Source organism: Python bivittatus, unplaced genomic scaffold, assembly GCF_059951505.1.
Source record: "Python bivittatus isolate LINGU-HERP-01145 unplaced genomic scaffold, Pbiv_v1 ctg000980_np1212, whole genome shotgun sequence".
In the NCBI taxonomy this organism is placed as follows: Eukaryota; Metazoa; Chordata; class Lepidosauria; order Squamata; family Pythonidae; genus Python; species Python bivittatus.
This window is the reverse complement of record NW_028277125.1, coordinates 50,191,544-50,263,434: the sequence shown is the minus strand read 5'-3', so window position 1 is coordinate 50,263,434 and position 71,891 is coordinate 50,191,544. Positions and strand designations below refer to the sequence as shown.

Below are 71,891 nucleotides of genomic sequence, written 5' to 3'. Positions count from 1 at the left end.
TTTGAGATAGATGATTAAAATGTGTAGTATATCTTTAGACTGAATGGAAGGAATAAAATGAAAAGGAAATTCTCTGTAGTTGATTTTTTAAAAGAGTTATACCGTATATCCGAAATCAAGGATGCACTACATTTTGCTGTCTTAACATTCCTGTTTTGTGCCATTCTGCAATTGAATTGTATTAAAAAAAGATTTTGCCTACTTCCTACACTAGGGTTTGGGCGAAGATAGGGATAATTGACTATGCACACACACACAAAAGGGCCTGCACTTAAAAGACTTGCAAAATGTGGTTGCTGAACCTCTGTGAAAGCGGCCAGGGGGTGGTTTGAGACCTGGGATCAAATAGTAGGATGCAGCAAAAGTTCTCACCAATGGAGAAATGAGTCAGCCTCAAGATCTGCAGAGTGTCAATGTTACTAATGGAAAATTACCTGTAGTGTAATTCTACACTGCACCACTAGGAATCAATTGGCTCAGCTACTGAATGCAGACCATGAAGTGGGACTGAACAGTGTACAGGTGATTTTGGAGAGGTGCAAAGAACAAGTGTAGTGATGTCCTTGGAATTACCTAATTACCTGAAATCAGGTGATTCTAAATGTGAGAGATTGTGAGGAGGCTGAGAAAGAAATGAAAGAGAGCAGACATAAACTATCTAAAGATAGCAGGTGAGTCAGCTGCTCATCTCATGATCAGCAACTAAGCCCAGGTGAAAAGAAACCTGGGAAGAAGTACTTCAGATCATTTAAAGAGATTCTATATTAATTACCTCACAATAAATGAGGATAGGAAATTCTTACAACTTCCAAGATTCTGAATTTACTTTTGAATAGCATTAAAGATATCTGACTGAGTAGATATCTTTACTTAAGACTGTGTAGTGCCTTTACTTAAATTGTAAAATAAAAGGATGCTTATTGAGCAAATAATGTTGGCTTTTCCTTTGTCAATAGCACTGCCAAATTTGGAACCTGGCCCCATTGGTGCAGTATGGTCCCTGAGTCAAAGGCCAATATGGTAGTTGACCATACCAAGATGGCACATCCATGAATGCCAAGCAATGTTATGAGCAGAAAAAAAGCTTCATTTCTGTAATATGCTCAGGGAGTTTTTGTTGTTGAAATTGTTTCAGAACAGGAATAGGGGAAGGTACGGACGCTGGAAATATGTGAGACCTGATGATAGATGCTGGATCTGTGTGGTGCTGAAGGCAGATAACTGTAATGTAATTATTGAAATCTGCCCTTGAGCACTATTAGGTTAGATTAAGCATCACATCACTAGGAAAGCTAGTCTCTGCACTTGGAAGATCTGCATTCAAGTGTAATGAACAACTGGGACAAGAAGCAATGTGAAACACATTTTTTTTTCCCTGTGGCCACCATAGCTTTCGGTTTCTATGCTGAAATTATTACTAATATCATTGGTTGCAAGTCTTAAGATCTCTCATTTTTCAGGCATAAAATACTGTTTTAGAAAAGTCCCTAACAATGAAGATTCTCAGGATGTTAAATTCTCTAGCTGCTGCCAAATAACATACAGATATATAAAATAAACTTACAGCCTTGCTGCAGGATAAATCCTGTTAGTCATTTCCCTCCCTAGAACACTTCCAAAAATATTTGAGAACTTTTTTCCCCATCTGTATTGATTTTGGAGGGTGGTGTTTGGAAGTGAGCTGCAATAGCATGAGAGATGGGATTAGAACATACTTTTTTAAAGGGGTCACAAAGGTGTGACATTTAAGAGTACTGATAAGGAGTTGTTTATTTCCTGATATGGGTAGGATAACAAAGGGGTAACATCCTCTGCAATGCAGGACATTATTATCTTCTGATATCACATCCTGCTTTTTAGGGGGAAAAAAACAACCCAAATGGGATAGGAAAAGTACAATTTCATTTCCCCAGCTTCAACTGCTACATGCACATGTGTGTACATGTGAACATACAACACAAACATGCAATCATTTAAAAATGAACCTGCAGATATAGCCCAGATCAAGAGGCTCTAATAGTATATTTGTACCCTAAATAATGAAATGTGACTGATGAATTAATTATTTAATATTTTATATTAGTTGCAGGATCTTTTAGGCTTATCATGGCTTCTAAAAGCCCAGAATTTAGCATCAAATAGTTTACTGTCAAATCTATCAAATAGTTGAGTTTACTGGAAATCTCATTCCATTCCCAGGCATTTAAATTATTCTCCATGCATTATTCAAATATTGCACAGAGTAGACTGCTAGGAGGAACATTAATCACAGCAAGTTCTCATTTAAATCCATGCTAATCATTCATGTTAACTTCGCTCATTCTAAATTACATTAGAATGAATATAGCAAATATTTGTGAATCTTTTGCCTGCAATAAGTTTATTAACGTAGTTAAAATGGATAATCATCCTGCTTATTTTCAAACTCCAATTTCTACCAACTAATATTTCATTTCCATGTGGACTAGTGGAAGCATAACAACTGAGAGATCAGTGATAAGAGTCTTTCATCAATGGACTTTGAAGAAGCAGGATAGAAAGAGTATTAACAATGTTGAACTCTGATGTTGGAGAAAACTCCTGAGGCAACTGAAGCACAAATGTCCATGTTTAAATGATCATACATGAGACATTATGTGAAGACCCAGCTCTTTGGAGAAGTCTATAATGCTGAGAAAGGTAGAAGAAAAGAGAAGAAGGGAATGACCAGCAGCTAGACAGATGGACTCAATTACAGAAGTGGTGGGGTGCCCCATTGGAAGATCTGAAAGACCAGGTTGGGAACAGATCATCTTAGAGAAAAATCTATGTGGTCACCGAGAGCTGACACCAACTTAATCTATCAAGCCAATAGGCAAGGACAGGGAAACATGCTTTGAATTGTTCACAGAAATCTGTATTACCACTTTTGTAGAATGATTTCTACCATTAAATAAAATGAGGTATTCTATCTCACAAGGCAAAAATCAAGGTACTTCAAAAGACAGCAAGTTGTCACAGCTTTTCTGCTACAGTATATATACAGTGCATTCGGAAAGTATTCAGACCCCCTTCACTTTTTTCAATTTTGTTATGTTGTAGCCTGATACTACAATCGCTCAAATTCATTTTTTTTCTCATTAATCTACACTCAGTATCCCATAATGACAAAGTGAAAACAGAATTCTAGAAATGTCTGTAAATTTATTAAAAAGAAAAAACTGAAATATCACATGTACTTAAGTATTCAGACCCTTTACTCAGTACTTTGCTGAAGCACCTTTGGCAGCAATTACAGCCTCGAGTCTTTTTCGGTATGACGCGACAAGCTTTGCACACCTGGATTGGGGGAGTTTCTGCCATTCTTCTTTGAAAATCCTCTCAAGCTCAATCAGGTTGGATGGGGACCGTCGGTGGACAGCCATTTTCAGGTGTCTCCAGAGATGTTCAATAGGGTTCAAGTCAGGGCTCTGGCTGGACCACTCTAGGACATTCACAGAGTTGTCCCTAAGCCATTCCTATGTTGTCCTTAAGCTATTCCTATGTTCCTTGGCTGTGTGCTTAGGACTGTTGTCATGTTGGAAGGTGAACCTTTGGCCCAGTATGAGGTCCTGAGTTCTGTGGAACAGGTTTTCATTGAGGATATCTCTGTACTTTGCTCCATTCAGCTTTCCCTCAACCCTGACCAGTCTCCCAGTCCCTGCTGCTGAAAATTACCCCCACAGCATGATGTTGCCACCACCAGGCTTCACTGTTGGGATGGTATTGGGCAGGTGATGAGCGGTGCCTGGTTTCCTCCAGACATAACGTTTAGAATTGAGGCCAAACAGTTCAATCTTAGTTTCATCAGACCAGAGAATCTTGTTCCTCGCAGTCTGAGAATCATTCAGGTGCTTTTTTGCAAACTCCAAGCGGGCTTTCATGTGTTTTGCACTGAGGAGAGGCTTCCGTCTAGCCATTCTGCCATAAAGCCCAGATTGGTGGAGGGCAGCAGTGATGGTTGTTGTTCTGGAACTTTGTCCCATCTCCACACAGAACCTCTGGAGCTCAGTCAGAGTGACCATCAGGTTCTTGGTCACCTCTCTTACTGAGGCTTTTCTCTCCGAATTGCTCAGTTTGGCCGGGCAACCAGCTCTTGGAAGAGTCCTGGTTGTGCCAGACTTCTTCCATTTGAGAATTATAGAGGGCACTGTGCTCTTGGGAACCTTCAGTGCAGCAGAAATTTTTTTGTAGCCTTACCCAGATCTGTGCCTTGCAATAATCCTGTCTCTGAGCTCTGCAGGCAGTTCCTTTGACCTCATGGCTTTTGCTCTGATACAGTATGCATTGTCAGCTGTGAGGCCTTCTATAGAGAGATGTGTGCCTTTCCAAATAATGTCCAATCAATTTAATTTGATTATTGGTGGACTCCAATCAAGGTGTAGAAACAGCTCAGCAATGATCAAGAGAAATGGGAGGCACCTGAGCTGAATTTCAAGTGTTGTTGCAAAGGGTCTGAATACTTACATCAATGTGATATTTCAGTTTTTTCTTTTTAATAAATTTACAGACATTTCTAAAATTCTGTTTTTACTTTGTCATTATGGGGCATTGAGTGTAAATTAATGAGAAAAAAAATGAATTTGAATGATTGTAGTATCAGGCTGCAACATAACAAAATTGAAAAAAGTGAAGAGGGGCTGAATACTTTCCGAATGCACTGTATATATAGATATAGATATAGATATATTTTGCCAACATGAGGGAAATCATTTGAAAGCATGTTTTTTTGGGGGGGCACGCTAAAAGGTTTGGGGCTACTTCTTTGTAATAAATATGAAATAAGGCTGTTGGACAGCTATCCCATTAGAAAGTCAAGTTTTGGCTTGGCCATTGTAATTGATTTAGATGAATAAGATCAGATTTCAGGATCTGCTGAACTTAATGTTCTTCAGCTTTTCTGAAAAGTGAGCAGCAAAGGTAGATATTATTGTATTATTAAGCCTAAAATCTGTGACCCCTCCAAAATTCCCCTTCAAAAAATAGGAAGAAACCCACTGTAGTCACAAGCTTGTTAAATGAAAATGTCACTAAATAATTAAAGCTTGTAACCACTTCTAATACCACTAAGGGGCCATTTATGAAATCTATTTGTTCAATTATTTTTGTTTTACAGTATCATAATCTTCAGCTGATTATTTGCCAGTAACAAAATGCTAACCAATTTGTACATGAGAATTTATAATACTGTAGCATTGTCCATATGTAAAAAGGAATGTATTGGCTGTTTCAATATTTATTGGAAAGAAATAGTTTCCTTTTAAAAAGCTACCACACTACTCAGATATTGAGAGGCCAAGATACATCCTTTATGGTATCATTTTATGGTCAGGAGTTTAGGTAACTAACTGCTATCAGTCTTACCCAAACTGGTATAAAGCACTTCAGAGATTATATCACTATCCAAAGATTGTTGCCTAAGCCAAAATGCGCTACTGATTGTGTGGTACTGAATTAAAAGTTGCTGTTAAGATTAAGAGCTCTTAAATACTAAAATTGGATAGATGGTTCATTTAAATATTTCTTGATAACATTATTCAAAATGCAGCAAGGAGCTAAGACATAATCATTAGCGTGCTTTGGGACTAAAAAGTTATAAAGGTCAATTAATTGCTTTCATTTGTCAATTGACAATTAATTTAGAAACTGTAGCCAAAGATTTTTAAGCCTATAGTTGTCTGGATCTGCCTTGGGACCTTTTTTAAAACTACATTTGGCTTACCAGTGTGTGAAAAAGTATTGCCAAGACTGAGTCCATAAAGGAAGCAAAAAGCTAAATTGGGCTATAAGGTTTGGTGGTGTGGGTTGTTTTTCAGGACCATTGGTGATTTGCTTTAACTATCTTTTAAAATGACATGTCAACTATTCATTATTATATAGGTTTTCAAAAGAAGGGAAGACAAACCCTACATTTATAGCATGTGTGTGTTAGCTGGGTCACTAAAAAGAAAGAGAGTCAGAGCCAGGTCATCACTCTTCTTTGAATATTGTTGTTGTTTTTTCCTTATGGAATATCAGTTACATATTTTTCAAAGTAAATTAAATAAAGGCAAATGTCACTGGTACTATATATATATAGTACCTATATAATCTGATCAGTCTCTCTTTGGTACTCTTTAGTTGTTGATATTGTATCAAAGCAGCTAAAGCCCAATTGAAAATAAGTTTCTTGGAATGGAAAACCATGTTACAAAATAACAAATGGGACTTGCTTGTCATGAGCTTAGCAAACTAGAAACCACAAGCAAATACTTGATTAGAACCAATACAATGCCACTTTCTTGAATGGTTACAATAATTTAACTCAACTAATCCAATCTGAAAATTAAATTTGCTTAAAACAAGTTTTACTTAATTGTGTTAGGATATTTTGGAATGCTTTGTGTTATACAACTTTAATCTGCAAATTAATTATCTCATTCTCAAGATGCTTATTTTTATACAGCACTCCAATCTAATATACTTCATGCAAAGTCCTGGTTGCCAACCACAGAAATGGTGTTTGTAATTAAAGAGTTTTATAACACAATTCTAAAACATAAAAAATCAGCCTTGAAGATTAGGAATTATGATTTAGCCAGGGATAAATATTAGTTATTTCTGGTTGGTATTCAGAGGTTTGAAACAGATATTTCCTACTGATTTCTCCCAAGAACACGGAGCCTATTTTTACTGTTTCATTTTGTTCTGACTTTGGAAAGCAATGAAGGTTTTAACAAGACTTTCTTCTGTAATGTCGGCCCATTTGATCAGCTCGCTGTGACCTGCCCTTTCTACTTTTTTTTTTTTTTTTACTGCTCCACAAAGTTAAATCTGGCTTTTCCTATTCTGTAAAACACTGGCTAGCTTGTTGAATTGGTGCTCTCATCCATAAAAGATTAAAACTGTTAACAATCCAAAAAATTGTGGGTATAATCCCCAAGCTGTGTAAAATATTTTTAATTACTTGGAAGATATTTTTCCATGTCTGAAGATTGGAAATTATGTTTCATTGTAAGAATACGAGGCCAACATTTTACTGAACGCAGGTCAGTTTCTCAGTGTGATGATTTTAAGTGCTTAGGTATTTAAATGCATTTTGAAGGCATGAGGAAAACTCCAAGTGCTGTTCTTTGAATATATACATCACTTGTTTCAGCTGTGAAACATTCATTTCTCTTTTTTGCATTTGAACATTCTTGACTTACTAAGGGATCAAAGCCAACTAAATCATTGTTACTTAATCCTGCTATACAGACTTTCCTTTAATTTCCTTCCTTTTGTTCCTTTTAGTTTCAAGGGCAAAAAACTGTCTTTTTCTGCTACATACTCATTTTGTAAGATGATCTGCATATTAATAATAGCTAGGCTTCTGTATACCATTTGAACAGTTAAAGAACATAAATCTGCCACCTTTTTGCCTTTGCTGTGTGCTGTCTATTTTTCTTGATATTAAATGTGCTGTAGTGGAGGATGCTACCCCAAATTTTTTAAAAAATATTTCTTTGCCACTCACTGACAGAAAATATTTCATGGTTTCTTGCTGAGGTAGTATTAGATATTTTTTCACCTTTTACTGGTCAGGTGCTTATTAATTTGGTTTTGCAACTTATTTATTCCATCCATGTATGAAGTCCTAGTCAAAGGCGCATGGTGTACAGCTCTCTGGATGTTGCTGAGTTAAAACTCTGTATCCTGGCCAGAAAGGCCAATAGAGAAGGATAAATATTACTCAGCAGTCTTTGGTGAGCATCTATATACCTGGATTAATTGAACACAATAACATAACATGAAAAGATAGCTCAGATTTATAGGCTTTGGGTTATAGGGCAAAACCTTTTTCCCAGTGTAGAGCTTTTAATTCAGAGGTATTCAGTACAGCATCTGGGGTCATCACCAGGATCCCTGATTTATCTTTTTTTACACATTTGAAACAGTTTTAAATTTAAAACTGGGAAACTGCCTTGCTACAAAACAAAATGTAAATCTCCATTATCATCTTTATTTCCAGTTACACCTTTGGAATCCAAAGAGGTTCCATTAAGTTACATAGCAAATAAAAATGATTTGCAGTTGCAGCCCTATGCTTAGGAATTATACTCATCTGCTAAGAAATAAAGGCATAGGAATCCTGCAGGGTGGAAGGAACCATTCTGTAAATTGGTCTTTGTAGTTGATTATAACTCTGTATGTACCATTTCCTGATTGGGAAAGTCTGCCCTCAGCAGTCATTTTCCAAGAATGCCAACATCATGTAGGTAACACTCTAAATGCTCATAGTCATCAAAAAAGTTGTGGGACCCGTGTTTCAGTTCCTGAAGCAGAAGAAAAAAGCAACTTCTTTATTAAATTCAGTTTCCACTATCTAAAATGAAATATAGTAACATTTTTTGCCTCATATAATGTGATACCAAAATAATTAATGTTTAAACCAATTTCAGATTATGTGCAATATGAAATTCCATTAAATGCTTTATTACAGGAATTATTTAAGGTTTATTAAAATATGCCTTTTATTTCACTGAAAGGTTATTCAGTGAAAGAACAATTGATAGCTCTGCTAGAGGAAGAACGATATATAATGCCCACAAACTGCACCACAGGAACCATGTTACTGTATATCAATATATAATTTTAAACTTCTTTGGACAAAAGGAGACAAATAGCTTTCTTTCAAAACCCTTGCTGTATTAGAAGCATTCCAATGAACAATGCAGATGCACGGAGGAAACAGTATAACTTTAAGATGTACACAGAGCTATCTGTTAAATATATTGGCTTGTTACAATCCTTTCATAAGTTAGAAGCTCTGATATAATCAAATGCCTGATTCACTCAGCCGCCCTCCACATTTTCCTGGAACGTGGAGATCCTGTATTTCTTCAGGGAATGAAGTCATAAGCAAAATGTCTGAAGGGTGGGAATAATGAGGAGTTACCAAGTGAAACACTGTGGGAGGAGGAGAAGGTTAGGCTAAATTTATTTCAAGTGACAATCTTAATGCAATGTTGATATACAAGGCGGAACTGCACATCATTCACATATGCATGTGACAAAAACCAGATGGTTGCTCTTCCCGGAGAAAAAAACAGCTTTGGAAGGGGATTTAAAGAAGAGAGGAGATGGCAAGAGGAGAAGCTTTTCCTTTTCTCTGACTCATCTCATAAGATTTCTACCACCACCCATTGTTTTTCTCTAGAAAAAGAGTTTTGGTCGGTTTGCTGGCAGAGATTATGAGTTCAGTGTTTGCTTTTTAGAACTTCTGCACAGTCGTTTTTATGATTTAGAGCTAACCCTTTTAAACATATTCTGATACGTTTTCTTTTCATAGTTGGTTGCCTTGAACAATATGCCATTGACTAAGGGTGAATATTTACAGACTTTGGGTTTCAGTGAGATTTACTCCCTAGTTAATGTCTACAGGATTGCAACCCTTTGCTTATTTTCAGAGAAAAACAATCTGCATCACTTTGATTGGGAAATAACCTTTTTCCAGTTCTTATGTTTTGCTCAGAGTAAGCCATAATATTATCCAAGGCACACAGAGCACGTCCCTCATTCACAGTTGCTCATGATTAAGTATTATTTCCTTGTTCTTGCTTAAGAGCTGTATTATTCTATTTTTATCTTGCCTGGATCCTCACTGTGGTCCTGTAAGCCCATGCCACACCTGTAAGCCTTTAAGCTTCTCAGCAAACAATGAAAGTCTCTCTGAAACCACCTTTAAATATTTGTGGGGAAAGAATACTATCTTCCAAACCAATATGCAACTCCTGGCATGAACACACATTTACTCCTTTTTGGAAATTATTGTAAATGCTGCAGTACATTCATTGCCACTAATGCTATTGTAATAATTTACAAATGGACATGTTCTGTTACATCCAGTAAGAAATACTATAGGTGAAACTCAACTTGCTTCTGTTTATAAGAGGTCTAGGAAATTTATTTTATCCTAAGGACTGAATTATTTCCACAACCCCGTTTTTCCTCTGAGTAGGGGAAGTGGCATGGGGAAGAAAGGTCTGGAAATAATACCAATAATAATACCAATTCATTAAATGCATATTCTGCCTGAGTCCTAGTGACTCTGAGCCAAAATTGGCCATTAATTTATTTAGATTAATTTAAATTAGTGTTTTTCAAACTCAGCAACTTTAAGATGTGTGGATTTCAACTCCCAAAATTCCCCAGCCAGCATTCTGATTTAAATGGTGATTTAAAATATGGCATGCAAAGGAAGGCCAGCTTCAAGCATCACCTTTATTTCCCAGAATTCTCCTCTGCTCTGCATATATTCTGGATGAATCCTTTGAAAATAAAAATAAGAGGCAGCACAGTAATGTTTTAATTAGTAGGACTGTGCATATTTCCCAGATGATTCTGAAAATGTGTTTTGGGCCTCATAAAAGCACGGTGCCTCTCTTCTAGTCATTAAAGCAGACTTTTTAAAATGCTTTTGAGTGAGCCTGAAATCAGTGCAATTGCTTAAAGGAGTCCACTCAGTAAAGGTGACCAGGCTGGCATGGAGATCTGAAAAAGAGAGGCTGCTTTAAGGAATAACAGAGAGGTGCTGTGCTCATGAGAGGTACAAAGCATTTCTTCTGAATTTTTTTAGAAATGTGCATCACTCTATTGTTTAGTAATGTGCTACCTGCCCAGAAAAAAAGATGAAGTGAATGGAGGTGATACAGAGCACCTTGGGAGGCTAGAAGGGGGAACACAATGTCACAAGTTTGCTCACTGGTAAATGGGACATTTTGTGACTGGCTACATTCCCTGTGGTGGCCATCTTAGAAGAATGCCCACCAATCCTCACAGAGGATGGACCACTGATTCAGGTGATCAGAATGCACAGTCACCTGGTCCTATTGCTTCAAGAGGTATGAACTTTGGTTATTCACCCTTAGTTTCTTGGGTCTAATTTAGCTACATAATGCCTGACTTTTTTCCCTCTAGATTAGTTATGAAGTCCTGTATTGTTCTGTTGCAATAATATGGGAAAGTACAATTGACAACCCTTATATAATTTTCTAATAATACTCAGTTACAAATTTCTGGGTAATTTTTTTTTAAAAAGGAAAAAAATCCTCTAGGCATCAATTGATCAAACTTCACAATCATAGAGCTATAAAATTCCCTTACATTTGCTGCTTAGTTGATGGATGAAAGGAAATTTCTCCCAGATTTATCCAGTTAACAATAAAGTCAAATAGATGATCTGCTCTGCTTCCCCTTATAGTTATAAATTGGGGGCTGCTGCAAGTCACATTATTGTATTCCTCTGTAACCCACACTGCAAGTCCTGGGGGAAGTTGTAACTCCAGACTATAGCAAAGTTGCTGTAACCTGCAAGCAATTAGCAAAAAGAGTCCCACACTGCAAGTCCTTTTGCCTTCAGTCACAGCAGTTCCATCTGCAATTTTATGCTAGTGGTCATCTGTAACAAACTATTCTTATTAAAGGAGCTAAGTGAAAAACCACCTGTAATTTTTTTTTTCTAGGCTAAATAAACTGGCAGGCTGCTACCTGTGAGAGAAAAATGGGGATAGGAAATCTATACAGTCATTCTGAAGCTAGGTGACGTACAGAGGGAGGAGGAAAGTGAAAGATAAGCATACATCCCTTTATTTGGAAAGCTTGTTATCACATTCTTGAAATACCAAGAAAAACAGAATTAAATTATGCCTTAAAAAACCCAAAAATGAAATTAGGCAACATTGTGAATCCTTATGTGAGAATAATCAGCAGGCACAGGATATGAAGAATTTTCTAATATAGCCTACAGAAAATGGACTAATTTATGATTGATACTGAACTAGCAGTAAAGATGGATTCATTCTCTACAAATCTGTGTTTGATGTAGTAACTGGATGAGGAGATGGGTCCCAAATACTCTGGGCAGCAGATTTGATAGATTTGCATCTCTTAATAGACCACAGTTGTCTGGACTGTTGCATCAAGCCATAAAACATGGTTTACAAACCGTATTGGTTAATGCATGCATCTGAATAATCCCGAGCCAAACTACAGTATAGCAGAGTGGGATGTGTGTAAACTCAACTACTGAGGAGCTGAGATTAGATTTGTCTTCCTATTATGTACCCAGTGTGTATATTTGGAGCCATGCATCTCTCCTTTGCAAGAAGACCAGACTGCCAAACCCTATTTCAGAAATGCTTAACAATTGGTCATTTCCAATGGTATTTTTAATCGATGACCAGCAGGCTTTACATACCTCATTAGAGGCTTCTGTTTCATACATAGTTTGTATAGTTGCGGAGCAGGTTGCTGTTTGAGAGATACAAAACAGGTTTGGCTGTGTAGTTGTGCTCTTTGGATCCAGATTTATATCTGTTTTGTAAGCTGAGAACCAGAGCAAACTGAAGGGGAGTTTGAAAGTAATGCTAAGATTTGCTATGTTTGCTGCCATAGGCATCTGTTGCTAATCATGATGATGTCAGAATAATGAAATGAGTTGTGTGACATCACAATGAAAGCTCTACTGTTTCACACTTGTCATTTGAGTCACAAACAAGTACATGTGGTGGAGTTTCCACCTCTTTGCTATGACCCCAAATGCCTATGTTTAGAATTAATATTTTATGTACATCCTAGTTCACATGGTTGACTACCTAGCCTCTGGAATCAGCCAAAGTTGGCTAGGTGCTGCCAACACTCAATTTTCTTTCTTTCTTTCTTTTTTTTAAATAGGTACATGACAGTCCAACTGTTGGAACAGCCATGTAAAAGATGCAAGAAGGTTATCACTTCTCTGGTCTCTCTTTCAACAAAGAATATGCTCAGGGGGATGCGGATAAAGAAAAGATTCCTTTCCTGTTGTTCTGCTTTGTAGGTGTTCTGCCTTCTGGCATTAGTAGTGTTCATATAAGACACTTAACCACAAACTAGTTTAAAATATTGTACAACAACGTTGTTTAAATGTGCACCATATCTCAAAATGTGGTCAAGTGGTACACATAAAATTCACTGCATACTAAGATTAGTTGTAAAACAGCATACTTTAATCCAGTTTCCTGTTTTGTCTGAAGTCTCATCATCTGTATGCTGAGAGAGTGACTCTGAAGTTTACATTTTCTTTTGCCCTCTATACAAAGACATGGTGAGTAGTTCAGCCGCTCTTACATCTTCTCCTTCTTTTATATCCCCCACAGGTATGTGGGGAGATGAAAAGAGGAGAGAAAGAGGAGGCTGAATCTTCCTGCAGCTTGTTCATGGTGGCTTTGACCCTGAGACTACCACAGCTTTTTAAAAATGATTTTAAAAACTGTAAAAGCAATGACAATAAAGCAAAAAATTGAAATGGCAGCCACATACTGTATGCAGCTTGAGTATCAGCCACAGTAGCTGTTCCCGATCTGAGGACATTTCTAGGCCACCAGCTTTTCCAGTTTCCAAGCCTTCCCAATGCAGCTTGAACTGAAGTTGGTTCTTTTCCAACTTTTTAAAGATTTATATCAATTTGGAAATATAATTAACTCAGGCAAGTCTGTAGTTTTGCAGGCTTAGAGTTTGCCGCATAAAACTCAGTCCATTACTGCTCTCACTTTGCCTCCAAACTGACAAAAAGCTGAGAGTCTCACATCCTGAGCCTCTACCAACAATGAGTTTACAGAAAGCCCATCATCCCTGAACCACAAAAATTAAATGTTGACCCTCCACATGCCAAAACACAAACCTGTTTTAAAATTACATTTGTCTATGATCTGCCAAAGAATTCATTCCAAATGAAGAGTCGCTGTTCGGAAAGATTGATAAAGAAGGGACTAGAAAATCTCAGGCTTTGTTACATTCTGAATTCTGCTGAGGCATGGCACCTATGTAATGGTGGCATGCTAGCATTCTTCCATTCAGGTGCCTTTCCTAATATGACCATCACAATATGTAATTATGCTGGGTAGATGTGAGGGGAAGATACAGAAAGATCAGTTTTAAATCATTCATATATGCATATATTTGCAGCTTCTACAATTCAGTTGGGCAGGAGGAGATAAAACAGCTGTGGTAATGTTGACTGAGTCCCATAGCAGAAAGGTGTGGCGAGGCAAGAATCTTCTCCAGTGGGAAAATACATCGCCCCCATGGGCTTCTGAACTAAGCAGGAGTTTCTAACAAAGCTGGAAGCATTCCAGCACAAAGAAAAAGGAAGTTTTTTTTTTCCATGTACGAGAACAGTAGAAAGATAGGACTATGCTTGGCTAGGCATGCCTTGCAATCTTGCCAATTATAATGAAGGTATAAGCCAGGTTTGGGTTGTTATCTGGGTCACAGAAATCCAAGTAACCACTAAATGACAACAAAGAGAGAACAATCCATTCTTTGCTGGCATCTAGCAGTTGCCAAGGTCTTTGCAATTCACATTCCACAACTGTACACTACTCTAGCCACAAAATGGTTCAGTGTGTTAGCAAAACAGGCAGAAAGCCTTCAAGACGTTATCCAGGACATTTACTCACTGAGCTTCCATGGCATTGTAAGAAAAATAAAGTAATCCAAAAACCATAGGTTTAGGTAAATGCCAATGGCTGAGAGTAATTTGAAAAAAATCAAAAGAAGAGAGAAACGGTTTTTAGACCAGCCTAATAAGACGTAAACACACTCAGTGAGGTGGCTATTGAGTGGCTGACTATCAAATGTAAAGGAATAGTTGACTTTTCCCTTCCCCTTCTTTGGTGAGGTTCATTTTCTTCCCTATGTGCTGCTATGAACTGCTCTGCTCTGACTGCTGTACATCTTAGGCTACATGTTGGCAGGTGAGTGAAAAGAAGGGATGGAAATCAACTGATCAACTGCCAGGCAAGCAGAAGATGTTAGCTAAGAGATAAAAGTAAATGCTAAAATGAAAGTAAGTGGTTGTATCAATGGTGTGATTTGCACGACATTATCTAAGGTAAAAAGCTTGCTTAATAGGGCTACAAATAACTGTCATGTGGTCATCCTCTTCCTCTTGTATCCTGGAAATTGTGCCACAGGAATCCATAATATTGTTGGCAGGAACTGGAATTTGACACCAATGACCAATGTTGGGAGATTGTATAAAGAAAGGATTTGTCAGTAAGGGAAAAGGAAATGTCCCAGAAAGTACCTCAGCAAAGTTTGGTGGGTTGCAATCAGAAGCAGTACTTTTTCAACTGTGGTGTCTTATCTCTAGAGAGTCTGCACCTAAATCTTTTGCCATCTATGTTTAATAAATGAAAAAAATGTGCTTATATATATTCTATCTTATTTAAATGGTATTTGAATGCCATTCCCAAATTGTTTTATCTGTTCAGATTTGTTATGATTGTGGATGTGATTTTATTATTGTTCAGGTAGAGTTGAATTAGCCATAATTGGAATGACTGACTGAGAGGCAAAGCATATATATTTAAATATATACATGTATCCACTTTCTTAATAGATATAAATTTAACTTACTGAAACAATGAATACCACATGTAAGGCAAAGCTTCAGAAATATTAGCGCAATCTGGTGTTCCCCAGATTTCTTAAGACTATGGAAGAAATCATGTGCTACTTGGGGATAACATGTTGGGAAAACAAGCTTATGTGAATTATGGGAGTTCTGATCCAATATATCTGGAAGACACTATATTGGAATGTCCTCCAGAGAACTCTACCTTGCCAATTTAGTGCAACAGATAGAAGTTCAGAAGGGACAGCATGGGAGATAGCAAGAAGAAATGCATCTCCATTTAAATCTCTGCCCGCAGAACGCATTAGGAGGAGACGTGGGCAGGTTCATACAATCTGCCAAATCATGGTTTAGTCATGCTTTGTTGATCAAGCCATAGTGGCTAGTAATACACAAAGCTATAAGCTCTGATTTTAAAAACTACCAAGGCTACGTTCGCACAACGCGCACGGCTGAAATGTAGCATTTGATTTGCGTCCTCCGAATCAAAATGTAGCTTTTGATCTGCGTCCTCCGAATTCCAGCTGCTAATCCGGGACTCGCTCGCTTTGCTTTCAATTTGAATACCTCACTCCGCAGCTTTCTTAAAGGAAAGGGCAAAGAACGGGCTCAGCTCTGCAGGAGATGCGAACGACGCGGACTGGCACCTGCGGACCCGCTCGTTCTGCCGGAGGAGGCAGCCCGCTCGGGGAGAGCATGAATGGGAGCAATGATGACGTCCCTCGCCGAGCAAGCGAAGTCGGTGCGCTGGGCTCATCGCTCCGCCCTCCCCTGTTCACGAGGTCCGAGACGTCAGTTGTGCATGGCAGTTTCCGGAACCGCTGACATGAGAGCCCCCTTCCTGCAAAGTATCAGGTGAGAAATTCAGAGGCTGAGGTGTGAGCGATGCTGTTTTCACAAACGGGATGGGATGCGTACGTGAGGCTGGCGAAGAAGGGGATCCTCGGGTTCCCGGGAGCGCGGGGATGCGGCTCGAGCAATGATAAATCAGATGGAGTGCAGGGACTCTATAAACGAAGCTTATTTGGTGCGACTGGAATGGAATATCTCAGATTTCAGGAATTCACAGAAAATCGAAAGTGTTTTAATCGTTTGAGGCTTCAGATAAATGGTGGTGTTTAAATTTCTTCCACGACATCCAGGAACACATATGCATGAATAGCCTTCTCTAATTCTATGTATATTCATTCAGAAGTAAATCTCGGAAACTTCAAAGGGGCCTTTGCCTGCTGAAATAACACTTTTGATTGAATGTGGAAAATTGAATTTCCCAAGTACTCCCAACTTTGCTGGGCAGCTTCAGTTATTAGAAAAAGCTTCCTTTGAATGCAGCAATTCAAAGATGTGTTGCAGGAGAGAACAATGGGTTTGTTTGTTTTTTTAAATGCTGGTTCCATATTTTGCATTGAAACATAAATGGTTTTGGCTTAGTTGAAAGCATGAACCTAGCCATTGTTATTTGCACAACTTGGGTTGTGGTAGGGGCCCACAGTACTTTCTAGGCAGAAGGCAACACTTGGATTTCAAGTTGTGTTCCAGGAGGCTCATCCCATAACCATCTGCAGGTGATAGTTTGTCAGAATGATAACACATGCCCAGTGACGTCATGGTCCAAATCTGCCATTTTGTCCTTGCATCTTGACATCTGATGCAACTAGGTAAATTGTATTTTTTGCATCATTGGAACACATGTTTTATTACTCTCCCCCACTTTTTTTTTGTTCATGCAAAAAGGTGAAGCCAAGATAAGTGGGTAGAAGAAACATACTTATGACTTAATTCAAATTTAATTTGAATCAGACCAGTTAGATGTGATAAATATAATTATTCATATATCTAATCAGTTTCCCTTTCAGTCACATTGGTTTGCAGGTTGGGATCATATATGAATCAATGTATCCTACAAGTTTGATAAACCATAACCTAACACAATGAGTGAACCCAGTACAGTGGTACCTTGGTTCACAAACGCTTCTGTTCATGAACAATTCAGTTCAAGAATAACTCCGGTTGCAAAATTTTGCCTCCATTCGCGAACTCCGCATCGGGTGAGGAACAGGATCCGCGGCCATTTTCCCTCCCGTGACACGTGGTCGCGGCTTCCTGTAGGGAGGGGGACTCTCCCTCCAAGCAATAAACGCCTCCCCACCTGCCTTCCTGTCCTCCACGCCAGAAGTCGCGTCGAGTAAGGTTAGCTTTCTCTCTCTTCGTACTGTACTTTGTGTCATATTTTTGCGGTTTAAAAAAAAAACAAACCATATGGTTCAGAACGGATTAACCGTAATTACATTGAACCTTATGGGGAAATTTGATTCGGGACGCGATCAAAAATTGGGTCACGACCAAATTCGGAGGGGTCAGAACAGATTAACTGTATTTACATTGAACCTTATGGGAAAATTTGATTCGGTTCACGACCAATTTGGTTCGCGACCAGAGTCGCGGAACGAATTAAGTTCGTGAACCGAGGTACCACTGTATATGGGAAAATACAGAGGGAGTACAAATCAAAGACAATATCTTGATTCTCCATAGCTTTGAGGCAGGGTGATTGTACAATAAAAGTGTTCTCTGAAGCAGCCTTAGAAGTTTGTGGTAGAATCAGAGTTAAATATGAGATGTTCTTGAACCGCTACTGATTTCTTAGGAAAGTGAACTCACTATTAAACACGATTAACAGATAAAAGTACCAAATATCTTGGTACCAATACTACCAAGACTATTTTGGAAAAAAACTAAAAAGTTTAGTTTTTAGTAAAAGATTTCATGCATGTATTAATAATATTAATAATAAGAATAATAATAGTCACACAGTCAGCGAGATGTTTAGACTGGTTTTGGCATTTTTATCCACCTATCGAGTCCTTCCCAAGGGCCTGGGATAGGCAGACATTGTTGTTTGATGATGCTAAAGGTATCATCGCAGGATATAAGCTGTTCCAAGTAAACCTGCTTTTTGCAATTGATTGATGGTGATTTTGTCAATGCTGATGGTATTCAAGTGGTGCTTCAGAAGTTTTGGGATTGCACCTAAGATGATGATGATGACTTTTATCCCACCTTTTTTATGTAGATATAAGTCAAGGTGGAAAACATACCTATTATTATTATGATTATTATGATTATGATTATTTAAATTTATTGGCTGCCCAACTCTAGTGGGCTCTGGGCGGCATACCAAACTAGAAAAAACATTAAAAAAAAAAAGCTAAAAACTCTAAATCAGACAGATAGCCCAGACTAAAATAATATAATAAACAACAAAATCAGCAAATGCTGATGGTATTCAAGTGGTGCTTCAGACGTTTTGGGAACTTCTGAACAACAATTCAGGAGCCTTAAATACTAAACATCACACCACAACCCTGTGAGGTGGGTTGGGCTGAAAAGAGTGACTAGCCTAAAGTCACCCATGCAGCTTTTAAGCCTAAGGGAGGCCTAGAACTCACCGCCGCCTCCTTCCTAGGCCACCACCTGAAACTAAACAACTAAAAAACAATCTGTTTTAGCATTAATTAAAATTTCTTTTCCTCCACCCCAAACCCAAAACAAGTAAATAAACATGACCCCTCATGTGATTTACTTTAAATCCATACTTTTAAATTTCAACTCTCAACATACTTTTCATAGCAGAGAAATCAGAAACTTGTACAATTTTAATGACTAGTTATCTAATGTAAACCCTTAACTCTCCAGTGTTAAATTTAAATGATGAGCACCCTAAGAATAAGCTATTTGAAACACAGAGGACGGGGCTGTTCGTTGGTTTTAATTGTGCTACAGAAAAGACTTAATGGCAGATCCTGCTAAAGTACAGTCTTTGTTTCTCTCATTTCATTATTCATTTTCATTAGGAAAATTTGAAGACAAAACAATCCAAGATTCAATGACATTAGTTTCTAAAGTAAAGCCTTAAAATAGTTCTCTTGTTTTGTCTCTTTTACCTTTCAAGTGTTAGTTTTTAGAAATTAATTTGCAAATCAAAGAGAACAGGTGCTGGAAAACTAGTAATATTGTCATTACTTATGATTTAATTGAACGTATGATCCTGTTGTCTTGGTCTAATTATATTTTATATACTGCTTTGATTAGTTTTAATAGAAAAGCAGTGTGGAAATTATATTCAATTAAGTAAAACTGACGTGGCATGGTAGTTGAGATGCTAGATTACGACACCTTCCATGCAAAAAGGTGCAGTTATCTGGATTTGGTGTTGCTGTCTTCTGTCCCCATGACACTGCCTATCTTGGGGAAATCTTCAGCTGCCAAGCTGCTTATCTTCTGCTCGGGTGCTGCCTCAATATCCATTATTGCAGCATTTCCTCTGAAGTTGCAGGGCCACTGGTTTCCATTGGTGGGAACTCCTCTTCTAGCTCCTGAGATTTGCCTCTTCCCTCCTTCCTCCTCAAAACAAGGTGCCATTGCACTTCACCACTATAACTTTTTCCTTCAGGAGCAGTTGGAGTGGTTTGCTTTTGCTTCACTGTGAAAACACTTTCCTTCACTGCAAAAACTAGCACAGCAAGGAAAAGATGAAAACAGGGATGACATGAGGTAGTGGCTGAAATTACAAGTTTCCTCTCCTCCCTTTGGCCTACTGAGTGGCCTTTCTATCTTCTTCTTCCTCATTTTTCCTATTCCAAGGAGCAGCAGTGAGGACACTCACAAAGAAGTATGAAATTACTGTGTAGGAAGTGCTCAAATTAAGGCAACTTCCTGGAGAGTACAAGTATTGAGTGGTAAGTTATGCCAAGTTCTTTGAGGGGGTGATGGAGTAAATAAAGCAAGGAATGTATTATAGGGGGGAAAAGGAATCAGTTCCTTGCTCATGTAGTTGCAGTAGTCTATGGGAGGCATGGGTTTGAATGGAACCCTGAAAAAAATATTCCTTTTTTGGAATTCTTCCTCCTGGTAGCATTTCAAGGGATCAATGACTTTTACTTGTTCCTGGAACAAAAGTTAATGAATAAGTAATTTTTGTTATCTTTTTTTCTTCCGAATAGCTCACAATATCTTCCTATAAAATACACATTGTTCTCCTTGCACATTTGTTTTCTTTTTTCCTATATGAGTTTTAAGCTATAGGAATGCTACCCTTCTGATTTGTTGGTTGGGAATTGTGGCACTTGGTCCAAGTTGGAGAAGGCTGGTCTATATGCCTATAGCCTCATTCTGTTTTTTTCAGGAAACTGAGTGTAACACATGTGATTGTTATGTTCTGAACAATCCAGTCCTGTGAAATATGTTAAGAGTTTGACACGGACTTGGGCTTTCTGGCTGAATAATCTAGATTGCAATCCAGCCTACCCCCCCCTGCAATGTCACACTGCCTTCTCTTCTGCTATTGTGAACTAGTACAGTCTATTTTTGCAACAGTCATTATCTGCAATTATCCATTATGAGAAGAAAGAGGTTATTGTGGCCAAAGTCTCCTTACCTTTGAAATTTTGCCCTTTGCTTTGTCAGGCATTGCTGAGTTAATGAAGAGCAAGAACAGAACGGAGGAGTGATTTCACTATCCAAGGCTGGGAAATTTGGGCTTCGGAGGGATAACCACCTGGAACAGGTAAAATGTGGGCAATATAGGGAAGATGATGTTGAATAATGCTTGAGAAAGTTTATTTTATAGTGATACAAATACTTAATTTCGGTTTTGTTTGGCTTTAGAATACCCCTTGTGCTATTGCTTGTTACTTTAATATCAAACTTACTGCCTGATTGTAATCAGTATGGTATGAAATGAGGGAAGTGAGCTGTATGCTTCAGAACACAGAAATTTGGTCTAATGACCCACCAAAAAGAAGTGGAAAAGAGGAAAAAGGACAGCCCTTTTGCTAGGAGTTGAATAGTGTTATAGCAGAGGCCTTGGAGATACATAATTTGAAGTTAATGTGTTCCTCTCAAGATGCGGAATGGGTAGTAGGCACATGATATAAAAGAAAGGAGACCAATGGGTCAGTCAGTCAGTCAGTCAGTCCGTCTGTCCTTCCTTCCTTCCTAAAATGGTATCTAACCATCTGTGAGAAAAGTTTGCTTGTTTCATTTGGCAGAAAAATGGGAGAATGTCTTATAAGCCCTAAAGAACATGGAACAGAGATAGAAGTCCAAAGGTATAATTTTTAAACAAGTAAAATAAAATGATATCTTTGTAGCCATTATTTAGTCTTTATGTAAATAGGTATTTGAATGTGGAGTGTTGACTTAGTCATAAAGTATGGTTCTAAAACAGACTAATGTGAGATAAAAGAATATATAATTAGTGGTTCATCTGGTTAGAATATAGTAGGTACTTGAATGATACTGAAATATCACTCTTACACCCAGCTTATTTGCTGTCATGTATTTCACAATTCTCCTAAATTAAAATAATTGTTCTGGAGAATGGGAGCACCCTTAGATTCTTCATCTCAGCAGAAGACTAGTACCTCAATTTTGAAACTGTATTTCAGTCATCTTTATTGTCAGTGAGCTATGCTGTTGTCAAAGCTTGGTTAGTAGATGCCATGTTTCAGATTGATTTTTGCCTGCTAGAGGCAGTTTCTGCTTCATTAGTGGATCAATGGCCATGGTACATATTAGAGCGGGGACTTGCAGGCAAATTAATCAGCAGTGGAATTTCTGTCAAACAGCAGTGCTTCAGTTGATCTAATGCTTGTTGAGGCACCATGACTTGTGTAGGGATAATAAATAAGAATCCTGTAAGGAAATGCAGGAAAAAAAGTTTTAATAGTTCTGCCAGGGAGGTTAGAAAACTGACCAATGCTAAGTCAGCTTTTTCTACCTTGTTTCATCAGATCTGTTGAGATGATATTCCCATGTGGCTGGAGATTCTGGGAGTTGAAGTTCCAATACATTTGGGGAACACCAGCTAATGGAAGATGTTGTTAGATGATAATTTTCTTCTAAATGGTCTGAAGAAGAATGGTTGCTGTGGCACAGTTTCTTCTTTTGCAATATTAGAGTAACACCCTGCCACCCTCTCCAAACCCATTTTAGCACAGCATAATTTTCCAAGGGACAGAAATGTCCCCTTAGAAATATAATTATCTTGATTAGGTAGAAAATTCTTGAATTAGGAAAAAAAATGCTTTCTAGTTACTGTATCATGGTAAATGAAACACAATGACTTTTCAGAAGTTTATTCAGGGACAATTTGTGTGTGAGTAGTTTGTTGTACATGTTAGATTTCCCTTTCTTCTGCTTTCTGAAGGAATATCTACCATCTGCCAAATTAATCATGCAGGTACAACCCTGGCTAATCTGAAAATATGTCAGTAGTACTTTTTATAGCAAACATTCCATCTGATGGTCCAGTGAGATCTATATTATTTAGGCAATGGAGTCATTTGAGAATGCACAGCTTATGTTAGAGCCTCCAGATTTATAATTATGAGCTAGAATTGTGTGAGGACGAACCAGAACATTAACCAAGCTAGTCTTATAAGGAGCAATTTTTGAGCATTGATCTTCAGTTGATGGCTGAGAATACATTGCACCTTGCTCCTGTATGCCACACAGCTATATGGTGAAAAAAATGATGGTCACAAAAGGCTTGTTTGAACAAAAAGTGTACCTGATCCCTGAAAAGTCTGGGGGGGGGGGACTTTAAAAGAGCTAGATCTTAACTCTGTTTTGTCTGTGAGAAAATGAAGGGGGCAAAGAATAATAATGCTTCATTGTTTTTCTGTTTTGTGTTCTTTGTCTGTGGTTAGGCCTTAAATTTTTAGATGGGGTTGTTGAAAATAGTTTATTACAGGACTTTGTAACATAAAGTGTGAAGTAGAATTATCAGGTAGGATGTTAGGTGCATATAACATAGAACGTATCATTTCAGTGCTGCACATGAATGGCATACTGCTGTGTGGAGCTCTGTTCCAGAATAATGGACATAGGATAGATATATAAAGAAAATGTTCATGTTCCAGATTTGAGCTGCTGAACAACTCCAGAAGTAGTGTATGCCATTAGAGCCAATAACCTTTTGAGGTAGATCAGTATAAGAAATCAGACTAAGAAACTACCCTAAGGTTACATGCTAAATTTTGTGCCTGAATGAAATTTAAACTTGAGTCTCCTCAGTCCTAGTTCAACACATTAACTACTGATCTATGCTTTCTTCAATTTGGAAGGGATTGTGGAATATAATATGGCTAATGTTGCTAGATTCGAACTTTCAGAACAAACAAGTATTTATCCCCACCTTGGAAAACAATCCTTGAGCAATCCTGGCTTGTACAGCCTCCTGTTTATTCCTGGCAAGGAAATGTAATAACGTAGAAGAGGTGATGGCTCCCAGAACATTCTCTATGACTGAGAACAGCAGCAGCTTGTGAATTATTTCCTTCCTGTTCTGTGTCCTTGCCCTTCTCTCATGTCTCAAAGCATCTGTTGCTTTTTAATTCCAAATGTTTCCTTTACATACAGCTTATTCCAGTCTACCCTCTATCAGCTACCCACTGCCAAATAATTCAAAATTATTAACGTAAGATCTGTGAGAGCTTATCAAGGAAGTAATTGTGCAACCAGCCTAAAGCACTTAGGCCCATGATGAACTACACCAGCCTTTCTGTGACTGGGCACTCTGCGAAAGATGTGCTAAATCTAAAATTCAAAGAATTGTACTGATTGGAGAAGGCTGATCTTCAGTGAATCAAGATTATGGCCTTTTCTATTGTGCCCTAAAAATATAGAATGTGTTTCCAAGAGTTCTCTTTCTCTCTTTCTTGTCTGCTAGTCTTTTCCTAGAGAGCCAGTTGGGTGTAGTGGTTGAGGCATCAGTCTAGAAACCAGAAGACTGTGAGTTCTAGTCCCACCTTAGGCACGAAGCCAGATGAGTGACTTTGAGCCAGTCACACTCTCTCAGCCCTAGGAAGAAGGCAATGACAAATCACGTCTGAAACCTTGCCAAGAAAACTGCAGGGACTTGTCCAGTCACCAGGAGTCAAGACTGACTCAAAGGCACGCATATACATAAAGACTTTTCAAAGGCAAGTCAATACCACAACGAGTGGTAATTCCATAGGCTGCCATTCCAGTATATCTGCACTGTGCAAGGTTGGGAAAGGCTATAAAAGATAAACAATTTCACTTGAAAAATTCTACTTGAGAATTCTGGAAGTATTTTCTAGAATTTTGATTTTTCAGTACAAAAGCAACAAGGCTTTTAACTTGTTTTTCTGGTAGGACCATGCTTCCGAAAATAACTACAGAACTGCTTAAGCAGCTTCGGCAGGTGATGAAAAATTCCAGATACGTTCATGAACCCATCCAAGCCTACATTGTGCCCTCGGGAGATGCTCATCAGGTATTGAATTGTCTTCTGCTTGGGAAATGCCATTCAGAAAAAAACACTAAAGCTCAATTCAGACAATACAAAAAAGTGTAACTTTCACCAAACAGACTGCAGTGAACAGCCATTCCCAATTGTAATTTGTGCTGTGGTTTCAGTGAAATGATCAGTGATCATTAACAAGGTACAATTGCAGTGAGGTAGCCTTTTTATATAGGACTGTACATTTGAAGCTTCCATGCAATCCCAAATGTAACATGATTGGTGTTCAAGCTCACAAAGGCTTCCTCATTGCAGACAATTACACCGTACTTGTAGATAAACAATTCTTCCTTGTAAAGCACAGCACAATAAGCTGGATCAGGGCCATGGTTACCATGGTAGCCATGAACTCTGAGGCCACTCCAGACCCCTTGTCAAGGGAAGGCAAGTTAAGGTCCCCCAGCACCACCAGCCTAGGGAACTCCACATCTTAATTATTGTTAGTAGAAATAACTTTCCCTAAATGGTATGAAATATGTTTCAAATAATCATAGTTAGGATTAATCACCATATAGGGATCAGCTGTAATACTAAATGGTTAACTGACACTGGAAGAGAAAGGGAAGGTTGGAGACAGATCTAAGATAATCCAGTGGAAGAATTGTATTTGTTGTTATTGAACTATATTCTTAATGATACAAAGACATCTGATGAGGAATATGCCAAGATCTTTGCCTGTGTGTTTGTTTCAAGACTGAAAGAATAATAGTAGGAAAGCAAAGTTAATCTATGTGTATTTTGTATTACATTTGGTCTCTGATCATCCTTAGCTTCGCTTTTTATTTTTACCTTCCTCAGAGTGAATACATTGCACCTTGTGACTGCCGAAGGGAGTTCATTTGTGGGTTTAATGGCTCAGCAGGTAAATTTCTAGAATTGTGTTCAGTCTATTAAAGTTGGCAGTTCTTAAGCTTTCAATGCCAAATCTCTCTTCATATGAATGGGGCCCAAAATGGGAACCTCTGTGTCTCTCACTAAGTTATAGAGACAAGCTAAACTGTTGTATATTTCTTTTCTTTTGAACATCCTTTCCTTTTTGTCTGTTTTTAAATGTAGATGAACTTTGTTCAGATAGACACCTGTAAAATATGGTCCCCAAGATATCACTTAGCATTAAAAAAATCCCAGATGTTTTGTATTTCTTTTTGGGTTAGTTTCAATTTTGACTAAAGCTGGGAAATGAAAAGTTTGCATACTCTCTGCATAAGCTGTTCTATACATAAAATGTTATTTATGCTGCCACTGGTATTCATTGAGCCATTGTCATATATGTATGTGTGGAGTGATATAGATACATCAGATGCATTAAGTGAGCATTCTAGTCATCTGTTTTTAACATTTGGCAATCCCATGTGAACACTGGGAAAAAATGTTAAGTTGCATATCAAAAGTGATAGTTTCTTTTTGTTATTTTTCTTTTATTTTTTTCATCCAAATAACACCAATGAAAGACATGTAGGGAACAGTATGAAATATCAGTATGGATGGTCATAGAGAGCTACCCATAAAGCTTGACTATTTAAACTACTTTCAGAGACTTTGATGTTCTATTAATCCCATATTCAGTGATTAAAGTAAATAGAGAACTTTCTTGGGTACCACATGTCAGCTTCCTCCTTGAAGGATATGACAATATCTTAAAGCTTTTCAACATTTTTTCTTTTATGGACTACAGATAATGGGTAATCTGTTGAGGCCACATGCCAATGGTGGACAAGGACAAGGTGAAAGATGGGGAGTTGTTCATTCACTTCTGACTCTTCATAATGTACATAATTTCAGTAGGATGGTCTGTAGGACCACCCATTTTCTTTATTTCTGCCCACCCACCTCCATTTCTTTTCTTTTTTTTTCCTGTTCCTGACACTAAACAGATTGTCAGAGAAGGGACAGATCACACTTTCTAAAGGTTTGAATTGCTTGCTTTCAGGGTGTTGGATCCAAGTAGGCCAGATGACATAAGGGGACTGACTATCATTTTTAGGCCTGCAAATTGTGCACCCATTGCATATCTAGATATATTACACTCAAATCTTCTTAGCAACATTCATATGCGTTCCCAACAATTCTGTTTTCTTTTTTCTTATGTTCAAGTAAAACCCTATGGGATTACTTCTAAATAAGTGTGAATGAGATTGTAGCCTTATACATTAATGCAATTTTGTCCATGTCTATCCAGAAAGGGGTTGCATTCAGGTAAGTACACATCAGACTGCAGCCGTAAACATAGTTGGAGACACCCCCTTCCCTTCCCTTCCCTTCCCTTCCCTTCCCTTCCCTTCCCTTCCCTTCCCTTCCCTTCCCTTCCCTTCCCTTCCCTTCCCTTCCCTTCCCTTCCCTTCCCTTCCCTTCCCTTCCCTCCCCTCCCCTCCCCTCCCCTCCCCTCCCCCCGCTTCTCTCTTGTGTATATTGGGGAGGAGAAATTATAACAGTGTTGATAAACATTTGTATGTATGTATACAAGAGAGAGAAACAGTGATTAACTCATTTCTGAAGAACTGTTTGGTCTTGCAGTTTACATGCTGGGCGGAAAAAGTTTTGAAAGGTTTGAATTGTTGCTTCCCCTTTCAGCATGCACACCAGCTGGACTGGTGATGTAATACCAGGGCAGTAATGAGCTTTTTCTGACCCTTAGATGACCCTCCAATAAAACAAAAATCCTGTTAGCTATTTCATAGAGCAATTGCAGCTTTCCTTTCTCTGTCCAAGGCCAATGAAAATAGGATGCTTGTACTCAGGGATTTGCAGTAAACAATATCAGTTAGCCAAGGCTGGTCTCCCTAAAGAACATTTTTTGCATCTGAAATTACTGGGCACTGAACATTAATGGTGTGTGTGCGTGTGTGTGTGTGTGTGAGAGAGAGAGAGAGAGACTCTTGCATAAGAACAGCATGTTCCGTTTAGCAACATTTCCTGTGGCTTCAAGCATTGCACTGTAGTCTTAAGATCTAGGTTTAGTTTCAAGCTGAGCCACTGATTAACATGCAGTGCTAACATTGTCAAGTCACCTTTTGTATGGCTTCCTGTTTGCCTGCTAAGCAAAATAAGGTTAGCCAATTAACAAGTCAGATATATATAGCTCTGGTGGCCCTCTAATTAGAAGGAATCAAATCATCCAGTGAATTCCCATCCTTTAATCATAGATCACAGTGCCTATCATAATGCCCTGACTGGCATTTTCCCTTACTTTGCTGAAGTGCCTTTTTTAATGGTTTGATCTTCAGCGACCATTCAGATACTTTTAATCATCTTTTGTTTCCAGTCTTTTCTGCTGCCTTGGCACAAAGAACTTTGTCTTACAGGATCAGCATTTTTTTTTCATATATTCAATATTACATTGATTTAGAGGGAAATGATTTCAATTATTTCCATTTTAATACTGCAAGACACATTCATGGTAGGAGTTTCAAACTTTGAAGTCATCAGTGGCTTGGCCTAGTAGGCAAGAAGTAGCTTCCTTCTTTTTAGTTTTTTTTTCAGCAAGAACTCCAGAACTCTGTGCTTGAGATGTTTTAGAACAAACTGTTTTCCATCTGATTATATTTTATTTTCTGGAATTTATTAAGAGAGAACAATGACTGTTGATGTGTCTGTAGTTCTAATTCAGCTATCTTCTCTGCTTTCTGACAGGAACTGCCATTATAACAGAGCAAGATGCAGCCATGTGGACAGATGGACGCTACTTCCTTCAGGCAACCCAACAAATGGATTCCAATTGGACACTTATGAAGATGGGTGTGTGCAAACCCAAACCAGGGTTTATTTCACGTTACCCAGAAAATTATTTTAGTGTCCAACCTGAAGCTTCAATGTAGTATGAGAAAAAGGGGAAATTATTAAACATAAGAACAAATTCTGTTTAATTCATATACTTTATATAAGTGAAATTACACAACATTCAGCTTTTAACCTGGTTCTACCTACTGTTTGGAAAGTTATCTCCTGGCATGCTACAAGACCAGTGGAGGCACTCAGTCTGATAAATGTCATACATACCTGCTTTATTTGAACCAGTACTTTACATTATATAAACTAAATTCTTCAGTTAAAGAGTTATATCTGTTATTAGTTGACGCATTCTAACTCTTGGTTTTGCCATGCTAAGTGGCCTGCAGGCAGAAATCAGAATATAAATAAAATTAATATTCATCATAACAATATTTTAAAGAGGATGTTGACACTGCTGCTTCATGTGGATGTTACAGAAATAGGGCTTGCTGTTTTACTTTCCCAGGATGCTTCTGTCTATCCAAGAGAATGCAGTGATTTCCGTGTGGGAAGCAAGGCTATTATCCTATCCAGTTCATCTTGCTTTCAAGGTCTCTGTGCTAGCCTTGCTTTGAAGTTTGCAATCTTGTCTTTTGTGGTTTTCTCCTTTCAGGGCTGAAAGACACTCCTGCTCAGGAGGACTGGCTTGTGAGTGTACTTCCCCAAGGTTCCAGAGTTGGTGTGGATCCTTCTATTATTCCTGCTGGTGAGTTTGTCCCAATGCTTTCATCCTAGTGTAAAGGGTTAAATTTTTCCATCTTGCCCGAATCCACTGTTCACCTTCAGGGGGACCCCAATCAACTTTGTTCTGTGTGCAATCAGTGGGGTATAAAGCATGGCTAACTTTTCCCATTGCTTTTGATTGACCCATAGCTGAGCACATTTATCTGGCAGGAAATCCCACTGAATTGACTGGAACTTATTTCTGAGTAGGTCTGTATCTGGACTATCCTTCTTGAAGTATCCAGAAACCTTAATTAAAACCGTCAAATTCCTTAGCTTTAAAATATAATTATGCAATAGAAATTACTATGAATATTTAGCTGAATTTGCTTATGTTTTTTTTTTAATTTATTCATAGGCTTGCAATATTTTAAAATATTGGGATTCTCCCCATGTAATTTGTTGTTTAAGGGTATAAGGAGATTGACAGAAACAAATAAAACAAGATATTTGGGTGCATATAACCTGCTGTTAGTTAGGATGCAGCAGGTTTGGAACACTGTTAATGAGTGGGGAATTTTTAGCTACCTATCTTGCATTTTGTACACTAGAGAGAAGTGTTATTTAATATGTTCATTATTGCATACATCAGTAATTGCAGTGGAATGAAAAAGATGCTAGAAATCATGGCCCACAGAAATGAACATTTTTTTCAGAAGGCAATAAAATAACCTGGTATAACAGAAGAGTGGGTTTTCAGCTGCCAACAAATCTTACAGATATGTTGGACTTGTTTGTAGTAATCAGTTCTCTCCAAAAACATTGTTTTTACTATTTGTTTCCTTCTAGAATCACACCATGGTTTGTGAATCTTTTACAAAAATTGTCTATTCATCTCCATTTTTTTCCACATGAGATAACAACTATTATTCTTTTAAAACAGGAAGCTAGGAAGTATAATACATCTCTATTCTACTTTCAGCTGTGGAGTCCTTGGTGCTCTCTGAGCTTGGTTGCTTGCTTGCAGATGCTTAATTACCCAACTATGTAACGTCATCAGTGCTACTGAGTGTGGGGTTTTCTCCCTGTTTATATGCAGTAGCTTGCCCTCCCAGTGTTGGTGGGGGTGTGGTTTCAACTTTCAACTATGGGGAATACTGCCTGTCTGTTTTGGGGGGAAGAAGGGGGTTGGGACAATATTTAATTTAAACCATCTTTCTTAACCTAGGTCCTTCCAGATGTTGTAGACTACAAATCCCATCATCATTGAACATGAAGCTGGAACTGATGGGAGTAGAATTTACAACAGCTGGAAGGATGCAGATTGTGGTGAAGGATGAATTTACCTAGCTTTACCTAACTCTAGAACTCAGGAATATATCAGATTGGTTCTCTCTGCATCTTTCAGACCAGTGGAAGAGGATGTCCAAAGTTCTGAAATGTGCTGGGCATGTTCTTGTGCCAATCAAAGATAATTTGATTGATGCCATATGGGCAGATCGGCCACCACGACCTTGCAAGCCTCTGATGACACTAGATCTCAGTTTCACAGGTAAGAAGAACCCAGTTATGTTTGCTGATATAGCATTGAACATGGTTTCCTAATATGATACCCTCCAAATTTTCTGAATTTCTAGCCCACACCTGGCAGGCATCAGGTCAGCGATATTGCTGTGGATGATGAGATGTCAAGCTCTGCAGGCTTCCTGCTTAGTTCTATCTTGCCCAGAGGCACAGGAAATGGGATGAGGCCGCATGAGACTTTGAAGCCATTTTTGTCACTTTAATATTTGCTAATTCATATAAAAATAGTTCAGGCATTGGTCATGAAGTATAGGTAAATGCTCTCCATTTGCAGCAAGAAGTGCTTTGTTGTACATTTGTCCGAATTCCAGTTTGGCTGAGCTCTAATTTCAGTTGTCTGTTGCAGGGATCAGTTGGAAAGAAAAGATTACAGCTCTGCGGGGCAAAATGTCTGAGAGGAAAGCTCTCTGGTTTGTTGTGACAGCTTTGGATGATGTGGCTTGTGAGTACCACTATGGGCCATTCAGCATTATTTTATTGCTATATTGAGTGATTTCTGTGCATCAGTAGTGAAAAGTCCAGTAGTATGTCCAGACAATTACTCCATTGTTTCTTAGACCATGGTTTGCCTACTCACAGCTTGCTGAAAAAAACATAATAGGCTGGACTCATAAAATACAGTGAGCTGTAAAACCAAGATTTATTAATCACATAGCTGACTTCCCATAACATCCTAAGCCCAGATCAGATGAACCACCCTGTGACTTAGTGCAATATGAAAATCCAGTCAGTCAGTAGCAACCCTTTTGAACCAGAGATCAGAGGAATTGGCTGATCAATGGCAATCAACAGTGAAGAGAAGGAGGCTGGTGGTCTCCAGTATTGCCAAGCAGTCAGCTTTAGATGGGTGAAAAAGCCCCAGGTCTTGAAGGTCATGGTTGCTTTCTTGACGCTGCCACTCCTAGGTTTCCAAGAGTCCACTGCATAGAGTTAACCGGATTAGCGGTATGCCTGTCTAAAGTAAGGCCGAGCGAGTTTTCTTGGGCTACGTCTGTGCTCAGGGTTTGGGTGGCCTGCTATGAATTAGGCTCCAGAAAGAAGGCCAGGACAAAACTAAGTATGATGTAATTTGATTCTCATTTTAATTAAATATTATTAGTACGATTACTCCCCAGTTGTGTAGTTAATCATTTCCTGCTTTATCTGCAATTTGGTGACAACTTTTGGAGGCCTCCAGGCCCCACAAGCAAGGGTTAGGGGAGTGCCTGCAGTCTCAGGTATGCCTAATGTGGCCCAATAAAAAGTATGTGGGATTTGAACTGGAGTCTTCCTGTAGAGTGGTAGAGACAATTAATGGCCTTCAGCAAACCCCCCTCATTCAGCTTTGGTCTATGACTTCTTCTTGTCTGAAAGAGGGTGAGCTGGATTTTGACTCCTGGCATATTTTCAGTGAAGGGACAACCTGATTCATGCTTGGTTCTTTGGGCTGCCTCTTCCTACAGGGAAATTAATTCCTGTACAGATAAAGCAATTATTCTATTTATTGCCTGCTCCTATATTGGGAAAAATGCCCTCCGTTATTTAATGGGTTAGTATAAGGGAGAACATTTCAAATTTTTGGTTTGGTTTACATCTGGGAAGTATTAACTCTGCAGGTGGAAATCTTTAATACACCAGGATATACACACACTACTTTTTATCTCTCCATTCAGTCATTACTAACTCTCTCTGGTATCATGGTTATATAGAGAAAGGAAATATGTGAATTGGCATATAAGTGCCACAAATGTACTTTTGAAAAATATTTTAGATATTTTAGCAATTTTTTAAACTTTCTGAACTGTGTAAGTCAAAATGTGTGCCTTCACATAACACTTCCATGCAACATGTTGATTCATTACTTCATAATTTATTATTATGCGCGTAAGCATATTTTTGTAATGCAAATGTAGAGAAACAAAGTTGAGAAAATGTACTTCAGCCAAGTTGGTTTTCTGTGTTAACCACCACAACCTGAAGCACTTTGTAGTCTGGTCTTACAGTGCCATCCTGTGGCAAAAGCTCTGAAAGGGTACAGCTTTGCCCATTTTCCTTTTGTCTGGATCAGGATGTGGTTGGTTGAAAGGTTGGCTGAATGTTATTCGAGGCTATAACACTGGTTTGATTCTCTGTGCCCTTACCATGGCTAGAAGACTGATACTTCAGCATTGGAAAGATAAACGTATGGCCCCATTTATTCAATGGATTGAAGACCTGATTGCACTTGCTACTTACAGGATTGCCTGTAGACGCAGACTTTGTATGGACAAGTATAATGAAATATGGGACTCATTTTTACAAAATACATTAGGTTTAAAAAAAAAATGATAGTCATATAAATGTTTTAGAAATATATAGGTACTTGAATAATATTTGCATTAGATAAGTATATATAGAATTGTAATTGTTTCTGGTATGTCATATTAACAATTTTTTCTTTGTTGTATTTCTTTCACTTTTTTGTTAAAGCACTTTATATGTGGTTTTTTTCTTCTTCTCAATAAAATTTTTAAAAAAGGCTGTAACACTACTTTTTTATTGTGTTATAGGGCTCTTTAATCTTAGAGGATCTGACGTGGAATATAATCCAGTGTTTTTTGCTTATGCTATCATAGGGATAGATACCATCAGGTAAGAAGAACTATAACTTTCTCACTAATTTCACTAACATTTGGCAGTATTTTATTTTATTTACTTTATTTTTTGAAATATACATACAATCTTTCAAAACAAAGTAGTGTTGGTATTGACAAGTATATGTATTTCCAAAATCAGTATTAATGGATGTAACATATGAGGACTTTAAAGCCCGTTAAGCAGTTTTCTTTTATTTTTGAAGCTCTGTGATTATCCTGGGATAATTTATGCTTCATGTTTATATTAGGTGTCATTAATAGTAACAATATCCAGGTCTGCTAGACTTCATCATTCTTTACTCAAACATTGTTTATGTAGAAACGTTGCATTAAAATTAGCACACAACATTATATTGATACTTGCTTTTTAAAAAGCACTTTAGGAAGAGTTGTACAGAATTTTATGTATCAAACTTAGATCTGAATAACAGTTAAACTGTACCCTGGGGTGACTCTAATTTGGATATGCATCCATATTTAATATCTCTTAAAGTTATTTTTGTGAGAGCTCTTGTCCTCAAAGGTAACGTAGTAATTTGTCAATAAATGAATGTATCCAACTATACTGTATTATTAATTCTCTTGAAATGGATTTAGCTTGCATTCTTTGGACCATGATGTAGTTGTCTTAAAGCTGTGGTTGCAGATGACCATGTTGCAGGGTTCCCAAAGCCCCTTGGTTGAATGTTGAATGTCAGAGGAATGAAGGCAGCTCTTTAAGAGAGATCCCTGGGCCTTCCCAAGGACCTTCCATAAATGTAAAGACACAGTTGGGTCATTGTCTCCCCTTTATTAAAGAGGCAGGTTATCCCAGAAATGTCATCTTTGCTTCTTTTCTCACTCCTCTCTTTTAGGTTGTTTATTGATGGCAATCGCTTAGTAGATCCAAGTGTGAGAGAGCATCTGTTTCTGGATTCTGCTCAGGACCCCGAATTGCACGTACAAGTGCTGCCATATGATTCCATCCTAACCGTTCTGAAATCAGTCTGTGAAACTCTGTCTCCGCACGAAAAAGTTTGGCTCAGTGATAAAGCCAGCTATGCCCTGACTCAGGCCATTCCCAAGGTGTGTATGTGCTGTGGAGTCCTTGGGGTTTTCTGAGCATGGTTGTTTTCTTGCAAACGTTTTGTTACCCAGCTAGGTAACGTCTTCAGTGCTAGAATGGAATCGGGTTTGCTGAGCAAACCCCATTCCATTCTAGCACTGAAGACATTATCTAGCTGGGTAACGAAACATTTGCAAGAAAACAGTCAAGCTCAGAGAACCCCAAGGACTCCACAGTTCAGTCCTGAGCTACAGATATTCTCTTCTGTTGGTGTGTACATACTAACAGGCGGTTTCTCCAGATACTTTCTTTTCTGTGTGTCTGCACAAGCCTTCTCTTTAGCTGTTAACTCTGAACCCAAGCTCTCGGAAGCTGCTGTGCTTTCTGGCAGGAGGAAATAGCTAGCTCGCTAAAAGAATTTATTGAAAAAAATGTTGAATTAGAAAAAGACAGGCAGTTGAGATAATCAGCATCTAAATCAGAGAATGAGAGAGAGAGAGAGGTTTTGCTGTGAATAAGGCTGGAGAAATAAACTATTTATTTATTTTACAGTTCTGATATGAAAGCAGCTCAGCAGCCTAAAATTGCATTTGTCTGTTTTTGTGGTCATATCCTACCACTAACTCATGTTCAGTTTGCAATCAGCCTTCCAAAACCCTTTTTACAAGTACTCTTTATCAAGTTCGGTATTCTCTGTGCACTTGATTTCCTAAGTGAATAATTTTGCATTTGTCTCTCTTAAATGTCATTTTCTTATCATCAGCTCATTTCTCTAATCTATGAAGATCATTTGGATTCCCCCCCCCCCATATTAGCTATTTTACCCAACTTCTATCATTTGCAGATAGAATAAGCATCTCCTCCACCTCTTGATCTAAGTCATTAATACAAAAAATGATAATTATGTGACCAAGGCCTGAACCTGTTTTTCCTTAATTCTTATGCTTACAATTAATTAATTAATTTAATTAATGTTCACATTTAACTAGCTTGCTAATCAGAATGTCATGGAGTATTGTGTCAAATGCCTTGCTGAAATTAAAATGCATTATATTTATAGAATTTCCTCAAAAGTTGCCTGATTTAAAAAAAAGAAAAGAAACAAGATAAGATTGATTTGGTAGTTGTTCTTGATAAATCCATGCTAACATCTGGCAAATTACCACATAGTTTTCAAGATGCTTACAAATTAATTTATTTGTGGTATGTTCTAGATTCATAATTCCTTGAATCTTCCTTTCTCCCCTTTTTGAAGATAGGGACATTTGCTCTCCTCTAGTTGTCTGCCAGTTCTCCAGGATTTCTTGCATAAAAATTTGGCCAGAACACCAGCAAGTTCCTTCAGTAGCCTATTATGCAGTTCTTCTGACACTGAAAATTTGAATTATTTTTGAATAAAGAGTTATTCCCTGATCATGTCTCTTAATTTCAAGCATTAATCATGTCCTTTCATTCTGCTTTTTACAATTATCTCTCTCATATGGGAGAAAAATGAACCAAAATAGTTTAATAGTTCCACCCTTTTCTTTCTTATCTTTTATCATTTTGATGCTCTGAGCTTCATTCAAGAAGGATATAAATGCAAAAAAGAGGGAATCTGGGGACGGGTAACTGACCAGATTATGATCCCAGCCCAGAGATGATGTTGAAGCATTAGAAAACATAGCTTGGTGTAGTGGCTCTGCCACTTCTGAATCATTAGGTATTACAGGCTTCACCAAACTTTGCTTTTTTCTTTTGTTTTGTCTATATTTCAGGATCACCGCTACCTCACCCCCTACACTCCCATCTGCATGGCAAAAGCTGTGAAGAATGTGACGGAAGCTGAAGGCATGAGGAAGGCTCATGTAAGTGATTTGCCCACTTTCCTAAAGCAACAGTCTTCTACTCAAAAAACAGAAAATTATGGGTTCTACTCATTTTTGCAGCATGGAGATATTGCTGGCTGTGGGAAGAATTGTTTTCATTGCAATTGACTGCTGATATATATGGCAACCACTAGATGGATTTTTCCAAATTCTTTTATACTTTTAACTGTTTTCTTTCTTCTCATTTTAATAACAGATTAAGGATGCTGTTGCATTGTGTGAGCTTTTTAATTGGCTGGAGAAGGAGGTATGGCTTTATGGAATTTTGTTATAAGAGAAGTATTACTTGGAGTGAACACTTATGTGAATAGCATAACAGCATCATGGATCTAGGACAGACAGATAACCAACCTTGAGCCATGTAGGCCTTTATGGGTAATGACTAATGTGGGTCCTGCAGCAGAGGTGTAATGTGTGCTATGAGTCCAGAAGGGCCATCAAGTTGTGGGTCTACATTTACTGGGGGAACATAACCTGTTATCTTGCAAGCAGTAAGTTTCTTAATTAATAGCTACTCTGTTTTGTTTGGGTTGAGGCTGAGCCTGTTTTTTCCCATGCGTGTCCTGAAGACCTCCAGGCACTGTGTAGGGACTTCTGCTGCATCTTTCATTTGGCCCAGGATAAAGGTATCTGGGTATCATCTGCATACTGGTGAAACCTCACTCTGAACTGCTGGATGCCACCTCCAGTCTTTATATCCAGCCATGCAGATGTTGAGCAATAGTTGAGAAAAGACCAAACTCTGGGGCACCTAATAATGAAATGTCCAAGGGCCTGGCCTCTCCCCTCCTGCCATCAGAATTTGCAACTCAGGAAGGAGTAGAACTACTGTAAAATGGTGCTTCGAACTTCCAGCTCTCACAGGTAGCCCCAAAGGGTAGTGTGGTCAGTAGTGTTGAAGACTGTCCTACTAGTGTTGTCAGTAGTATTGAAAGTCCAGTAGGACAAAGATGGTCACACTCCTATTTCCAAGCCCTACTACAGGTCATCCATGAGAGCAACCAGTGTGATTTCCATCCCAAGTCTAGGACTGAATGCTCCAGATTATCTATATACTTCAGAGCTCTTTGTAATTGATGTTTAGACCACTTTGTAATTGTCACTCCACATATTGAAGGCTACCATGTTATGGAGGGGAGGGAAGCTGACAGTGACTTATCAAAGAAAATGTAGGTCTGCAGAAAATAAAAAAAAGTAAGACTGAGGAAATGCTACTGTACTGATTTAATGCAACCTTGTCTGATGTCTGCCAGGTTCCCAAAGGCAACATTACGGAAATCATAGCAGCAGAGAAAGCAGAGGAGTTTCGTAGGTAAGAAAAAGACTAAAGCAGGCTGTCATGGGTTACTGCAGACTAGGTTCAGCAAACTTTACAGATGGCAGGAACTGTTAGATGATTTCACATGCCAAAAATGAAGAAATTTGCGTATTCCAAAAAATGAAGAAATTGTGCTTTTAAAAATAAAAACTCGCCACAAAATCTCATGAGATTTCATGTGAGAGCAGATACCTTGTTCCATCTGGCTATCTTGCAAGATTTTAGCCATTTTTAATTTTAAAAATTAAAATATTTTTAGTACTGTAAATTCAACTCTACTTTTAAGACAAAATTAACAAACTTGGATATAGAATCTATTCTGCACCACTCCATCTAACAATTAACCACTGTAGATAGATGTCCCTGGGGGGACCACTAGTCTAGCTCCTGATTATCCCTCCATTTCAGCCTTCCAAATCTTGGTTTCCTACCTATTATTAATCTAGAGTAAGTTGAACAAGTCCTGGCTTGTATGGCCAATCTAGAGTCATTAGATTCTGCATGTCCAATCAACTTCCCTCACTGAACTGCAGTAGTGAAAGATGAAGACCTTGGTTGGCCTTGGTCTCTAAGCATTCAGAGTTGTGTATCTTCTCCCTGTAATAGTTCTTAGCATTTCAAATCCCACCCAGCTAAAGGGGAATGATAATCCTAGCAAAAGAAAACAGGCAAATAAGGTACAGAAGAGTCAGCTGAAGGGAACATGGCTAGGAAGAATCTGAGGTTGTTTCCAGTGATTTGGTATTCTTATTCATGAAATGTATGTCTCTTTCAGCCAGCAAGAAAACTTTGTTGACTTGAGCTTTGCTACCATTTCAAGTACAGGCCCAAATGGTGCTATCATTCACTACAAGTAAGAGCAATAAAAGTCCTTGCATTTAACTGCTGATTGTATAACCCAAAAGGCTTCTAGCATGATAGTATCTAGCAGCTTAGCTCAAATTAAGGAACAAAATGATGACTATAACTGGGTTGCTGTGAGCAAACCTTTTCCCAGCATCCCAACTCATCAAATACGGTCATGTTTGAGGCTTCTTAGGCCTGAAATGATCATCTCCATCAGTGGAAGAATTACTCTAGACTTCTGGCTATTTAGCTTATGTGGGGAGAATCAGAGTCTTCATACTCTCTTGGACTGTCTTTATAGCTGTGTGTGGGAGAAGCAACAAAGAAGAATCTGATTTGTGCCATGACCACCTAGAGGTAGAAAGCTTAATATTGGCTGGCTTTAAGATTTGGTTCCTTTCTCTTCTGGCTGCTTGGGTGTTCAAAACTATTACCAAGAAACTGTCTGAAATGGAATTCCTGTGATTGTTGCTATAGAAGACAGAAATGTGAGGACAGGCTTATCCCTGTTGTCAGGGGCTGCATGACTTAGAGTTTGAAAAACTGCCTTTTTAAAAGAAGACTTAAAAATAGCTTCAGTGAACAAGTGAGTCTTGGTCAGAGTGATTGTTTTAGTATAGAAACCAAAACAGATTTAAATGATGGTTAAAGATGAAGGAAAAGGAACTACCATAGTCTGTATTTACCCATGTTTTGTAAATATGTAAGTATAACACAATACATGATAGTTTAATCCAAGGAATTAAGTTGCCCTTATTTATTTATTTATTTATTTATTTATTTATTTATTTAGATGTTTACAGCCTCCCATCTCATCATAGCAACTCTGGGTAGCTGACAACAGATAAAAATACCATATAAAACAACAATTAAAAAACAACTAATATAGAAAATCTATAATGACCACTGAGGTAAAAAATGTATCTGATAAACTGAACATCCCACAGGGTCCAGCTGACCTCCTAAACTCCAATGCCTGGGAATCCATCCAGATTTTTAAGGCTTTTTGGAAGGCTGGCAGGGTAAGGCCAATCTATTCTTGGAAGATAAGGCATTCCAAAGGGCAAGTGCTGTGACAGAAAAATCCCACTTTCTGAGTCCCACAAGATGATATTCTCCAATAGATGAGACCTGCAGCATCCTTTCTTGCCTGATCAGATGGGATCAGTAGAAATGATCAGGGAGAGGCAGTCCCACTAATAATCTGGCCCTATGCCACAAAAGGCTTTATAGGTGATAACTAGCACCTTGAATTGACCCAGAAGCATATTGAGAGCCAGTGCAGCTCATGCAGCAAAGGTGTAACATGAATGCATCAAAGTGAGCCCATAACTGCCCACACCATTGTATTCTGAACCAGCTGAAGCTTCCAGATGTTCTTCAAGGGCAGCCCCATATAGACAGCATTGCAACAATTCATTTGTGAGGTAATCAAGCCATGAGTGACTGTGACCAGTGCCTCTTGGTTCAGGAAAGGGCGCAGTTGGTGCAGAAGAAGAAGCTGTGCTAAGATCTAGCCATGGCTGCCACTTGTTCCTCTAAGAGGAGTTATGAGTCAAGGAGGAATCCCAAATTGCACACCTGTTCCATTGGAGTGGTGCAAACCTGTCCAGTACAAGATGGGAAATCACTGGATTCAGATTCTCAGATTCAGTGCCACAGTCCTGCTAGGGTTGAGCCAAAGCCTGTTATCCTGGCCCCCACAGCCTCCAGATACCAAGACAAGACACCCACAACATCACTTGGCTGGCTCAGGCATAAATGTAGAGCTGGGTATCGTTAGCATACTGATGATATCTTACCTGTGACTTCAAATGACCTCCCCCAGAAGCTTCATATAGATGTTAAATGAAGTGGAGAGAGAGTTGAACTCTGAGACACCTCACACAAAAGGAGCCTAGGGTTAGACATCTCCCCACTCACCAACACTGACTGGAAGTGGCTTTGGAGGAAGGAGGAGAACCAGTGCAAGATTGTACACCCACCTCCCCCAACCCCTGGTCCTGATCCAGAAGGATACCACGATGGTATTGAAAGCCGCTGAGAAGTCAAAGAAAGCCAGGATGGATGTACCACATCCATCCCGCTCCTGCCAGAAGTTATCCACAAGTGCAATCAATGCTGTTTTGATCAGCAAGGTCTGAAACCTGGCTGAAAGGGGTCAAGATAATTTACTTCCTCCAGAGTCCTCTGCAGTTGCAGGGCAACTGTTTTCTCAACAACCTTCCCCCAAAAGAAGAAATTAGAGACAGGATGGAAGTTGTCCAATGTGGTTAGTTCAGCGATGGCTTCTTGAGGAGGGGGTGACCCATCACCTCATTCAACAGCAGCAGGACAGCCCTCTTCCTCAAAGATGAATTCACCACTGCCAGGACCAAACTACATGTTATCGGCCAGATGGACTTAGCTAATCAGGAGGAACATGGGTCTAATATACAGGTGGCTAAGCTTATTGTTCCAAGAACCTGTCCATTTTATCAGGACTAACAAGATCAAATTCATCCCATGTAACAGAGCCAGACTGAATCACCTCCATGGGTTCTACTTCAAAGCCAGAGTCCAGCTTGGAACAAATCTGTGAGACTTTATCTGACAAATGTCTAGCATATTCCTCACAGCAACCCTGCAAAAGAACTTCCAGTAGGGAGGGTGGTACAGTGGCAGTAATCCCAACTGATCTCTAGTTATCAGTCAGGGTCTCACATCTAGTTATATGTGGGGTAGGGCCTCTGCTCCAGAGTGTCCTGGATGACAGTAGCTACTGTACCACCTCTGCCCTGAATTCTTGGTTGATGCCAGATTTCTAAGAGGCAATAGCCCCCTCCATGCCCATCCAGGTCTTGATTATACATGAACTTTGTGTTTACCAAAACTATTATAGCTAAGAGATCATTCCTGTGTTAGTGCCAGGCATGATGTACATATGGCAAAGTTAATCACCTAACTGTATAATTTAAACAATAACTTTCACAAACTGTATTCCTGAAACAAGATGTTGAAACAATAATTTTGTATTATTATTATTGAATAGGCCTTCTCCTGAAACAAATAGGACTTTGTCCTTGAATGAGATCTATCTCTTGGATTCTGGTGCTCAGTACAAGTAAGTGGGTTATTATTCCTGCAGCTTATGCTCCTATTTGAAGCCAATAAACCTGTTACCACACTAAGTCCCCCTTCTGATCTGTATTAAGTAGGGATAAACTCTGTAAGTCACCTCAGGTTTGTTCTAAAGAAACAGCACTGAGAAAATGATGACTCAAATTATTATTATTCTTACAAGGATAGGGAAACATTTTTTGAACTAACAATTGATTTATTTCATCGTCTATTCCATTGTGATTTCTTGTCTGTACAGATGCTGAACTCGAGCTGTAATGGATGGGCAGTTAATATTTTAGCAGATGTTCTGTAGGAATGCAGAATATGTTAATATAGTATTGCTAAGATGGTGCAATAGCAGAGACCAATTTTTTTCTGAACATATGCTTTCTGCAAATAAAGAATAATAAAACATTGCAATGGGCAAAATATCAAAATAACATTATTTGCCTGGATCATTGCCTGCTACTTCCTACGGTATTCCTACTTTTGAAGGGCCATAAAGACTTGGCTCTTCAAGAAAGCATTTGGGGATGCAGAAGTTTAGCTTAAGTTTAGCTTAAGGGGTGCTTAAGGGTAGAATGAGGCTATAAATGGTAGAGGGACATCTGGCATATTCTAGTGAAAGACATAATCAAACTTTGCACACAAGATAAATTTCTATTGAAATCAGCAGTAGCTTGGTATATAGTTAAGTTGAATTTGTTTGTTTTTTTAATTTTACCTTTGTTTGTTTGTTTGTTTTATGATAAATCAAGGCTGAAATAGAGCTTTGCCTCCTGCCTGGATACTAGCTTGAAAGGTCCCCAGTTCCCAGGAAAACATACAGAAGTTTAATCATTTAGTTTGAGGGGGAAACATAAATTTGTTAAAGATTGTCTACAGATTAGAATGCTTAACATTTGCAGCATTTCAAGCATTCAGAGTATTTAATGTCAGTCTTCTAGTTGTAATCTTCTCAGTGTTACTGCGTATGGGAAACTGAGGCTGTGAGAGAGTAACTTTCCCAAGGCTGCCTACCGAGCTCAGGGCAGAAGTGAGAGTTGAACTGAGGATGACTCAAATTGTAGCCTACTCCCTCAGCCCATTTTGGAAAGATTTAATAAAGATTTAAACTGTTTTATTCAAGTTTGAGGAATGCTGCAGACCTGACCTGCTCTTCAGGAGAAAATGGTTTCTTCAGAATTTTGGCATTTTTGCTAGCCAACATTCTTAGCGGGCCTTTGAATGGGAGCTGTGTGAATGTTCTTTGATAAGATGTACAATGGGATCTTTCTCTTCTCAGACAGTCTAATTATTGGTTCTCTCAGTTTTACAATGAGAAGCAGCCACTTGAGAATAATGAGTTAGCCATCCATAATATTTTCCAAGCTGTGAGGACAGCAGAGCTGAACTAGATGATGTTGAAAAGTTAATTGAAGGACTTTTCATGTCAGGTCATGAGTGGGGCAGAGTGCCTGAAACTCTGAACATAACCAGCTTGGAAAAATTTCTCACTTCAATCTAATGCCCATTAATGTTGATGAATTTGTAAGTGGACTGAAGTAATTTAAGTCCCCAAATTTTCTGCCAAAGTGTATGTAACCTATAGAACAGCCCTTCCTAACATGTAATTTTCCAGATATGTTGATAACAATTCTCAGAATCCTCATTGAGTCTGCTGACTGCCGATTTTAGGACTGCTGTTCAGGGCATGCAGAACGTACCAGATTAGTAAAGGCTTCTGAGGAATCACAGAGATGAAAGACTTACTTTATTAACAAGGCCAGTCTTTTACATAAAGACTAAGGCAGGATTATATTCTTTGTAGGTATAATCCAGCAAGTAGACAAAATAATAGTATTAGGTGGACTTTGAAAATTTCTCCCACTGGATCCAGTTTTTCATGTTTTTGCATCCACTTCTTTTTACTGTTTGCCATACATCCAATAAATTCTGAAGATTTTTTGCTTTCTACTTTATAATTTGGTATTGGTGGTTATTATACACGTACTTATACCTCTGTCACTATAGATGAGCAGAATTCTACTTAGACATCTTCTGGCTTTGGAGTCTTATTAAGTTGCTCATAATTACTGAATCAGACTGATAAATTGAATTTGGTGGGATTTCTTCAAATTTTTCCACATGAATTTGGGTAATTGATTTGTTTGATTTTTGGAATTGAATCAGAATCAGTAAACTAAATCAAATCAACAGGTTGGATTAGAGGTAATTCTTACACATCTAACTGCTATTATGCTTTCAAATAATTTTTTACTACTGTCATTTTAAGTTCTTTGGTGCTACAGCCCTGTGAAAGCACAGTACCCTAAGTCCCCCCCCCCTTTTTTTTTTTTTTACTATGTTAACAGGATTTGTTTCTCCAATCTTGGTTGGTTCAACATAAGGAAATGTATATCTTCTACTTCCCTTTTTCTCTAAAATAACTTTCTTGGCACTAAATCTTGTAACATTTTTGAAATCATGTCGCAATTTTAAATAAAGAGACATCCTTGCATGCAGTTGCAGAACTAGGAAGAGCTTGAGATCATTCAGTATGGCTTCTTGCAATGAAGCCAAGTCCTTTGCTCCTGAAGGTTCTGAACTTCCTTGGCCTGACAACAACAACATGCAGACAGTTCTCCAGTTTGGAATGTTCCATAAGGAGAAAGCAGGAGAGGTGCCAGTGCCAAAAAGGCCAGAGGGATACACAATGGATTTGTTAGAATATATATTTTTTTCTTTTTCATTTTGCTCTAGTATGCTGGCAAACTAGTGGGAAAGTGCTTTTGAGCATGCCAATTTATAGCGGGGAGGAAGCCACATTTTTGGAAGTTGCATTATTACATTTTTTTAATGTGTATCAGATTCATTTAAAAATGTCTTTCAGTATCACCTTGTGGCTGAAATATTTGTGAATCTGTGCTGCACCATAGAATTCTGAAGAAACTTTGTATTTAGGGGGTTTGGAGATAATCTGCTAGTATGTGTGGAAAGTTGCTGCTGCTGCAGTTATTTTCCCTATCCTGCTATTTCACCCTCTGTGTTATTTTATTTTTAGCTATTCATTTTATGCTGTCTTGGAGGCCTGCTAGGTAGATTACATAAATTATAAATCAGATTACATAAATTATAAATCAAAATAATTCAAAGATATTGACTAGATTTGCATATTATGCTAAGCCATATTATGATTTGTTTGGTTTTGGCTTAGTATGTTGCAAAAACCCATTCATTGTTGTTTGTAAGCCCTGATATGTGTGTTAGCATGTTGCCTAAACCAGGCTGCATGCTGGTAATAAAGCTCAATTAAGACAAATCGTGGCTTCATGCAAGGTAGGAACCTAGCCATATGAAATACTAAAAATATTATAAAGTTAGTAATAGCAATTGTTCTTAGTACAACTAATACAAAGCATCAGAAACAAGCATGACATCAGCACAACGTTATCTATTGATTATTTCTTCATCCTGCCATTTGGTAGACCATTTCTGCATTTTAGATTCCAAAGGAAGGCTGATGCACAGAGTTGCTTGATGAATAATCTTATTCAAACTCTGAAATGCTGAAGAAGAGACATTAGTCTTTCACTATCTCTGTGAGATAATTTTATTGTGTAATGCTATTTCTCAGCAATGAAAAGGCCTCTTATAAGTGCTCAGGATAAGCAGTGGCTATTCTTGTGGAATCTTATTCATTCTGTAAAACTATTTGAAAACATCCACAAAATATATTCTTCTTTCATTATGTTATTAGTAGAGTTTGAATCTAATTTTTAATCTTTTCATATTAGCAGCATCTCTTTTTGCTCATTTCTTTTGCTTTTTTTTTTTTTTGAAGGGATGGAACTACAGACGTGACAAGGACTATGCATTTTGGCACCCCATCAGTGTATGAGAAGGTATACAAAATATTTTTTCTTAATTGCCTCTCTCCAAAACATTTTAAGCAGTAAACATTATAGGTTATGTAATTTGCTAGATTGCATTCATTTAATGCAGGGCACTATCTGAGAATCTGAGAATCCTGATAATATGAATTGCCCCTTACATGTAACAGATAACATATCCAGCCTTAGGCATCCAAGGTCATTCACCCTCATGGACACCAGCCTTCATAAGGGAGGGGCAATTATTTGAAAGGTTTCTGTGAGCAGAAACCTTTAAACTGACAGTGTTAGGGAAACAGCAAACAACTCAACAGAGTTGATGATGGCATCTTGCAAACTCCCAAGTCCTCCTATAGCTATAGTGTCATGTTCCCTCAAAGTGTACATTTTCCTAGTTCATATGTACACATGCAGCCTGTTCCAGCATTTCTGAATTAGCCCTGCTCGGTCTGTATATGCATTTGATTGGTTGACTATGCCAGTAGTAGATTCACAGATCCCTAACTATTGTGTTGCCCAGCTGGTGTGTTTATTATCTTATCTTCTGCAGCACCACTGAACATAAGCCCTACATAGATTATTTTTATCCATAGGGCTTTACAATTTACCTTTTATTTTGATCTGCTTGATCTTAATGATCATGTCAGTGCAATTGGTCCATTTTAAAAATATAATGATTACATTTTCATAATGGATTTCTTCTGAAGTTAACTCAAATCTTTGAACAAATGATTGAACAAAGAAAATGAAGAGAAAATTCTATTTTTTCAATAATATAACCTACAGTTAAGGAAAAATAAATGTTCCAAAAACAAAATCAGCATGCATCATCTTGTTCCCAGTTTTTTCCCCTTTGCAGTAGTTATCAAACCAATTATTTTTGCAGCTACTTTGAAGAGGTGCAGCAGGTTAGATAGGACTCCATTTTTTTCTCATTAGCAGACCTATCCTAATTTTTATTTTTAAATTAATACATAAAATGCTATGCTTTCGGTGCAAGCAACATTATATAAAGCACAGAAAAAGAATAAGTAGTAAGCAAAGGAAATTAAAGGCAGGTAACAAGAAGAAATACAGCTAAATCTGGTTTATACCCACACAGTTTATTATATCTCCATATCTTTATAGCTATTGCAAATCATCCTTGCATCCACCACATCCATATCACACCTTTAAACTTCTCATTAAACTTCTCATTCCTCTCTTTTGAGGAACTCATCAACTCCATCTAATCATGACTGCCTTGGTTTTCTCCTTCCTCTCAATGCATTCACTCTTTATGTATTTTCTTTGCAATTTGATCCTTATTCATTCTCTCTACATCCTCATACCACTTCAAGGTACTTCTTTTGCATTAGTCACCCACTTTTATATTCTATTATTTATCGCCTATTCATTCCTTACCCTACATCTTATTGTTTTACCACACACACTTCTTAAGTACCCCATTCCTACTGCATTCAGCTTTGTTTTTCCTGACATAACTAACTCTCACTTTCTTATAAGTGGGCAGAAACACACTCTTATATAGATTAACATTTACTACTTTTGACAAACACTCATTCCTTATTGCAAACTATGTATTAACCATTATCTTTCTATCAGAATTTATCCATCCATTTTCCTGTCTGGTAAACATTCTGCCAAGATACAAAAATGCATCTACTTGCTTAATTTTTCATCACTTATGTCTATATCTTACAATTGTTCATTCTATTTCCTGTGTCAAACATAACTATCTTGGTCTTTAATATGTTAATTTTTGGATCCCTATTCCTTGTTTATCATACAACCTATCTAATATTTTTTGTAAATCATTCAGGTCTTCAACCAGCAGCATTCCATCATCTGCATACATTCATTGACAAAATGATAAAAACCTTTTGAACATACTGTAACCTTCATTATTCCTTATAGATTTATCCATAAATACATTAAATCTTCAAGAGGACATCACACATCCTTGGCTTCACTTAATCAAACATTTTCTCTAAATCAATAAATGTATAATAAACTAAGTTTCTCACATTTATACATTTCTCTGTGACCTGTTGAAAAGTCAAAATCTGGTCTGAACATTTCTTGCTTGGTAGAAAGCTGTAGTATACATCCCAGATTTGGGTGATTGTTACTTCTCATAACCTTTCACTCAGAATTTTGCCAAATACCTTCCAAGGCATGCTTAACAAACTAATACCAAAGTCATTTTTGCATTAATTCTTGTAACTTTTCCCTTTGTATAAAAAACAATAATGCCATTTTTCCAGTTGTCAGGCATAGATGCATCTTCAGCTATGTATTAAACAGATCACATAGCCAATACACAAGCAAACCATATGTATATTTTAATATTTCTCTGACTACAGTGTCTATACTTGCATCCTTAGCATTCTTCTACATTTTCATAACATTTACAACTTCCTTTTCATTTTTTTCCCTTGGATACTAACATTTATAGCATTTGTTCCAGTTCTGTGCCTTGACTTGTCAATATCCTTCCTATATAAATCTCTAAAATATTATTTCAACATGTTCTTGTTTCAATTTTTTCTCTCTCTCTATTATACTGTTTTTCCTCTATATACATTTTTTCTTTTACATGCAATTTTTCTTAGTCACAGCCTCTCTCACATTCCATCAGATATTTTTCACCTTCCCATTAGAGTAACCTTATCCATTTGTAACATCACATTGTTGTGAGCCACCCAGAGTTTGGTACAAGATTGGCAGTTATATAAATATTTTAAATGAATAAATAAAATAATAAAATAATTGCTTTCACTCTGTTCCAGGCAGCCTCTTGCAGTCATTCTACATCTATATCCAAGAAATATGTGCAGTATACTGACATAGCTTAATAATTTTCTTCTGGTCAGTGACAGAAACTCTGAATACAAATGTATAGCAGAGCCAGGGAGAACATTTATGGCAAGTCCATGTAAAGGCTGAATGTATGAAAGCTGGAACTTTTAGCCTACAGCCCCCATCCCTATCAGTCTTAGAGACATTTGTGGATTATACTGTTCTTCATTAGCCATCAAAATTAACTGCAACTTCAAATATATTGATGGATATCAGGCCAGAAATGAATACAGACTTATTCTGGGCTACAAATGACCTGCAGACTAGACATTTATTTTTATTTGTTTTATTTACTATGTTTCCTTTCTTTGCAGGAGTGTTTTACCTATGTTCTGAAGGGTCACATAGCAGTCAGTGCAGCCATATTTCCTAATGGAACCAAAGGTTGGTTGTTTTCACTTTTCAGCATAATCATCACCAGCTGTGGTGATGTCTTCATTTTCATTATTCAATTGGAGTTGGAAGGAGGCATTTAGGTCATGGAATCCAAGTGATTAGAATGATAGACTGTGTCAGTAGAGAGTTCAGTTCAAATCCCTATTCAGCTCTGAGTGTCTCAGTTCCAAATGGCTCACTTGGTGACTTTGGGCCACCTATTGTGTCTCATGGTACATTCACTCATTGTGTTAAGCCATTAACAATATTTTTCCCTAAGTCATAGTTGATTGGGTTCACACTGTATTAAAGTATAAACCAGGGTTTACAAACAATAGCACCTGACCAGATTGTTATAGAAACTTTTATCTGGTTTGTGTGTTGTGTGTTGTACTTCCAATATGTTACAGTAGAAACTATAATGAAGTAAACTCTTGCCTTCATTATTTTGTACTGATGTGCAATTCCTATCATGGATTGGAACTTTCCAGAGTTCCACAATATTTAATTTCTCCTCTGTATCATGCTATTCTGGCAATTTTCCAGAAGTTAATTCTTTAAACTAGAAAGAATTTGTGGTGCTAGACATGGTCTGGCCATCTTTAATCTGTGATACCAAATCCAGAACACCACAAATTATTTTCTGTTCAGGGAGTTAATATAAGGAAAATCACTAGACTATCACTAATTAATTTAGGGAATTAGTTAATTTAGAGGATTAATTTAGGGAAAATCACTAGACATAATGGCCAGATCAGCATGTTCCAAAGGAGAAACAGAACATTTTGTTCCCCAAACTATTTCCTATTACTTGGCTTTCTTGATTGTGGAGTAGTAAAAATATAGCTGTAACAAGGATAGCTTGGGAGTTGTTAAATATGTGTATCTTGATAACTTCTACTTTGGTATGTAGGTCATCTCCTGGACTCCTTTGCTCGCTCTGCATTGTGGGATCAAGGCTTAGATTACTTGCATGGCACAGGTCATGGAGTTGGTGCCTTCCTCAATGTCCATGAAGGTCCATGTGGCATTAGCTACAAAACATTTGCAGATGAACCTCTGGAAGCTGGAATGATTGTTTCTGATGGTAATTTGCCCCTGTTGATTGTTATATGAAAATATATGTAAACCACATTGGGTAACTGTGTTTTGCTTTTTTTTTGCTTCTGGAATATTTATTTGTATAACAATGTTTAAGCCTTAAATACTTTTTGGTTCCATTTTACAGGGAAGGACTAGAAAGCAGTGGTATTTCCTCAGAAAATAAACATGAATAATATAATTATCATACTACTTTGCATTTATGAAGTATCTTCAAGTATTCAGACTTTTTTACACATACTATATCTCAATAATCCTTAAAATAGTTCTATAAGGTCAACTACTCGGTTTTTGACAACGGACATCTGAAAGATGGTTTCCTAGATTATGTCACAGACTTTTAGCCACTGGGATGGTTCATCCATTCATTTTGTATGCACTGAGGCCTGAGCTAAACATGGCACACTTTCTCTTATCAACTATGTGAAATTTGAGGAGCTGTTGGCCAATAAATACTGCTATTGAAATGTCTTGCTGAACATGGTCCCTATTCTTTTTATACCTTTGAGACTTTTACACCAGAGCGCTTTGAATTTATACTTCAGTAAAATAGATTCTTAAGCTTGATTAGGCTGGAATAGAAGCCTCATGAAGCATTTGTGCTTGAATGGGAGATGGAAGTTTTGCTTATCTCTGTGAATCCCTGTTTGACCATTAATACTCAGGTTTTTCAATGAATATTTCTTAGAAAGTTTGATTTTTGTGAGAGTTTTATTCTAAATTTTTTTTCCCTTAACTATGTCTCCATAGAACCTGGTTATTATGAAGATGGCTGTTTTGGGATCCGAATCGAAAATGTTGTCATTGTTGTTCCTGCTCAAACAAAGGTGATTGATCTTTTAGCATCTCCAGGACATAACTTTTATGTGCAGTGCCTCCCAGATGGTGTATTTAGAAACTTAATCTAAAATAAATAAGCCCATTACTCTTACAGTATAGAGTTCCCAGCATATGGCTCAGAACACAACATGATTTTGGAAAGTATCCTAATTTTCACATTTCCTTCCCTCTGGCATGAGCAGAGTGAGGGCTTTGGGCACCAATGTGCCTTTGAACATCTCCTTTGATGCCTGCCAAGCTTCTGGCCCAGATGGCTGTTAATTTTTATTTGATTCTTTTTATTAAAGAAAAATTAATGAGTAATTGGCATGCTGCAAAGCCTCCTTATTTCCAAAAATCCCTGGGTCCCATACTGATTATTTAGGTTTGCTTAGGAAATAAAGGTGAGGGCTATCTGTAGTCCTGGGCTTCAAGAAAATACTAAGTAAGCTGGGTTGGGTCTGGAGCAGGACATAATGAACAATATCACCAGTGTGTGTGTTTTGAACTGGCATGACAACCATTTTTGAAAGCACCCAAGACATGCCCTCAGTCTAAACATCAGTTCACAGAGTTTGACTATTCAGCTTACCTGATTGCTGACAAAATCCAGAGATTTTATATTTGATCAGAACAGAAGTGTTTGCTATGCCTACATACTTTCATGCTAGATTGTGTGGTTGGAATTTTTTTAACAAGTGGGGAACAGTTTGTTTTAAATCACAGTGCATATCTTTAGAACAGAGCAAGACAGTCTGGTAAGTCCCCACATACTTATCTCTGTTCATCTTTATGTGCAGTTTGCATGTAAAAAACTCCTCCAATGACTAAGTTATTTTTTCTCCTTCACAGTATAACTTCAGCAACAGAGGGAGTTTGACTTTTGAACCATTGACCCTAGTCCCGATCCAAACTAAAATGATACAAATTCACTTACTGACCCAAAGAGAGGTAAGAGAGATAAAAAATTGCGTTGTGTTTTATTCGGAAGCTTTTATCCTGAAGTTTGAAATCAAATCAAAATGGCAATACTCATCTCTTATTTATAGCCAAACATATCTCAGTCATTTCTGTTATAAAACTTGGCTGGAAGATAGAATGAATAACACCAGGGGTATTTGGCGAAAGAGTTCAGGGTGGTTGGATAGAAGAACCTCCTGATTTACAAAGATTTCAGAAATACAGTGTATTACATTTACTGAAAAGGAGGACAGCCCTGGCCTTAAGATGACCAACCCAAAGAAAGACTAGATTAAAAAAACAACAACTCTCCATTATCCTATTCTCAGTGAATTAAGGTGATTTTAAATGTGTGTGTGCGTATGTGTGTGTGTGTATGTGTGTGTGTGTATGTGTGTGTGTGTATGTATGTATGTATGTATGTATTTTCCCTGCTTCTCTACTCTGTCAAGAACAAACACAAACAAAACTACTCTACTCAGAACAAACACAGAATATAAAAATTTAAAAACACATTAAAATTATGCAAGTTATATGAGGGTTGTTTTTTTTTTTTGTTGAGCCACTGAGGTTATTGTGTAGTAATGCATTTATGGTTTCCAGATACTTTATCCAAACTCAGGTTCAAGTGCATAGTTATAAAACTTCCCAAACATACTCTAGCTATCATATAATATATACATTTGCTGAACTACCAAGGAGGGACTAGACAACTTTAGGGACTCTGTAAATGCCTATTGAGGGCCAGGAAAAAGTTGGAGATGTTAGTAGGGAACCTCAACATTAGTTTTGGGGAAGCGCATATTCTTTTTCACCTGTGCCACCATTCTCCTTTGCAATATGAGCAGATTCACATATGAATAACAGCCACAGAAAGTTTGCTAATAGTACTGAAACTTTAGCAGGGCGAAGGCTATGAATTGTAACTTAGTAGAAGAGGAAGCAAATCCTCACCAGGGTCAACAATATTATTATGTGCTCCATTTATAACTTACTATAATGAGCTGAATTTCCTAATCATGTAACCAGAACATACATTAGAGAGAGTTATTAGAAGCTTCTTGCAGAAGTATAAAAATCTTTAACAATGAAATATATCCTGATCCCTCCCTAAAAGCCTACTATAAGCATTGGGCACACAGTGGGCAAAACAATAACAGCAAATTCTGCAGATAGTACTAATGGGTAAGAGCAGCATTTTTGAAAGTAAGGCTGGGTTATTGGGATCCTGAACAAACCCTACTTATTCACAGCAAACACTGGTAAGTTTAAGACTCAAAACCAAAAATAATATTATCAAACTCATAGCAGTAATAAGTCAATCTTATATTGTATATAAATCATGCATCTAATTTATGGGATCAACTCAAATCTTTATTATGGTCATAGACCAGCATAAATGGGATCAACAAATGCATACATACCTATGTGGATGGATGGATGGATGGATGGATGGATGGATGATAAATTAAAATAGCATGTCATGGAATAAATGAAGTGTAATATTTCTGACAGATGTTTTAACATTGTATCCTGTCACATAACTGTTTATGTAGTGGAGCTTGCCCTCTGGAACAAAGTTCCCCATGAGATCCAGGTGGCCCCTACTCTGCTGTTGTTTAGAAGAGCCGTGAAGACCTGGCTCTTTACCCAAACTTGGATAAGGGAGAGTGAGATCCTCACTTCATGGTGCTTGCCATCTTTAATCTTTCTTTTATGCTTTTTGATTTTATTGTAATTTTTTTGTTTGATTGTTGTGAGCCTCCCAGAATCATTGAGAGTTGGGCCACATACAAGTTAATAGATGATGATTTCTCATCAAACTCCAACCTCAGGTTTTGTATAGCATTTGGAATGAGAGAACGACAAAGTTGCACTTGCCTGTTTGAGGTTTTTAGAAAGTCAGTACAAATGTCACAGACACTCATTTTCTTTTCCAAGTGACGTCCAAGATGGCTAGAGAGCAGGATGCATTTTGCCTTTTTTTTTTTTTTTTTCCGGGCAGACAGTTTCTTTCTTTTTCCCTCCTCTTAGTGTGACTGGCTGAATGACTACCACAGAAAATGCAGAGAGGTGATTGGGGCAGAACTTGAACAACAAGGAAGACATGAAGCTCTCCAGTGGCTCATTAGGGAAACAGAGCCAATCTCTCAAATACCCTAACAGCGTTTTTGTTTTTTTTTTGGATGTAATTCCTTTTTAAAATTACATATGCAGGACTGGTTTGGCTTTACAATAATGATTTGGGGAAGGCATGACATTTTTAAAAATAATAATCAAGAGAAATAGAAGAGAAAGAATGGGCAAGATAGACGGTGAGAGGATTTATTCCCCTGTGATATTCTCTCTCTTTTTCCTTTTGATAATGAACAAAATTAAATTCAGAGCTGTGAAATCTGTGTCTTAAAGAGTGAAAAGATGGGTTAGTGAGGAAGAACACATGGCTGTGGGACTGATCGCTGGGTCTGACTGATCAATTTGCTTGCATAAAGAACATAATCCAAAGTAAGAAAACCTGTCATAATGTGAGTTGACTCTTGATGGCAATTTTGTCAAATGGTACACATGTCTGCTAAAATTGTTGTCTGTATAGGTCTAGGTTTCCTGAAAAATAGCGTTCATCATAATCATCCCTGAAAAATTTTAGCATCTGCCTTTGCTGCATCTCACGCTTTAGAAAGGTTGTTGGTTACATGCATGTTTATCATTCAGTAAAGGTGATCCCAAGCAATACCTTGCATTTCTGGATTATTCATCACATATCATACACCATCCAGTGCATGCTGGCTTCATCCCTATGCTTGCCTCCTCTGAAATAAGTCCATTGCATTCAGTTGCTTTTATTCCAAGACCCTTAGGACTGCAGCCTCAGCAGATTATGTCCTGATAGCGTCATGCCATCTCAACTAAGTCTGAGCAATTTATTTTCAGTAGATCCAAATAATAAATGGAGCAATCTGCAGTTGAATAATGTCAAGGAAAGCAGGGGATGGGGTAGGTGGTGTCTTTTTTGTACATTACAAATTCTGAAACTCTTTTGGACACAGGTAATAATACCCACCTTGTTGAAGCATGCAATATAACACAACAGAATTCTCTCATGAATGTGTATTTCTCTAGGTTCTAAATGTGTGTAATAAGTAAACATAGTATCAGCAAATGCAAGGGTCTTTTGAATGTTTGAATGAATCCTTTATGGGTTTTTTTTTTTTTAGTCTGCAAGAGCTCCAAGGATCTACAAATGTTGACTCCTTACTGATAAGTTTAGTCCAACATTTTTTCTGATAACTTGGGGTCAATAGAATGTCCAATCCTTATAATTAAAGTAGACTATACTTTTCTTCGGGTATTTCAAAGCATGAGAAAGTAGCTGGCAGCAAAGCTTTGATTCTCAGTATATGTTATTTTTGTGCCATTCTGTATGCAACTCTCTGCACTAAGAGCATTCTGGATCTGCAGAAGTAGTCCCAGAGAGAGAACTCAGATTGACTGTCCCCTTTGGCTATACTGGAAATGATGAAAGTTGCCATTTATCATATTTTTATGTGTCCCATATTGGGGAATGGTCCCTAATACAATTTGTGCGTGTTGCAAAGCACACTTTTCCATGGAGGACTGTGATAACGTTCAGATGTATTGATGAATTAAAAATACGAAATCGAAATAGTTCAAGCTTGTTAATGTGATGACTTATAGGATACCAACATTTGGTATTTGAAATTTAAGAGACGTTTACTGAAATAATTCTTCATGAAGCATATAAAAATGCTTGACCTGCCACACTATATACAGAGCAATGCAGCTTGGAGAGGGAGAATGTAGCAGTAGTTGACTTAAAACCAAGTATGGCCGCAGCCCTTTTGTGATAGGGCTACAAAAACAAAACAAAATACAAGTGCAGCCTTAGGTTGAATCAAGAGAAATATACTTTCCAAATCATGGAAAGTAGTTGCTCCACTTAAATCTGCACTGTCATACCCCACCTCAAAATATTTTGGCCAGTTCTAAGCACGTTTGAGAATGATTCAGACCAACTGGGGCCGGTTCAGAGAAGAGCAGCAAGAATGATTAGGGGACTAAAACCAAATCCTATCAAGAGAATTGCTTAGCTTGCAGTAGGACACCATAATATTCTTCAAAGACTTGAAAAAATGTCATACAGAAGAAGAAGACCTGTTCTCTATGCTTCAAGGGTGTAGAACATGAAATAACAGAGCCAATTTCAACTGATAGGAAAAACTTCCTAACAAGTAGTGCTACCAATTACTAGAAAGTGATAAATTCCCCTTCACTAGGTCTTTAGTAGGTCACCTTACTAGGCAGCCAGCAGTCAGGGATGGTGTAATTTGGATTCCTACACTGAACAGTGGTTTGGACTCAGTGGCCTTTCCTGATCTATGAGTTTGAACCTGTGATTCTAATCACAGCGCATTAAAGCAAAGCATGAGGTAAATCAATAAGCAGCAGTATAAATTTCACAACTTTTTCATCAAAGCCTGCACCTTTTTCATCGAAGATTTTGTATCCCTATATCCCTTTATCTTCATGTATCACACATACTGTATATACTATGATAAAAAGGGGTGGTGAAAGAACTGGCACACATTAATTATAGAAAAGCACCATTAAAGAGAGATTTCATTTATTTATCATGCTGCTTTCCCACTTTTCTAAAAGAATTCACAGCATGGGGGAAAATTGTTCCACGTTTTCTTCACTGCTCCACTGAAAGAGGCCCCAAAATCACATGTCTAATGAATTTCACAGTCCTGTGAGGGTCTGAGAGAACTTCATTGCAACCAAGGGTTTGTGTGAAGTTGGCAGTAGCCACTTTAAAAAAGCATTTTGGATCACCAAAGCAATGTGACTCTGTTAAGCATAGAGGGAATGCAGTTTGTGTTGTTGAACCGTTTTGCCTCATTGGACAGCCTCAGTTGGCACTGTCGATAGGTCAAATAGTCTTTTGCACATAGTCTGAGTATATACACAGGCTTCTTCCAATGCTTCCACTATCTGTACTGGAAGAAATACCTTCTGCATATGCACAGCACATGCACAAAAGCCTCTTCTGCTTGTTAGAAGTATCAGCGAAGGCTGTGGAAAAGGCAAACCGAGAGGACATGTTGTTTTGATGGAACAATTTTGAAGGGATGCATTGCACAAACCCTTGAAGCCCCTCGGCAGCTTTTCATGGGCCTGCTGATCACCGTATCATGCCTTTCCCCTGGTTGCTTGTAAGGCTACATACGAGGCTACATATCATATATGACAATGTACCCCGAACAAAGCAAGGCTCCAGACAGACTATTTGGGCAAATGCTTAAGAGTCAGTATAATGAATCAAAAACAGAAATGTCTCTATCACCGACTGCTATATCTTGTCCCACTCCTGTTCGGGGTGATCACCTTAACATTCCCAGAAGGTGGCAGCGGCACATGGACGATTTTAAGCAGAAAGAAATGGTATCGGTTTTGAAGGAGACTATATTGGTTTACATCATTATTAAACATCACTTTCCAAGGCAGGAGAGTGACAGAATCTGAACTTGGTTTTGCAGTATGAAAGCAAAGGCTGCCATCAGAGTAAATACACCTTGCTAAGAGGGGTTCAGCCATACTGTATGAAACATATTATAATTAGACTGATGATAAAGAATAATTCTCATTGGAATCATCCCTCTGGGAGGAAATAAAGGTGAGTGAAATGCAGAGCATTTCAACCCAGGGTTTGGCTGGAGATAAAAGTTGTCCCTACCTCAGTGTATCTGTAAGTGCACAGTTTCTACTTGCTTCCATAGATCTGAGTCATTCATTTTTAGGTAAAAAACAGAGTGACCCCCATCTCAGAAGAAATGGTTCTGCCTCAGTGGCAGTATCTTCACATATCTCAGAGACCAAAAACAGCCACTCATTTTGATAAGAAGAAAAGAGTTCTATATCAGCACAACTTCTTTGGGAGACTTCCAGATATAACTGAAATTACAATGGCAATAGGAAGGAAATGTATTAGAAAATTTCAAAGGATATGAAAGGAACTCTATTGGCATTTTAATTAACTTGCTATTTTTAATGACTGTATACCTGCTTAGAAACAAATTTAATACAACAATTAAAATAAGGCCCTTTCTTCTTTCTATTTGGCATGTTCTGGGGATTTCCAGAAGCATTAAAAGTTGCTCAGACTGAAAATGCACTTTGCTTTTCCTCTCTTGTTCCAAATTAACATTATTGCATCTAATCCATCCTAAGATAACGACTTTATCTTTATAGTAAGTTGAGGCGAAACTCCATTTGCCTATTTTTCAGAGGGGTTTTCAACACTCTGTAAAGGCCTAGCAAATTCTGGATTTCTCTTGAATGAATGGCCTTATGTACATATCTAGAAATCACACAATTCTCTGTTGGTGTAAGCAACATTATACAAAGAAAATAAAAAGAGGAAGAAATTTTAAGCCATAAAAATTAAAGGCGAGAGAGAGAGAAAAAATAGAAACATGGCTAAATCTAGCTAATAACAACATTCATGATCTTCGTATCTTTCCATCCACACAAACTATTTTTGTTTCTACCAAGCACTGCACACATTGCACTTGTTCTTTAAACTTTCATCTTTTTCTTTGTCTCTTTTTCGGATATCATCAACTCCATCCAACCATAACTTTCTCAGTATTTGTCTTCCTCTTGACCTTTCATTATTCTTTCACATACTTGTTTTGCAATGCAATCTTCATTCTTGCTCTATGTTTTTAATGTTTTGTTGAGTTTTACAAAGATATTACATTCATAACACATAAGGACAAACCTAAGCAAAACTAACTGGAAAAAAAAGGTGAAAAAAGAATGAAAGACAAAAATGAAAAATGAAAGAAACAAAAAATTAGAAAAAATAAGTTCTTAATTTTTGATAGCAATCAGACTGTCAATCTGGTCTTTGTAAAAGCTTTCACTAATATACCCAGTGCTTCCAGAATTTCAGAAGTCAGGGCCAAAAACTATCAGTACTAACACAAATAATAACTTAGCATTTGGCTTTATTAAGTAAGTTATAAGCTTTTATAATATTCAAACGTTTTAAAGATATTTTTAAAACTTGACTGAGAGTATTAGTCCCATTTTACACTCCCCTCAAGTTTTCCAACTATTTTAAAATAGAGATTACTCCACAGCATCAATTGTTCATGTGTGTTAGAATCAAATTTTAATTTTCCTTTCAATAGGCTCCATATGTGTCTAACTGCCTTCGGTGCCAGATAAATAAAGGTTACTACTATAAATTACAATAGTAAACTCCTACTATATTTGGAACAAAAACCTTGCTAGCACTTTAAGAGTCTCACTCTGTGAGATGGGTGGCTACACAAATTTGATAATAAATAAAATAAATAAAGAAGACCAAGTAATAACTCTCCAGTTGAACTTAAAATGGTAAATAATAATAATAATAATAATAATAATAATAATAATAATTTATTTAATTTGTCTCCGCCCATCTCCCCACAATGGGGGACTCTGGGCGGCTTACAACATACTAAAAAACATGAATACAGTTAAAAGTTATAAAACCAAATATTAAAAAATAAAAAGCTAAGAAATCCAAGAGGCCGCTGGGGCCGCAGCATACCACTAAGGGGCCAGCCAACCCCAGTTCTGATTTCTTCCCTCCCTGCCCCAGGCCAGATGGCAGAGCCATGTCTTTAAGTCCCTCCGAAAGGCCTGGAGTGAGGGGGCCTGTCTCACCTCCGGGGGCAAGATGTTCCAAAAGGCGGGGGCCACAGCAGAGAAGGCCCGCCTTCTGGACCCCGCTAATCGGAGTTCTTTTACCGCGGGGATCCGAAGCATGCCCTCTCTGTGAGATCGGGTGGGACGGGTAGAGATCGTGGGGGCGAGGCGGTCCTTCAGGTAGCCTGGCCCCATGCCATGTAGGGGTTTAAAGGTGATAACCAACACCTTGAATTGGACCCGGAAGCAAACTGGTACCCAATGCCGCTCACGGAGCAGAGGTGTTATATGGGTCCTTCTTCGGGCCCCAAAAATCGCCCACGCGGCCGCATTCTGGACCAGCTGCAGCTTCCGGATATTCTTCAAGGATAGCCCCATGTAGAGCGCGTTGCAGTAGTCTATCTGGGAGATAACGAGGGCATGAGTGACTGTTCGCAAGGCATCCTGATCCAGGAAAGGGCGTAACTGGTGCACAACCCGAAGCTGTGCAAAAGCCCTCCTGGCCACGGCTGCCACCTGCTCTTCGAGCAGGAGTCGTGAGTCCAGGAGGAACCCCAAGTTACACACTGGGTCTGTCTGGGGCAGTGCTACCCCATCCAGAACCAACGATGACAACGTCCTGGATACAGAAGAGCCATTAACCCACAGCCACTCAAATTACACCCAAATTATATCCTTTTCGTTCTAATACATTACTGAAGTTAACAAGTATGATATTCTTTAGAATCAGGAAAATTAAAGCTATCTTTGTTTTTTGAAAGCCATAGCTTTGAAAGATAAATCATAAGTGTTTATTCTTTCTGCAAAAATTTAACCACAACTTGTCAGTGTGCTTAAAAAAATTAAGTGGTGATCTTGGGATTCGATGAATGATTGATGGTATACTTATAGAAATATCTTGTACAAATTATATGTATTATTGAAATAGATTGATTTTAGGACTTTTTGAATATTAGATTAAAAACTATTTTTTATTATATAAACCTTTAGATATTAGAGTAAGAGGTAAATATATTTTACATTTACACCTGTACCAAGGAAAATCGGAAGCTACTCTTTCTTTTCTATGTCCCTTTTTTCTTTTCTTTTCTTTTTTCATTTTTTTCTTTTCTTGATTTCTGTATTTTAACTCTTTTTGAAAATATAATAAAAATTTTTTAAAAATAAATGGCACCAACATTGGCATTGGGCTCAAAGTATGAATTAATATTGATGCAACAGTCATTTACGCCACAGACTCTCTATTTTTCACCACAAAATTAGGGGCATTTTCATCCATTTCTTAATGTTCCTTTACTTTGGTTAATACAGTTTAATAAGCAGGATATTTTCTAGTAATTATAAACCTCATGTATTTGATAGATTTTGGACAATAGATATCCTGATATTTATCTACATCTTTAGGTACCTTATTTCCAGTGGACATAATAAACTTATTCTGGTAAACCAGGAATATTCTGGTATACCTGGAATATATTTCATGTAATTGTACAGTTTCAATGAATTTAGACAATCATTTCTGGCAATCATTTAAGTAGCTCCAAATATCACCATCATATAGTAACAACTTGTATTCCAGTTCAGGTCCATGCATTCCTTGGATATCATCAGAGCTTCCAGCACCCAATGAAATATTAAAGGAAATCAAGGACATGGTTGATGTGTTCATGTTGCATTTTGATTCCAGGAGAAATAATCCCCTTCCGAATTATACAAACAGAGGGATTGGAATAATACATTTTAATCCAAGAAATAAATTCTATGGGTTCTTTATCATTTGCACCAGAAACTTGATTTGTACCATCTGCTTCTAATGATTTTTCTGCATCTAATGATGCCAAAACAGCTGTGTTATGTGTGTCAGCATATAAAGCTAATATGTCCATTAAAAGTTTAATGCTGCCTGAGGCTTGAAACATTTTCATGAAACCCAATTGTGAGGGATGAATTACGGAATTTAGTACTTTCTGTAATAGTCTCGTCTGAGTGGCTGTTTAAATCTTAGCATCCACATTTAACAAAGATATTGAGTTGTAACTAGCACATTTAAAACAATATCCCATTAAAATCTTTGGCAATTCATCGTGAAAAAAAGAGATGATTGTATACAGAAAATTCAGCAGCAATGTTCTTAAATAGTCACAAGGGGTCAGGGATTGTGAGTAAAGCATCGCCCTCAGGAGATATTTTAACAATAGTAATGCATCGTAATCCAGCATATGTCGAATAAAAATCCAACAAACATACTCATCCACTAATGAGTTTGATCCCAAATCAGGCAATGGTATATACACAATAAGGAATCATTACACTATACCTACCCCTGTTTCCTCCCTTGAAATACACTGAACAACAAAATTGGTGGGCAGATTTGCCATGTGTCACTGAGATCTAGGTAGAGGAGGAGGGGTGAATCCACTTTATGGAGATTTGTCCAGCCAGGTTTTGGGTCTTGCATCAGTCATGATCCCCTGTTTGAACTTTTTTCAGGGATGGATTCACCCAGACTGGTGGAGTGATTTTAATTTTTGCTCTCTGGGAATTGAGTCAGTCCAGGATTTAATTGTCACCATGATAGTCATGCAGGTCATCACTTGCGTGACTTAGGTTGCTGGCTTACATTACTAGATCCTGGCTTTTATTTTAGAGTAGATGAGATATGATCTGGTTCGGGGATATCTCCATTAGTACCTTTTCATAAACATCACTTTCTTGTGCCAAAAGCATTACCAATCTGGGTAACAGGCAGAAGGGCTAATTAAGATAGGCCAGTAATGGATCCAGAGGGTTTCCAAAGAGTGCTTGGGACTTTTTGCTGCTGCCTGATGGCAGTTATGTTTTGGGTTCCTTGTTAGCCTCTGGGACACAGAAGCAACTAGGGCACTGAATAGGATTGGCCGAAGTGACTGTCCCCACCCACCTGAAGCAGACAACTGAAATGACATTGGCTGAAAATGAGAAGCTAGATTACGCCAATTCAATTCATAAAATGGGCCAATTCAAAGCATCTCTTTCCTTTCAGATCTGAACTGCTGTATAGCTCTATTAAAATTTGCACTCCATTCATAAGGACACCATGAAAAGGATAGAAAAGTATACCATTTCACAAATTAATTGCAGCTTACTACAAGGTATTTAAAAAAGTACACTAGTTTGTTGCATGTTATTAAGAAAATAGCCTGATTGCTAAGGGGAAAATAACAATGAACTCAAGAGTACCAAGGTTAAACTAACTTTTTTCTGGTGAAGAAGTATACAGGTACTTCCATGCCTCCAATTATAAGTATCACCATACCTGGAAGCTTGCTATAATACACTGCTAAAGCAATTATAGTTGGTTTGGGAGAGTGCTTTCGTAGATGCTAAGCCTCTCATGTTTGAAGGAGCACAGAATCCAGTTCCAGTGAGAATGCTAGATGCCACGTAGAAACATCAGAATCAGCCTTTTCTTTTGAAAGTCTAGCAAACTGTTGTGGCATCTGCAGGGAACAAGTGGGGCAATCGATATAGTTAATGTCATCATGCAAATGGATCCTGTACTGTACACCATTTGTGTCATGACACTGTGGTGTGACTGATGCAAATCATACAAACTGTGTTGTCTGTGTAATGACATGATACATGTAATCTCACTATGGCTTCTACTTGGATACCGGTGAGTGAGGCTATCCTCTAAATCATCAAGGATACCTTTCTGATTTTCAAGGAAAGAAGTTAGCAAATGTAAATCTAATGGCTCATAAGAAATGTTAACGCTTCAGTCCCAGAAGTGGGACTATTAAATATATACCATATTGATGCTATTAAAAGACAGAAGCCTGATGCATTTTAATATGAAAGTAGTGCAAAAAGGGCAAACTGTTTTAAAAATTGTGAATTTTCTAGTTCTTCTCCTTTTCCCAGAATAGGTTGCCTTAAATTACTAATACTAATTTGTATTTATGGCCAAAAGATCTGAATAGCAAAGTACAGATATAATTAAAAGTTTGGCATAAGATAAAACAATTTAACAGGTAAAATAAATTGATTGATATTACATAAAACATTTAACACCTGAAACTTATTAATTTATTGGAAAGACATTGTTTATAAGCCATAGTTAACAATCTGGCGGTTGCCACTGTAATTTTAGGCTTTTTATCTGAGAGGAAAAAATTAACGTATTCGGAAATTCTCTTCCTGCCCTAAATGCAATAAAATCAACAAGCTAGGTTCTGTCCATCAGGCAGTAATACTAATTAAGACTAGGACACAGAAAGTTATGTTTAATTTTCACATATTTGCCCCTCATTATAGTATTATCAGTGAAATCACATATTCAAGTTATACATTATATTAACACTGCAGTTGTTTAATAATACTAATGCAATTGTTGGTATTTTTTTATTTATTGTATGTAACGACCTCAAAATTGCAACCTGGTGAACTCTAATGTTTCATATTTCTGTTTGTACAGCTCTCTTCTTAGACTCAGTCCTGGGAACAGGTACTACTAAGCATACCTAAAAGTACAATTGAGTAAAAAAACAAAACCAAACCTGTACTGTTAAGTACATTTAGCATAACAATCATGTTAATAATATGCTGCTCTTTCTTCTCTAAAGATATTTATTGTTCACTCTGAGAGCAAAATATCTGTTTGAATTCATTTTTTTTTTTCCTTTCTAACCACAAGATGTCCCTCTTCTACCGGTGACTGACTCACTGTTTTCTACCTATCAGTATTCCATGAGAATACTTTAGAAAGTCAACTGCCAGCTACACTCATAAGAGAATATTTCTCCCTCTTTCTCTTCCTCTTTCTCCATACCTAGTTATCTATTGGTATATTTCTTCTAGCCCCATAAGTTCTGGGAGATTTGTCTTTCCAAAGAACCTTCCATTTCACTCACATTCTTCATGTCTTGGAAATAATTTCTCCTCTATCTGATAGTCTGATGGACATATGTTTCCAAAACGTATACCTATAAGGTGGGATTTTTTAACATAGGATTATGCAGGATGTGGCTGAGATTGACCCTGGACCCTCTGTCCTCCCAACTTTGGGTGACTTCTATGTGATCTGGGAAGCTATATCAGTTAGCTATTGGCTTTTGCTCCAGGTAATTGCTTTGAAGACAGTTTTGCAATGTTTCATCTATAGTTGTGGGATGGCAATTTCCTGTTAGTGGGAATTCCTGCTTTGTCATGCCTCTTGTGATTCCCCACTTACTGACAGATAGCAAGCCATCATCACACTTTGCAACCATCCTTCAATATTGCACACTCACACTGGAAGGGGAAGTTAACTGATTTTTACAGTTTTCCCCTCATCACCTTGAAAATGAAGGAAGGGGGTGGGGCATTGGATAGCTACTGGAGCAATCACTGCCAAACACAAGGAGGGGAAGATGACCGTTGCAGAAATGCTGCATACAGTTGAGGGAAGGCACAGTTGGAAGCTGCATAGAATGGGCCTGTATCTGAGACTGCAGATACACAGCATAGTATGTAGGAGACCTGCAATTGGATTTAGTTACGTTTTGATTTGTATTTAAATTCAGAGAAAAAGAAATAAAAGATCACCAATTTTTTCAACCAGTAGTTTGGTCTGGTTTATGAGAACCTGTTAATTTCTTTTTTTCTAAAAACTTCACACTGCCACAGATAAAGCACAACTAGACCTGCTACACTGCTCATTCTCAGCATCCAGGTACATCTAGACTGTTACCATCCCAATGTAAACAAAATGACAGGTCGTGGCACCCCCTGAGGCACTCACATAATCCCTACTGCTGCAATTGCTTCCATGACAGCCAGTCCTGCTTTTCCCTCCCTCCTCCTCTGGGTCTCTTTGAGCAACTGGAATTGAGAAACTCAGCTGGGGGTCTACTGTAGTCACAGGGAGTCCATGACCCAGCAAGATATTCCATGACCGAGAAGCAAATACATTGTGCAGATGTGCTAACACTATCCTTTAAAATAATGTACTTTATATATGCATAAAAGCCCATTTGACATTTTGTACATGCTTTAGAGTACCAAAACACAAGGCCGAAACCATGGATATGCAAAAGTCTTTATGGTACATTGAGGTCATGTACCTATTTATCAACCACAGATACATAGAACCATGGATAAAGAAGGCCACCTTACTATCATGATGCAATCCACTTAATTTTTTTTTTTCATGCTAGGGATCTCATATTAAGCATGTCCTGTGTTGTCTTATTAGGCCATTAATCAGATCTTAATTACATACCCATTCGGAGCGGGTCCTTGGGAATTGGGTGTTCTGGATTTGTTTTTATGCTTTGATTTAAGGAAAACTCTGTAACATACAGTGGTGTGCGTCACATCAAGTCAGGATCCAAAACTGATCTATAATGGGTAAATTCACACATCACACTGAGCCAGAAACAAATCATCAAAATTATAGCTTAAATGTGAATGAAGTTGTAAAGGAAACGTTAAAAAATTAGTTTTGTATCATTTAATAAGCAAAGTAACTTTACATGAGTTTACATGTAGAGACTTAATACATATGAATTTTGTCATACTCTGATATACATGTGCATTAATGAACATGTATTGGGGGAATACACTCCTGACTGCTCATTGGAAGGATTGATAATGAAGCTCAAGCTCAGATACTTTGGTCACCTAATGCGAAGAGAGGACTCTTTGGAAAAGACCCTGATGCTGGGAAAGATTGAAGGCAAAAGGAGAAGAGGATGGCAGAGGATGAGATGGTTAGATAGCATCACTGAAGCAATGAGCATGAAACTGAGCAAACTCAGGGAGGCAGTGAAGGACAGGAAGGCCTGGTGCAATATGGTTAAGGGGGTCACGAAGAGTTGGACACGACTTAACGACTGAACAACAACAACAACAATTGGGGGAATGCAGAAGCAAATAATACCACATATTTTAGGGATGCAAAAGCATATTCAATTTCATCTTGACAGCCAGGTTGAAAGCTAACCTACACTCTACAGTTGCAAATCCTATAGTCACTTACACAGAGGAAATCTTATTGTAAATGCCTGTCTTATTTATTAAAAATATATTTAAACTATGCTTCATCCTTACAGAGAGCATGGAGCTACAGTACACAAAAAGCACAATATATGAAGATAAAATACAATAGTATAATTTTTAAAAGAGAGAAAGTGTAGGATTAGCACTGTCATGATGAAATCCTAAGCAATCCATTTCCAGAATAAGCCTCAGTAAATACAGTGTCATTTATTTATTGATAGCTTTGCACTGTACACTATGCCTTTTCACTTCCCCTTGGATTCCTTTCTTTCTTGGCAGCAGGCTATCCAGAAGATACAGTTAATCTATTTTATAGACTATTCCTATCCTAAGGTGGCTATCAAAATGTTCCAGGATTCTGATGCATGAAATAGTTATACTTTGTGTTCATTGCAACTGTTGAATCCAGCTTTACCCACTAACTGCATTTCCAGTTGTACTGGGACTACAACTCCCATAATTATATCTGAAGAATAATTATATATCTGAGAGTTCTGGCAGTTGGAGTCTAGTACATCTGGAGAAAACCTCGTAGTGGAGGTTATATCAAAACTGAATACTAGGCTATCAGAATGTTGTAATATTAATATTACATAAAATTACATAAAATGAAAATTTAAAATAACTCTCAGTATATCTTACTCAGAGGACACATTTCATCTTGGAGGCATTTCAGCAGGAACAATGAGATTTTAAATGCGTGGGATTTGAGTTCAGTTCAGTTTATCCTTACTTTTGATAGATCTTATCAAGTTAATTGTTTGCTGATGTTTGTGTAACAAAGCTTATGCTAAATGAGCCTCCTGTGAAAGTCTTTTAATCAAAGATAGTGCTGGAAAAGAATCAGACAGGGTAATCATTCTTCTTTCTCTCATTTAAAGAATGAGCAAAAATAAAACTCATTGTCCATTTCATTCCTTTGCTATAAATTCAGGGCTTCCCCTACAACACTACATGCAATGCCCACCAAATATATTTGAAAATCTGCTCGTTTGCTTGGCAAGGGGGCTGTAATGAGACATTCTCACCAGCTGTGAGACAAGCTTGGCCTCAATAAAATGAAATAATAAATAAAATAAAATAAATACATTATTGCTTTAATTTTTTAGAGTTCCAAGTATCCTTTTCCATCCTTACCTCTTCAGTGCCTATGAGCAATCTTACTTTTTTATAACAGCCTTTTTGTGCCCCTGCAGTGAGGGATGTGATGATTAGAAATGAATCCCAAAGCCTGCAGTAAATAAATCCCACACATGTTATCTCAAAAATGGAAAGAAACAAACTCAAACTAAATCAAATAGACAAACTTATTCAAATAAGCATCATGTCCATGGAATTACATTCCTGTGCCTCTTACAGGACTGCAATGAGTATCATGAAGTAGTTGGCATATGGTTAAGTTTTAAGATTATTTCCCCATCAATACCCACTTCCATGTTTTAAGATTATTTCCCCATCAATACCCACTTCCAATCCCATTTGCAGTAATGAACTTTGGAGGAGAGTTATGCTATTCCTGTGAACTGTTTTAATATTCCCTTAACTCATAAAATGCCGACAAAGATCCGCATAGTCAAAGCTATGGTTTTTCCAGTAGTAATGTATGGCTGTGAGAGCTGGACCATAAAAAAGGCTGAGCGCCGAAGAATTGATGCCTTTGAACTGTGGTGCTGGAGAAGACTCTTGAGAGTCCCCTGGACTGCTAGGAGGTCAAACCAGTCAATCTTAAAGGAAATCAACCCTGATTGCTCATTGGAAGGATCGATAATGAAGCTCAAGCTCAGATATTTTGGTCACCTAATGCGAAGAGAGATCTCTTTGGAGAAGACCCTGATGCTGGGAAAGATTGAAGGCAAAAGGAGAAGAGGACGGCAGAGGATGAGATGGTTAGATAACATCACTGAAGCAATGAGCATGAAACTGAGCAAACTCAGGGAGGCAGTGAAGGACAGGAAGGCCTGGCGCAATATGGTTCATGGGGTCACGAAGAGTCGGACACGACTTAACGACTAAACAACAATAACTCATAAAATGGGAACATCTACTGTAAATGGCAACTTGCCTTGTGTAATTTGCAAATCCAACCCCCTAAATAGTGGATAATGCAAAGGAAGGTGAGGGTCTTTAGTAATTTAGTTCATAGAAAGAATTTTGTTTGAACCTGATGAAATTCTCTATTCTATTAGTTGTTAAGGCTGAAGATATATTTTTCTTTTTTTACTTCACCCCTGTAGAACTGAATGTGGTATTGCATATAAACATTGCCAGGAGAATATATGATGTAGAGTACTGCCTCACTAATAACTCTAGCAAATGTATTTGCAAGTGCTAGAAATCGCAAAGTTTGATAACAGTAGCAAGAAGAGGAAGTATGAAATTAGGGTCATACAATCCTGCTAAGCCATAATATGATTTGTTCAATTTTGGCTTAAAATAATGCGTGAATTTTGACCAATAATGGTATACTCAATAAACTATGATTGAGTCAATAATGATTTAGCATGATATGCCAACACTAACCCTTTCAATTGTCTGTATGAAAAAAAAGTATGTAGTACCAGAACAATAAATTAATGAAATGCTAAGAAACTTCTGTTAAAAATTTCTCTGGCTGCCTCAGATAAGTTCTCAGGATTTCTTGGGAAAAGTGAAATACCTTAATAACTAACGGGGTTCATAGATTCATAAAACTAAATGGGTCTTGGAGGTCATCTAATCCAACTCACGTTCAGTGTGAAGAATCTATATCCAGAATATCCCCAACAGAAGATTACAAGTATGAAAGAGCCCATCAGTTTCATTGTTGAACTGCTCTCACTGTTGAAATACTTTGTCTAATGTTCACTGAAATCTACTCATAATTAAAGCGTAGGTATAGCCTGCCATCTGGGGCAGCAATGGTTACGTCTTTACACCTTTTATGTGATAGTATCAGATGTTAAGATATTAGAAACATGCTATTATGACTGTTAATAGGTGTTAGAAACAGCTACCTATCTTCAAACACTAAAGCAGATAACTCCTGCCCAGTATGGGATTTATATTCCGACCCATATGGAGGTTAGCAAATTGAGGAAGGTAATTGGTCTAAATTGGAGATAGATAATTCTTTTGTAGCTGGAAACTCCACAATATATATTTGGGGAGGATTGAGCCGGATGGAAAAATGATACCATATGATTCTCAAATAGCATAAGAAGGTAGTTACTTGAAGAAAAAAAGAGAATGGAGGTAGGTAGACTTTGCACCCAAGTACATAATTTTTTCTGGAAAATATAGAAAGGAAAGCAGAAATGCACAAACATATTAACCTTTCTCTTAAATTTCTGAATTTTAAGGGCTGAGAATCACCCATCCTTATTATGGTTTTGCTATATAAGTCAGTTTTAGAACCTAATTCTTCCACATGCTTTTCAAAGGACATTTTTGGAACTGGCATCTTCTTTTGGATGTCTAGATGAAGAAGTTAGGTTGGAAGCAGGTTCTTCCAAGTGTTGATATAATGAAACCATAGACAGCTGTCATTATTAAACTATCATATTGTCACTCTGGAAGGATGGATAATAGTCTCCTGGACACCCTTTCTGATTCAGATTCAGTCAAGATTCTTGGGATATAACTAATTTATCAGCAATCATGGCAATATTAGATTCATTTTCCAATTTATAGATAACGAGGTGGTGCCCTCTGAAAACAACAAGAATAAGAAAAACTCACTATCACATATACAGTTGTCCAAGTTTTCATTTCCTTTAAGACTGGGTCATATACAACAAATCCTAAGTGAGTGTGAGTGAAGTAAATCAAAATTCAGATCTTTCAATTTTAAATCATTTTAAAAGCAAACTTCTTCATGCTGAAATCTTTAAAAAGAACATATCCTCTCCCCATTAATACAACCTCCTAGCTGTGGATTGAACTATTTCCATCATCTACAAAACATGTTAAAGCTTAATTTGTTGAGACAGCTTGAACTTCCCCTCAGTATTTTACTTCAGTGGAAACTGCTGCCTGTCAGAGGATCAGTTGCTATAACTCTTCAAGTATCTGCTTAAAAAACAAAAGTCATTGAGGCAAAAGAAATCTGAATTCATCTCCATCCCCCACCCCCTGCCACATCGTACATTAAAGCTTTATAACAAGATCTCTTTCATATCTGGCATGAATATGTATGCTTTCAGCTTCAACCACAAGTAATGGAATTCATTTAGTGATGACTGAGGCTAAGACAATTTCTCTGGGATAACCTCTAGGTCTGCCTAATCTTTATTGAGATTTGCTAGTTAAAAGTGGAAAAACACACACACTCACAAACACATGTATAACATATGATATGTGTATGGTAAGTTTACTTTACCCAATGTAATATCTGAATTTTAAGCGTAAACAGAGAAAGCAGTGCATCCAGGGGGCATTCAATGGGTTTGCAGGTGCTATTAAGCTATATGGGAGTTGGAAAACGTAACTATTTTGTTGAGGTGTCAAAAAACATGTTCATTGTCCCAAACAGTGAAATACTGTAATCAGGTTTTGCTCCATCTCTATGATTGTAAATCATAGAAATGATCTTCGTGGATTATAAAGGGCACAATTGACCAAAAAAAAAAAACAAAACAAACAAACCTGCCTCATCTGTGATGTGGGCAACTATATATAGCTCAATAGGTACTGTCTGCACACCTGCCATCTATGTAACTCAGTAGTTTTTTGCTACTGAAGTAGTAATGATAGCTCAGATTTGCTCTGAACAGAATACTAGGTGCCTAGCAACACTCTGATCCAGTTTGATTTGTTGAGTCCGAGGGAGCAAAAAGACACTTGAAGCCCCCACCACTTATGTCTAGGCTACTTGTGGCTACTTAAAATTAGCTGATGAGATTAGCAAGATTGGACCAGGCAGGGCTCAATGCCTCTGTACAGGAGTAAGAATACCAATGATTGTATAATAAATATTGTGGAGTCACTTTTTAAAGAATGTCTTCTTGGACATCATTGTTTTGGATACTTACTTCTTGGTAGGTAGCATTTCTCTTTTTTATGACAAAATGGTGGAACAAATAGTAACATAAAGTACTTGGATAACTCAGATTGCCTAGATCCATTTCAGCTGGCTTTATCCTTGGTTTAACTTCAAACCTGCCATGGTTATTGCTTATCTTATTTGGGAGACAGGGAGTGTGCCCCTGATAATTTTAATGAATCTCTCAGCAGCTTTTAACTTTTAACTCAACCAAAGTATGTATGTATGTATGTATCTCTCTCTCCCTCATTTATCTATCCTGTTACAATCAAAGCCAGCTCATAATGTAAACAAAACCTAATAATACAAATATGTCAGATTCCAAAAACATTCCAGAAAAGTTCTGTTTTCAACTTTTTTCAGAAGCCAGATAATGTTGGAGACAGACTTGAGCAGGAGGCCATTCCAGAGAGTTGGCATCATCACAGAAAAACTCTTTGGGGCTTTGTCCCTCCCAACTTTCCAAAAACAAGGAAAGCCAGCTGTGCCTCCTGGCATGATCCAAGTGATTTGGGCTGCCTCTAGTAGGGAGATGGGGTGCTGCAAGTAATCTGGCACCAACACATAAAG

The 71,891-nt window shown here is 37.8% G+C and overlaps 1 protein-coding gene across 3 annotated transcripts; it reads left to right on the top strand.

The window, feature by feature from the left end:
* The first annotated feature begins 16,015 nt into the window (after positions 1–16,015).
* Positions 16,016–55,234, top strand: XPNPEP1 (X-prolyl aminopeptidase 1). Of its 3 annotated transcripts, XM_015889953.3 has the most exons (22): positions 16,016–16,288; positions 20,078–20,172; positions 20,900–20,999; positions 24,617–24,737; positions 25,563–25,626; positions 28,395–28,499; positions 29,146–29,238; positions 30,604–30,747; positions 31,126–31,221; positions 33,308–33,389; positions 34,249–34,459; positions 36,197–36,286; positions 36,504–36,554; positions 37,561–37,619; positions 38,401–38,478; positions 41,503–41,574; positions 45,397–45,457; positions 48,622–48,691; positions 49,596–49,769; positions 50,534–50,610; positions 51,455–51,553; positions 53,597–55,234. In XM_015889953.3, exons 4-22 carry the CDS (start codon positions 24,621–24,623, stop codon positions 53,723–53,725), a joined length of 1,872 nt encoding a protein of 623 aa, XP_015745439.1. In that variant the 5' UTR covers positions 16,016–16,288; positions 20,078–20,172; positions 20,900–20,999; positions 24,617–24,620; the 3' UTR covers positions 53,726–55,234. The 3 variants fall into 3 exon arrangements, with proteins under 3 accessions (XP_015745439.1, XP_007438892.1, XP_087987737.1); XM_007438830.4 differs by lacking the exon at positions 20,078–20,172; XM_088131611.1 differs by lacking the exons at positions 16,016–16,288; positions 20,078–20,172; positions 20,900–20,999 and adding an exon at positions 24,245–24,420.
* The last annotated feature ends 16,657 nt before the right edge of the window (positions 55,235–71,891 follow it).

Bases quoted from the DNA above. Each gene is read 5' to 3' on its own strand.
- XPNPEP1 (XM_007438830.4), top strand. From the start codon at position 24,621: ATGCTTCCGAAAATAACTACAGAACTGCTTAAGCAGCTTCGGCAGGTG. The intron at 45,458-48,621 runs GTATACAAAATA...CTTTCTTTGCAG, and splicing joins CCCCATCAGTGTATGAGAAG to GAGTGTTTTACCTATGTTCT. The intron at 48,692-49,595 runs GTTGGTTGTTTT...TTTGGTATGTAG, and splicing joins ATTTCCTAATGGAACCAAAG to GTCATCTCCTGGACTCCTTT.